Genomic DNA, 60,542 nt, shown 5'->3' on the forward strand with positions numbered 1-60,542 from the left:
TTAGGTACCTACTTAGGTAGATGTATGGCATAAAGATGGTGTTTTTAACATAGGAGACCAAGCGAAGTGTCACAATCTCAGCACGGATTTGTTGTTATAGTAGAGTAGTTTTCGAAGTAAATGTGCGGTCCCTAGCTTGATTGATGGCGTAGAGATTCGCGCAGTCTATAATTTACAGAGCCATTACCGAAAGTACTTAGTGGAAGTTAAGGCGGGTGTACTTAATCTACAACAGCGTTTCTTTTTCTAGCTTTCCGCTATCGATACACCTTAGGTATACGAGTATATTAAGGTATTTATTAGGTAGGTATTAAGTAAGTCGTCTTTAGTGAAGCTCCTCAATTACGAATATTTATTCGCAACGTAGAGTTCAACTATGTTGGTTGCTAAAACTCATATGGCAAATAGAATAAGAGGATAGTGTCTGTGCACTAAGAGAATGGATTAATGAGATTATAAGAGTCCCAAGCACTCGTATAATGGAAGCAAATATAATGGAAATGTAGACGGGTTAGGAGCAAACACTTTTGTTCGCATAAGTTTTCACATTTCACTGTAAGGGAACTAAATCGGCAATGGGAAAATTATTCTTTGATGCTGTTTGACTGTACAGCGGTTTAGCGTAAAGAGCGTATTGACAGACTTCCGCATTTACATTTAGTTCAACATATTGTTTAGCCTGAACAAAGTTTGCTTGGTTGTAATATTAATTGTTCTGCATTTAAATGATTTAGTGGTCTTACATATATTATACGTTCCAAATAATTATCCGAATTGTGACAGACATGTGAATAGATAAAATTTTAAAGGATATATTATTACCCAATTTACCCAAGAGTGTTTTAAGTAGGAGACGCGACAAGATGACAAGTCATTTAGGACTCTCATGATTGCTTGTACCTACTACGGACTGTATTGATAATGTTGATATCCTTTGCATGCCAGCGCCCGCTTGCTGAAACCGGACCGCTCATGGTCGGAAGTCGAAAGGGCATCCATCATCACAAATCCTAAAACCTACTTAAGTTAGTGTTAGGCAGGCAGGCGGCGGCGTACACCGTTCCTTCAAATTAGTGAATCATACGACCACTATATAGTAAAATGCCTTGGTGTAAATATGGCCTTAAATTTTGAACTCTCAATGAAAAAAGCTTGCTCACCTAAATGGCCATACACTGCGATCTAGTTGTGGGATGAGCCCCCTACCGAAAGACTATGGAAGGACTACAGTGGTTAGGTTTTTAGGACTCCCATGTGATTTTAATAAAATCCTTCTTCATTTGAAATTAAATTTATAGTATTTGAAATAACGTTTATAAAATCTTCATTGTAAACCGGATGGTGCTAACGTTGTACTATATTTATGATACGAGTTCTATTAAAAGGACCGGTTGTGTTGGACCGTAGGATGATAAACCTTTAAACTATTACGTAAGTTAAACATTAACTGATTACGTTATCTCGAATAGTTTCAATTTAACGAGTCAATGTATACTCGCGCATAGAGACCACTGTAGTGACACAAAATAAATTCTTGATAGAAGATTTATACGGTGTTGGAATCTAACGGCCCAGCCACGACATTGGTCTAAGCGCGACAGCGGTGAGCGGCAGCCATACGTGCGAATGAAAAGTCCCATCGCTGTGTCTCGCTCCAATGTATGGCCGCCGCTCACCGCTGCCGCGCTTAGACCAATGTCGTGACTGAGCCGTAAGGGTAAGGCCTATTAAGGCCTGAGTGGACGGTCGGAGCGGAGCGTTCGGCGGGGCGTGTCGCTGGGCAGGCGGCCACACAATACAGCGTCGATTCAGGACACTTGTATGAGCTTCAATTGTTTGACACGCACGCCGCACGCCCCGCCCCGCACAACGCCCAATATGAGCGTGCACCTGCACTCAGGCCTTACACTACGCGTGACTTACTGTCGTAACTTTCGTTACATCTAGTTCTCACTACAACGCCAGTTCAGCAGTAACAATTTGATATCAATAAATGAGGCAGTATTCATTAAAACCAGTTATTTCATGTGTTGAAGTTGAAACCGGAAAACGATGTTAACGATGGACCGATACACAGCGAAATGACATTAACAAAAACTTTGTTTTGTCGCAGGTTCGATTTTTTCCTTGAAATGCTAATAAGTTTATTAGTTTTATTACTAACGATTTAGTCATAACTCATAAGTTAATGTTGTTCGGTTGGTATTGGTATCCTTGTTGGGACAAATGAATCATCAGTATCATCACCCATTAAGCTATAAGTCACCTTTTAATTGCTCATAATGCTCATACATTTATTACTTACTCTTGGAATTTTAGGAAACAATTAGTAGGTAAAAGGTTCCGTATGCAGAGATACACTAAGTACATATCATTATTTTATTATTTAAATCATCGATAGACTAGTATAGTACATTACGATACAAGTGCGTAAAAAAGGAAGTTCGAAGTCGAAGTTACGAATTTCTTTTTGCAAGTGTATCGTACGACGTTTTTCAGTACAGATGGCCCTCTGAAGATTCGACCTGGCATATATTGAACCATTTGAACAATGAACTCTATCTGTACTGAAAAAGAAGTTTCATTCACGATGTCGAGCAAATTAGACAAATCTATTCTTTAACTGCTTAACAATACAAATCACACCACCCGTCTTTCCGAATGGCCCGATCTACACATAGGTATTGTAAACTAACCGTTAGCTGCACGTTTGAATCCTAGGCCACTGTAGAACCTTTGCACAGTAAACGTGAATGTGATTTCTATGGCAAATAGAACACGGTGTCAATAAGACAGGGTTCTAGATACAAATTGGTTGACCGGACGTATATCGTAGATTCGCGCATATTAATAGCTATGTACACTATGACTTACACTGGTGGGTGTAAACCGTTATACATTAGAAAGGAGGTCGTTTGTCAATTAGCGGAGCAGGTGATCTTAACAAATTAATCTAAATTAAATGAAATAAAATAAATGTAGTTATTATCTTAAAGAGTGTGTCTACAACTTTTGACTATTCACAATCTCCAATTATTAACGGGGTAATAACTAAACCCACACAAAGTTGACCTAAAATGAGAAAAACGTATGTCGCCGTTTAGTAAACTTTGTTAAAAAAATTCAATACCCTAGTTATAACATTATGTGATTCTGAAAGCCAGATAAATAGACTACAAGTTTTGGGGTTTTTTATATTTTTCCTCTCAAAGGCAACAAAGAAATTTTACCTTAAATTTAAACTATCGTAAAATTTCCATACATTCGCCATTGCTGTCAGAATTCTCCTTTCGATTAGATGCCGTGAGCGGCTCATCGGAGGCAGACGTGTCGCCGGTCGCTCCGCGTTGACAATTAAATTTGACAAATATTTTGACAGAAAATAGTGTACGTACACGAAAAACCATACCAGTGTAAAACTGTGCTCAAAATAAATAGGGTAAGTCGATAATGTCAGGTGGAGATCCAATCTCATTTAAAGTGTAAAAGTGCATGGCTTGTGCATCAAAAATAAATAAAAATATATCACATTATTAAAGAAAATAACGAACACAACCGAATGAGTATAAATGATTTCATTCTAGTTCGGTTAAATTGAAAAGAGTTTCATGTTTTCTTTTACTCATTGGAATAAATTTTCATCACGCTGGTATTAACAGTACGTCATTTAAAAAATATATATGACAGCACCTACGTCAAATTCTGTCAACCAGGTTGTATGTAAACAATTATAATTTAATTTATTTTTACATATTTAGATACTTATTAATCGATTCTTACTTAGAATAGAAGAAAGGGAAATGCGGGCGGGTATATAAGTACCTATTTATTAAATACAATATTCCGTATGGTGTGCTTCTGGTTCAAATTTTTATATAAAAAAATGTTTCAATGCATGTACATACCACGAACACGTAAGTAACCGTAAGTTCATCGTTGTTTAGAAAGTAACGCTCGTTTTGAATGGCACTTCTCCATTCAACTAGACCAGATGTTCATGGAACAGTCACCAGCATACGTATATGACTATGAACGGCCGTGACAACATATCCGATTATCTATAGGGGCCATAAGTATATGACGACATATTCCCGGCAAAAAATTGTGATGCTTCGTGACCGGCAAAAACATAGTCTCTCTTTCTAGCGTCTCGCGAGCGTAGCGTCGGGCCAACTGTATGGAAAAAGACGCCGCGTCGCGTCGGCGCGGCTTAGCCATACAGTTGGCCCGACGCTACGATCGCGAGACGGTAGATGTGGGAGGGTCCTTATCCGTATAAATATCTGATCGGGTCGCTTAAAAATATTTGTTTCCTTATAAAAATCTAAATTACACTCTCACTCGCATAATTATCTATCCATTGTTAAAGCAAATATATATCTTACGGGCTAGAAATCATTAATATGTAATTAAAGTGCAATAACAAACCCTACCTTAGTTGCCTTAGAGCGGTAAATTGTATGAGGTGATTTGACATCTCACGAAACACGTGATATTGTCGTTGCATATGTCTGTCTCATCTGTTCTTAAACTATGACAACTAAACTTATTACAAATCTGATATCAGAAGCCTTTTTACAAGCTTTTATTCAACTTGCCTTGTTAGTTTGGGTCAAAACGTAGAAGCTAAATTTGACCCACTTTACGGTTTCCGATTGAGCTGAAATTTTGCACACATATGTAAATCACGTGACAATGCAATATTATGGTATCATGGAGGTGATCTGATGATGGAGCAGAAAGGTGGTCAGAGGAACTCTGTTATGAAACGTCGTATCCCCATTGAGTAAGGGGTTTTTAGAAACATCTCGGAGAGCAATAGATGATTGTTGAAAGTTGAAAGAAAGGTACAGTCGGCTAAGGTAAAGCTTGTGCCAAAAATGAAATTTTTGCAAAAAAAAATATTATAAATTGGGAGGTGTAATTTTTTATTATCTCTGCATTTCATTGAGAAGAAAAACCGGCCAAGAGCGCGTCGGGTCACGGTCAGTGTAGGGTTCCGTAGTTCCAGGGAAAATAATATATTTAGGAGCATGAAAATGTCTGTCAAAGTTGGCATTTAAATTTATTGTATTATTTATTCATTTTAACTTTATTTTTGTGTGAAATTTTGCTCAGAATTTGTTCGTTATCCTTTTGAATGTAGTATATACCTACACTTCTAAAGTTTATGTTCCATACATACTTACTACAATTTTCTTTTCATTGACAGACGATTTCAATTTCAATTTTCAATTTCAATTTGATGGATAAATATCCGCGGCCTGAGGGGTGAATAGGATCAGGAATGGGGGGAATCGGGTCGCAAAGGGGGTGAATAGGTTTACTAAGGGGGTGATTAGGGTCGGAAGAGGGGTGAATTGGGATGCGTGGTCAATGGTTGTCAAATTGTATAAAAGATATATAACTTAAAGTGATGTTTTTATGAATGACCTCTCTGTATATGGACGCAATTTATACGTCAATGTATTGCTTCGTAGTTAGACTAGATACAAGAAATCAACATTTAGAAATGTTAATTACACTTCTGTCAACCTCCACGTTTCACCCATGATTGCTATAATATAAATGGATTACTTTAAAATAAAAATCATAAGTATGAAACTATACAACTAGGGAAGAAATAAAATTATTTTATTGAATAATTTTTGATTTGTTCTTTTTCAAGTTTATATAAATAATAAATTCTCAATTCGCTCAAAGGTTGAAAGAGACACCTTATAGGGATAAGTTCGCCTTTGTACACCATAACTATACTGTATTTATATGTCCTAACTTGTCTTATGTACAATAAAGTGTTCACATACATACATACATAAATTGAAATAGATATCATACACGAAAGAAAAAACGACAAGGCCTATTGATGGCCGAGCCGGGAATCGAACCCGGGTCTTCAGCTTACGCAGCTAACGTCATTACCACTAGGCCACCCGCCCGCCGTGTGGTACCCAACGAAATTTCTCTAGTGTATGTTATCTCTGATAGGCACATTTTGACCACCTCGTATATGAATCTTATAAGGCCCATTTGCACCAACCACTTAACTCAGGGTTAGTGGGCTGTCAACTGTCAAATTCCATGTAAAATAGTGGGTTAACCCTCAGGTTAATCCTCCATCTTCGTTGGTGCAAGTGGCACTTAGAGGATTACGGTATAGCGAGAGACATGGCGGGTTCGATTCCCGGCTCAGCCACCAGGGGGCCTTGTCGTTCTTACTTTCGTGCGTGATATCTATTTCAATGTATAAGCATGAAAACGGTTATGACTTTATTTTCAAATAAGTAATTTTTACTGATAAACTTTTTTTTTGGCATTTAATTTTGTAAGGTATGCTCCCAGCCGAAGATCAGCGCTGATGAAGAGGCACCAAAGAAAACACGTCCGTTCCATACAAGATTTATTAGCAGAGAGCGAAAATATAAACCTACCCACAATCAGTCGGTGCCTATAATTACTAAACTACCCACATATGTCACAAATTTATTTCAAAAAAACTTAATGTCATTATCAGTTTGGCGTTAATATTTGTGGGGTTTGAAATTGGACCAGAAGTGATATTAAAAAAAAACTATACATTTGTAACCTTTTGAATTTTGGAAGTCGGTTAAAAAATCTCGCCAAATGAGAATCTTTTTTCGCACAATTGTAAAACTAAATTATCTTTACTAGTTACCTCTAAAATACTAAATGAAATGACATCTATTGCGACTTAAGTAGTTTGCATAAATTAGTAACCCAATTCACCTAGAGACGGCGCTGCACTTTGGGCTACTTAGTACATCGTTTTCTGAATATTTTGGGTTCATGGGGTCGGAACGGGTATGAACTACAGTAATTTGTGCTGAATAGTACCAAAACCGACTTTTGAACGTCGATAGCACTTTTTTTATATGTTCCATGCTAATTTTTTACACAAAAAATCTTCCAGCGGTGTGAACTTCGGTTTGTCTTTGAAAATATGTCGTTTTATTTAGTAATTTTCGCTCACCCTAACGTTGGGGTGAATAGGGAAAAGTGCTAGGGTTGACCCTTTTGGACTACGAACAAAACCTGACTAACTAATATGTTATGAGTAGTCGGTTATGTATTAATAAAATAAATTTATCGAAATCTACACATATGATAACCTTAAACCAACCTTTATAAATGGTGCTCTGACGCAGTGAACAAGTAAGTATGGTCGTGGGCAGTGCGGTAACGTGTTAAAATATAAGCATAGTTTGTTGCTATTTTTCATGTTTAAATAACTTCTAAACTAACGTAGTGGTATTCAAGTAAAAGGTTCACAGTGAATATTAAGTAGCTTGCCAGAAATGTGTTTCTGCTTAGCTATACCTACCATTGTAAGTATTGAGTTTTGTATCATAAAGTCAAACTAGGCATTTATTACTAATGATTTACTCTGTGGGGTGCCTTTGATCACTTGCATGGGGTAACATTGACCATAATGACACATAGTTGATTATTGTCTGATTATGTCACGGTACTTGTTGAGTTGAGGCAGATAATTTGATCTCTTCGTGTGATAAATATTGAAACAATTGCAAATAAAGTTGGTTTTTCGAAGATGGTAGGTAATTTTTATTTTTGATCAAAGTAACCCCAAAATAGCGTTAAAGAGTTGTAATATTTGACTGTGCGAACCGTTTTTTTATCTTTTCTTGAGATAAAATACTTTTGCAAGGGGTTACATTCGATTACCATTTAAAAAAAACATAGGGTATCAAAGTAACCCCAATGTCAGTTTAAGTTTGATCTCATAGTTTTTTTTCTGCGTACATTATTTTGTTACTTTTCTAGATTTTTAGCAGGAAAAGACTAAAAAAGTTGATGGTCCCATTTTTTTTCTTTCTTTACATTAATAAATACCCATTAAATGTAGAAGCTAGCTATAGCTACCCATTACATGTAGAAGCTAGAGAAGTTTAAATTCCCAAATTGGTCAATGTAACCCCAGTTTACGGTAGACACCGTGAATCTATTCTAATAATTCTCTATTTATTTGAAAGAAAAATCGTTACGATTTTAAAATATGCAATCTAAGATAAAAATGCTTTTCATATATAGTTACAAACTTAGTTCAGAATTTTTTTTCGTACAACTTTTATTAAATTGGTCTACCTATCAAGTTCAAAATAACTTTCCTAGAAAGTCTTTATAAAGTCCTGCTTTTGAGTTTTTTTCATATTTGAGAAAACAGCCCTTATTGCCTGAAATACGGCAGTGATATTGACATTATTGACATTGACATTTGCTTTTTCGTATTTTGACTGCACTGTTGTATTTTTTGCCATGCTAATTTGAACTTTATCTCTGAGCGATGTTTTTTAATTTTCAGTCACGTCACAGATGTTTATGACATAACATCTAGGTATTTAGCCATTTAAAAGAAACTACAAGGGACTTTACAGACGTGGCGACTGCAACTGGTACAGGGCCTAAGCTATAATTTAAAATTATATTATGATTTTTATATGTTTTTTTGTGTTTTATTTATTACCAAGTATGAGTTTCAACATTTTCAACTCAAGAAACTGAAATTTAGAGAAGAGACTCGGAAATTGGGTAAGATAAAGAGTCTGATGCAGATGGCGATGGCGGTATTGGGATAAGATAAGATATGCGTCGATATTCCCTATCTTTCTTTGTGTCTCTGACTTGACTGCTGCTAGCTGTACTCTATTCATTAGGTTTTTATTTTATACACATACTTTATTTTGTATCAAACTAAATGATAAAAAACCTAACGACCAAAAAGAATAAAGAAAATATCTGATAGTCTTTAATACAACCCGCATATACGTAATGCACAGCACAGGCCTCTGAAGACCTGCAGGGCAATCATAGTCGCGCGATAAATGATAAAACATCGGACCGTCCCTATTGCACTTACAAATAGTGCGATAGGGCTGAATGTTTTATCATTTATCACGCGACCATAATTGTCTGCCTGGAGGTATCGGCCTTCACACACGACTTTGAATAATGTTTGCGGGGATAGGCAGGCTGACGATTTTTAATCTAAGTATAGAAAAGTAACGCAAAATGAAGTGCAAAGTAATTTGAAATACACCTAGATAAACAATCAACTGAGTAAGGAACGTTATCTACATATTTAGGTAAATTTAAGTCACATGAGACATGAACAGCGAAGGAAAGCTAGATGATGCGTATTTTTTCTCTGTCTTCTTGTATGCTACCTTTTTTACAGTTTAATTTCTCAAAGGAGGTCAGTAGTTGACTACAAACTCAAAATAACACTCTTGAAAAAAATTAAGGGTCACTGACCTTTCACAGTAAATTGAGGTAGTGTGAGTGAAGGGTGTTTGTGTGTGTAATGGGGTAATTTGACAGATTCTGAAAATTCTCCCTGCTCTACCCCCTCTTAACACCTACGTTCCTCCTACCACATTGGTGTAGGGGCTATTATTGTCTGAAAGATCTTACATGCAGTACAAATATATCGGGAGCGACTGAGCTGCTCACAAATACTATATGACCTATTGCCTTGATTAGAATGCGTGTTTGTACATTTTTGAGCAACTCGGCCGCTCCGCTATATCTGCCCCTTTAACACAACTTGCCTTGTCGCGCGCGAGTCCATACATCAAGCGCGACCAAATATGAAATCGCGCGCGATAGGCTTGTGTCGTTCACGAACTATGAACTGTTAGGAATAAAATCCCATCAATGACCGAAATGAACTGAATCTTTCCGTGCTCTGAGAATCGGTCTTTGCTCATTTAGTTCAGTATAGGATCGGCGAGCGCGAGCGGTTTGGATCGAGAACGAATGTGCGACTGCGCCGACCGAGAGCGAGAGCTACTTAGCAGAGCAACAAAAAAAAGTCAAGTTTTCATATTAAACTTCGGTTACTTACAACCTTTCGGCCCGAAATGTCACTATCTGTGGACTATTCGTATCATTTTGACACTATTCGGTCCCATTCGTTCTGATCTTTCTGACCGCAGTGGTCGCTGGTCTGGCTGAACTAAATGAGCAAAAGACCTAAAAGAGCGAACTAGTTCGTGGGAGCGATTGAACGAGATCGGAGCGCTCAGATCAACGAACGAAACGGCACAAGCCTAGCGCGCGACAAGGCAAGTTGTGCTAAAGGATCTGATGTCGACTGTACAGTCCAGTGCAAAAATATGTATCGAAAAAATCGTCTCATAAATATGGTACTTAACTTACTATACGCTCTTATTACACATATTATTGAGTAAGGTGTGTACACCCATATTTTTACACTTTACTGTACAATCAGAATCACATTTGATCCGAAGAATGGCGGAAAGAAATCCTATGACAGAGATCGGATTTAAGGGACTCACTCAGGCGACGCATGTCCTGAGACGCGGAACGGACGTCAGCACCACGCCACCCGAATGTAATTTAAAAAACGTCTCCTCAGTACGTTTTGTATAGGAAGGACGTAAGACGCGCCCCCAGGCGACGTCCCTTGCGCGTCCCTTGAGCGCCCTTCCTATACAAAATGTACTGATGAGACGTTTTTAAAATTACATTCGGCGGCGTGGCGCTGACGTCCGCTCCGCGTCTCTGGACATGCGTCGTCTGGATGGTCCCTAATACGTAAAAATTACCATAGTGTTTCTACGGTTCTATTTGTTCTACGGCTACCACGGACCATATTTTCATGGGCGATCGGATTCGGATCGGACGTGGTGCGAAACTGCTCTAAGCATCAGTAGGTACAGTCGTCATAAATATGTGTACGTTTTTTCACCTTATTGTAACGAGTTAAGGTAAAGAAATGTATACATATTTTTATGAACTCGACTGTAACTGTGACTGTGATAAAGACGCGCTACATATTCGGTAGTATTTGAATTTACGAACATCGCCTGATTGACCATAGGTAGACCTTATACATAAATATTTGAAATAAGGCGTAATAGGTTTATTTTAGCGTGGATCTTTTGGGCTGTAAATACACTAAACTCAAAATACACTAGTAGTCAATATGCTACAATTTCAAAACGACCTTTGCTCATAACACACGAGACCCTTAATCCTCCTTTTTTGAAGTCGGTTAATTACTATATTCCCAAAAGGAACCTGTCCTCGATATGCACCATTCTCATTGCGTACTATTTCCAAAATACTATAATCCCAAAATACCCTAAATTATCTCCACTCGGAAGTGCCAAAATACTCTACTGTCATAAGGCATTATTCCCAAAATACTCTAATCCCAATACACCCTAGTCCCAAAATACACTATTTTTTTTAATGCCAATTTCTCGTTTCTACGTTAATCGGAAGGGCGGGGGAGGAGGAGGAGGGGGGGGGGGGGGGGGTCACCTGGCGTTATTGGATTGAAATATGAATTTGTTTAGCAATGCCACTACTTACTTAACTTATTATTGGATTCCATTGTGGTGCGGGCGGTGGGCTGGTAACCGGTCACCATCACAATTTCGTTTAATTTCAACTCCTTACTTAGGAATTGATAATCATCATTGCTGCCATATTTCTTCAGCATAGGAGTTCACGCGACGGCTATCCGCAAACATAACGCGATATAATAACGTGAGTACAACCGTATTTCAATTAATTATTTGAATATGTCTCACGGAAGTTTAACGTGTATAATTGCAAACCTTACTTAGGAATTGATAATCATCATTTCCTATTTGCATTAAGAAATTAAGGTATTTTAGAGGCCATTATTCCCAAAATACTCTAATCCCAATACACCCTAGTCCCAAAATACCCTAATTTGTTTTTAATACCAATTTCTGTTTTTAGGGTTCCGTAGTCAACTAGGAACCCTTATAGTTTCGCCATGTCTGTCTGTCCGTCCGTCCGTCCGTCCGTCCGTCCGCGGATAATCTCAGTAACCGTTAGCACTATAAAGCTGAAATTTGGTACCAATATGTATATCAATCACACCGATAAAGTGCAAAAATAAAAAATGGAAAAAAATATTTTATTAGGGTATCCCCTCCCCCTCCTACATGTAAAGTGGCGGCTGATATTTTTTTTCATTCCAATCCCAACGTGTGATATATTGTTGGATAGGTATTTAAAAATGAATAAGGGTTTACTAAGATCTTTTTTCTTAATATTAATATTTTCGGAAATAATCGCTGCTAAAGGAAAAAAAGTGCGTCCCCCCCTCTAACTTTTGAACCATATGTTTAAAAAATATGAAAAACATCACAAAAGTAGAACATTTTAAGACTTTCTAGGAAAATTGTTTCGAACTTGATAGGTTTAGTAGTTTTTGAAAAAAATACGGAAAACTACGGAACCATACACTGAGCGTTGCCCGACACGCTCTTGGCCGGTTTTTACGTTATTAAGTTTTCTTTCAACTCCTGAATTGCCAAGAGTGGCACTGAAATTCATAGTTTCATTTGCTCTGTCTACACGATTTGTGAGTTTATGTACATTAACTTATTATACAGGGTGTATTTTGATAGCGGGTCAGTAAGGGCAGCTATGAGATGCCGTAGTCCTACGTGAAATTGGTCTAAGGGGACCATCCATCGATTTCAAATTGATGAAAAAAAAATTTTTTTTTTCGCATGGTGTTTTTTGATGCCAACCGATTCCATTCCTATTCAGTATCAATACTTGCCTAGGGGTCAACTTACGGCAATGCACTAAAAACCCACAAATCAATGGCTACATTTTACTATGGGGAAACTATCGAAAAAGTTTTCTTCAATTTGTGGCTCTTTAGTACATTACCGCAAGTTGAGCCTAAAGAAACTATCGATACTCAATGGGAATGGAATCGATTGGCATCAAAAAACACCATGCGAAAAAAAATTTTTTTCATACAAATTGTATGGGAAAAGTTTCTCGCAATTTGTGACTTTTCTAGCCGGAAACGTTTTTTTGGTCCCATACAAGCTTTTGATCCTGGATAGGAATGGGATCGATTGGCGTCAAAAAGTTTGTCAACAATGCCCTTTTTCTCGCATCCTGTATGTTTTTTCCAAAATCGTTAAATGCCATTTTTCATCAATTTGAAATCGATGGATGGTCCCCTTAGACCAATTTCACGTAAGGACTACGGCATCTCATAGCTGCCCTTATTGACCCGCTATCAAAATACACCCTGTATAATAAGTTAACGTACATAAACTCACAAATCGTGTAGACAGAGCAAATGAAACTTTGAATTTCAGTGCCACTCTTGGCAATTCAGGAGTTGAAAGAAAACTTAATAACGAAAAAACAGAAATTGGCATTAAAAACAAATTAGGGTATTTTGGGACTAGGGTGTATTGGGATTAGAGTATTTTGGGAATAATGCCTTATGACAGTAGAGTATTTTGGCACTTCCGAGTGGAGATAATTTAGGGTATTTTGGGATTATAGTATTTTGGAAATAGTACGCAATGAGAATGGTGCATATCGAGGACAGGTTCCTTTTGGGAATATAGTAATTAGGGTCTCGTGTGTTATGAGCAAAGGTCGTTTTGAAATTGTAGCATATTGACTACTAGTGTATTTTAAGTTAAGTGTATTTACAGCCCAAAAGAACAAAAGGTACTATGACGTCACGGAATAGATAGATAATATGTAGCAGTGACTTATAAAACCACAATTTTTTTTTTAAACCCCCGACCGTGACATAGTGGACCGATTTTCATTAGGGGGTGTTATAAGTTTGACGTGTCTGTCTGTCTGTCTGTGGCATCGTAGCTCCCAAACGGATGAACCGATTTAGATTTAGTTTTTTTTGTCTGAAAGCTGAGTTAATCGGGAGTGTTTTAGCCATATTTCATGACATGACGGTCTACTATGTCGCGGTCGGGGGTTTTTCAAAATTTTAATTTTGTGGTTAGGTTATATTTACACGGGAGTGAGTATCTTTAGTTCCTTTCTATCGCAGATAGCTCATAGACTACTCGCTTTTGGTGGGACCAGTGCCTTAGGATGGAGCATTTCCTTCGTTCGTTTATGTATTTGCTTCAATTTTTGGGATAAAGATAAGGATGAGGAAGGGGAAGGACAATTTACATTACATTGACGACCGGTCTGGCTCAGTCGGTAGTGACCCTGCCTGCTGAGCCGCGGTCCTGGGTTCGAATCCCGGTAAGGGCATTTATTTGTGTGATGAGCACAGATATTTGTTCCTGAGTCATGGATGTTTTCTATGTATATAAGTATGTATTTATCTATTTCAGTATGTATATCGTCGCCTAGCACCCATAGTACAAGCTTTGCTTAGTTTGGGGCTAAGTTGATCTGTGTAAGGTGTCCCCCAATATTTATTTATTTTATTTATTTATTATTTATTATTTATTAAGTATATGCCCCACAACTGCCTGAGCAGTTGTTAAATCACAGTTTGATCAAGAGTATGAGTTATGAAATTAAGAAAGTATATAATTGATTAGGTAGCAATTAAGTAGGATACAGCAGGACAATTTCGACTGAGGGTAAAATGCAACTGATCCAATTTTTTTCATGTTTTACAATGTTTGCATTATTATTAATTATGAATTAAAGTTTCTACTGGTTATATATGGCACGCGTGTTCAGTGGATACATGTGGAACTCTACTTAATAGTGTAATAATGGAAAACATGGATCAGTTACAATTAATCCCCCGTCGGGATTTGCCCCGCTGTACCTTAAGTAGGAAGTGGCATTCAATGACTTAAAGGTCCTTGTTCTTTATATGCATAAAGGGCATTAAAGGGCCATTTTATTTGAATGTTGTACAGAAAGGACCTTATTAATCTTGAAGGACAAAGACCCTTGGCATGCCATGTTTCCCAATAATTTTATATTGTACCATAACTGTTGTGTTACTGGTGTGTTACCTTAATTAAATAAATGTTTTATGTTTGCTAAAGCATACATTCGCAAAAGCATTTTATGAAAAATTTTAGAATATAAATAATAATAAAATATATCATTTTAAACTCTCTTAAAAAAGCTACATTGCCAACTAATATAACAATTATAAAAGAGAGAAAGAAAAAGCTTATATAGGACAGAGAATTCTATACAATTTCTTAGATGAATAGCACCCAAATACAATAGTTAATAATTCTAATTTTTGGATGCAACATAGGTTTCCATTTGGAACAGAAATTTGCCTTGTAAACAAGGAATTATAAAAGGGTTTTATTTTATCCTACTAGTCATCATTACCATGGAAACGAGGATCACCTACTTAATAATCACATAGTATTTCCAACTAATCTTCCTACATTCCTGAATGATTTGCTTACTCAAACATATTTGAAAAGCATCATCTGAAATATCTAATAATAAATACATTCGAAGAGTCGACAGTATTCAGTGAAAAGTAGTTAAAAATAAAGATAACACTCTTACCACTTTATCAGCACATGACATTCGCGCGCACATTAATAAAGCACTGGCAGATTGATCATAACTCTTCTCCCATTTAAGAGGGTTAGTCACTGCATAAAACATGCAATCTATAAACAATTTACCACTTACAAGAAACAGGCACAACACACATTTCTTGTAAATTTACCAGTTTTATCAACACAGATCGCTAGAATTACGCATTCAGTTGAGTTACGTCCGAACGGCCGACTTGGCACTGTTCCATGCCCCTTGCACTCGCGAGAAAAGTAATTAAAATCAATTGAATACTCGAACGATGCTGCCCGGCCCGCGGCTGCAGCGGACACTATATTATAATGACGCTTAATCCGTTAATAGTTATGTACTCACCAATTTATGACATCACGAGCCCCTGCGAGATGCTGAGACCTCTTTCTTTTCGATTGTATCCTTCAAACAATGAACCACTTAACGGGATATGTAAACAAAATTGAATCCAATATTTTGAATTAAAACGTTTAAAAAATCGATTATACTATCACGTTGTGCGACACTGTACCATTTAAGTTATTATGATAAGATTTATTTATAAATTCATTAATATATTATGACAACAAAACTCAGCCGAAATAAAATGAATTAAAATGGCAGGTTTGGCAGCAACGGGTGGTGCTGCCAGACTCAAGCTAGGAACACACTACGCGGACGTCCGTCTTGAATCGACCGCGGACGGGAATCTGGACAATGGAAATACACGTAGCCGTGCAAACTATCGGTCGACGGACGTGGACGTGGCCTTGAGCGCGTGGACGTCCGATCGAAATCTGGCTCGCCGGATGTTTTGTTCCGTGCACACTGGTAGGTCGCGGTCGCGGTCGTTTTACGACGGACGTCCGCGTAGTGTGTTCCTAGCTTGAAGCTAGGAACACACTACGCGGACGTCCGTCGTAAATCGACCGCGGACGGGAATCTGGACAATGGAAATACACATAAAGCTAGGAACACACTACGCGGACGTCCGTCGTAAATCGACCGCGGACGGGAATCTGGACAATGGAAATACACATAACCGTGCAAACTATCGGTCGACGGACGCGGACGTGGCCTTGAGCGCACGGACGTCCGATCGAAATCTGGCTCTCTGGATGTTTTGTTCCGTGCACACTGATAGGTCGCGGTCGCGGTCGTTTTACGACGGACGTCCGCGTAGTATGTTCCTAGCTTAACCGTGCAAACTATCGGTCGACGGACGCGGACGTGGCCTTGAGCGCACGGACGTCCGATCGAAATCTGGCTCTCTGGATGTTTTGTGCACACTGATAGGTCGCGGTCGCGGTCGTTTTACGACGGACGTCCGCGTAGTATGTTCCTATTTGGCTCTTTGGCTCAATCATTCCATGTCATTTTTATCAAACCCCACAAAGTAATAGAAACAAAATGTGTGTGTGTTATTTATAACTAATTATACTTTATAATAAGCGCACAGTGAGCATATTTTAATCTATTTTATTGACAATTAATGTAAAAATGTATTATTAGGAATTCGATCCTTGACTATTCATTTACACAACCATTTGCAAGAATAAAACGCAAAACTGTCATCGTGACAAGACGATCACCGATATCGTTATCGTGTCAATAGTACCGAGTCGTAACCAGTTTTCCTTATTGTTCAATTAAAATAAATTAAATACCAATAAACTCTAACTAGGGTCGTCGCCGTACTGAGAAACTAGCATCTTTTCTTTCAAAGTTTTCCTATTTCGTGTGTGTTTAACGACAAAATGAGTGACCTGTTTGTAAGCCGTGAACATATATTGCAGGGGGGCTATTTCCATTCCACACTGCGAAAATTACAGGAGCCCGACACCAGTATTGAGCCTCACAATATTATGTACCCAGTTTTCTTACTGTAAGTATGTTTGTTGTCCTAGGATTTTCCAATTTGCTATGTTTTTGTAACCTTTCTGATAAATCTAAAGTTGTCATAATTTTATTGATCTTACAGCATTATTAAAATCAGGATGAGTTGTAGTTTTTAAGTAGGTATATAATTATGAGTGCGGTTACTTACGTGCTGTTACATTGGTAAAGGCGCCACAATATGTACATAAAATGTAACTGATTTCTAGTAAGTAGTTATATTATAGTTGATTTCATTATCTTTCTCTGTGTGCCGAATTTTATCGGTCTCAGCAAATGACTAGGATATTTATAAAATGTCCAATATGTCTTCCAATTACATATAAATAAAAAATTATTTACATGAACATATTTACATAATTATACAAGAAACTAAGACTAAACTTAAAAGCTAGCTAATGTCTAAAATAGGCCCTTGAGGCATTGTACCAAGGATACTGGCGACATTTCCTCGCATGTTGTGCGAGGAAGTCGCCAGCTCTTCGGTCACCAGTTACCTCAACCAGACGCTTCGCGATTTCTGTGAACAACTTGTTCGTGCTGGGACCCCATGGACTTAGAGTTTCTACACCAAAATAAAAAATAAATACTGAAAAGTATAATGGAGTATTTGATACTGCCTATTAAGCAACCAGATATATTAATTTATAGTTTATGTCTGATTACAGGGAAAATGAAGATGCCATTCAACCCGTAGCCAGTCTGCCAAATGTGAACCGCTATGGCCTGAACCAGCTCATTCCGGCGCTCACCGATCTGGTGGAGAAGGGCCTGAAGTCCATACTCATATTTGGCATTGTTGAGACACTTCCTAAGGTATAACTATTGAAGCTTCTAGAATACATATAATAACATAGAACTGTATTTAAATTTTGAAGTCCATTTTGTCAAACAGTAATTCCTAACCCAAATTTCATTTAATAGCAAAAACACATACAAAATATACAACAACCTCAGACATCATAAATACAATTAAAAATTAACCTAAAATTACAACTAAATATAAAATACTTCCCCTAATTCACCTCCCTCTGGCATGGTCGCCAGGACACTCGCAGCGTTTCCTCTCTGCACCGCCAGACTCAGCCTTTGTGCAAAGAAAGCGCCTGCTCGTTAGTCCCCTGAGACCTGAGAGATTCCTAAATAAATATGTACATCACCTTTAAAAATATTGTGTTGAGATCGACTCTGGACTAAACTGGAAGGACCACATAGAAAAAGTATCCGGAAAATTGGCCAGGTTTACATATGCGCTTTCTGAATTTAAAAAATGCACTAATTTAAGAACCGCTACTAGTGCATACTATGCTTACGCTCATTCATTGTTAAGATATGGTGTCATATTGTGGGGCAACAGCGCGCATGTTGATAGTGTGTTTAAACTCCAAAAGAGATGCATAAGAATTTTAGTCAATATTAGTAGTTTAGAGAGTTGTAGACCGCACTTTATCCGTTTGAAAATATTAACTTTAGCCTCAATTTATATTTTTGAGTTATGTAAATTTGTAAGGAATAATCAACAGCTATTTAGACAAGCCAAAGATATTTGTAGTTTGACTCAAAACTTAAGAAATAGAGATAGGTTAGTAAGCTCGTACACTAGATTACAAATTGTTAGTGCTGGCACGCATCATATGTGTGTAAATATAATAAACTACCAGATTGTATAAAATTAATAGAAAAAGAAAATTTGTTTTATAAAACTCTTAAAGAATTTTTGGTTGCTAATTGTTTTTATGATATAAATGAATATTATATCTTTTTGGAGTCTGAAGAGTTTGGAGAGTGAATAGTTTTAAGAGCCTACATAATATGTAAACTGCATGGTAGTTAGATATGTTGTAAATATTGTATATTTTAGTTTATAAGTATATAATAATGCAGCGCCCTAACAGGGTTTGTGGTAAAAGCACAGATGTCTAGTTGTAAGAACTATTGTATACCCACAAAAGCAAGAAATAAATGAAATGAAATATGTTAACTATGACATAACAGAATATTTATTGCCTCTAAGCATGAACGTCACTATTCATAATTTTAATGCTTCCAAGAGGTATATATTGTAATGAACGCTTGTGTAGCAACATCTATAGATATGGCTCACCTGGAAGGGTTAAGCCAGAAGGCAATGAATTGCCATTTCTTCATCTAAATGTTCCTTTTGCATATTGTTTGTTTTTTTTTTCTTTAACAAAAAATTAATTTGATTTGAATAAAATCTGTATTGGCACTTAAGCAATCACAACCCTGAGGAAATACAAATAACCTTCTTACATTTCAGGATCCCACCGGGTCCAGTGCTGACTCGCCGTCCAACCCAGTTGTGAAGGCTCTCCCCATCCTGAGGGCTACGTTCCCGTCTCTTCTCATTGCTACAGATGTGTGTCTCTGCCCGTACACTTCTCATGGGCACTGTGGGGTGAGCTTGAACAGGTTATTAGTATATATCCTCCATATATGCATGTAAAACCTGACCAGAAATATATGACTACGCGCCATGTTGCGGAATTTAATTAGAACTATTTTCTTCATACCATGTATTGTGAATTGTAACCCCATACATCAGAATCCCTCGAACAGCGCCCTCCTGACAATAGTCATGTATTTCTGGTCAGACTTTGTTAGTTTGTCAGATTTTTCTAGCGCAATTAATTTTATATTTAAAGAAATAAATGATACGAAAATTAAACGCGTGTCGATTTAAAACACTCGCTACCGTCTTGTTTTTATTTATCGCCACTCGTTTCGATCTTCCTTTTTTCCGCACGTGTATCATAATGTACTATTCTATCAGGTGTTGACTGAGACCGGTGCCATTGACCACGCACCAAGCGCCAAGAGAATTGCTGAAGTTGCCTTGGCCTATGCTAAAGCAGGTAACATTTACATTTAAATAAAAAAAAATTGGGAACTTTGCCTGCCGAGAATTACACATCACAAGTAACACACACAAAACAAGGGGTAAAAGTAGATTATAAATATTATAATTTCAATAGATGATCACGACATGCTTCATGCTAAAACACTAAGACAAGAACGCACCCTGTAGTAAGTCTTAACAGTGCATCTAGAATATCTAAGGTCCATACACATATACATATTACTTCGTAAGTAGTTAAGGATATGCTATACGAGTACGAATAGTGCCGATATATTGACGAACAAATCCTTTTGATTAACTCCAAGCGCGCTTAGTAGTGTCTTGGCGCAATTTCCACAGAAAACGTTCTACCGCCACCATATGAGATGTCTAATCCATATAAATTAATATCGTTGCCCCATTTCAAATCTATGGAGTTACCTATATAATCTAAATATTATACTTGACATCAGAAGTATTGATGCACGTACATGTTATGGTTTCAGGTGCTCACGTGGTCGCTCCATCTGACATGATGGACAACAGAATAAAAGCCATCAAGGACGCACTCATTGCCTCCAAATTGGACAACCAGGTAATAAAATATCTGGGCAACCGAGCTTCGCTCGGTTCTGTTTCGTATCCTTGACATGTGTCGCCATCTAGTTCAAAAATGAATAGTACCTACATCGAGCGAAAGAATTCTCAGCCTTAACAACACAACTACTCCACACGAGATGGCGCGCATTTCGCCACAAAAACTCAAATAGTGTATTTTCTATTCGTTTTAGCCTTGACCTGTGTCGCCATCTAGTGTTTGCAATAAATAGTACTTACATCGACCGAAATAATTCTGTCTTAACAGTACAACTACTGCACACGAGATGGCGCACGAAGAAAAACGCATGAAAACTCGAAAATTCGCGTTTTCCGGGACCTAAGGATAAGTTAGACCGATTTTTCACCCCCAAAAACCCCCACATAACAAATTTCTGCGAAATCGTTAGAGCGGTTTCCGAGATCGTCAGTGTAAATAAATATATAATATCTGGGCAACCGAGCTTCGCTCGGTTCTGTTTCGTATCCTTGACATGTGTCGCCATCTAGTTCAAAAATGAATAGTACCTACATCGAGCGAAAGAATTCTCAGCCTTAACAACACAACTACTCCACACGAGATGGCGCGCATTTCGCCACAAAAACTCAAATAGTGTATTTTCTATTCGTTTTAGCCTTGACCTGTGTCGCCATCTAGTGTTTGTAATAAATTGTACTTACATCGACCGAAAGAATTCTGTCTTAACAGTACAACTACTGCACACGAGATGGCGCGCGAAGAAAAACGCATGAAAACTCGAAAATTCGCGTTTTCCGGGACCTAAGGATAAGTTAGACCGATTTTTCACCCCCAAAAACCCCCACATAACAAATTTCTGCGAAATCGTTAGAGCGGTTTCCGAGATCGTCAGTGTAAATAAATAAATATATAAATAAATAAATAAATAAATAAATAAATATACAAGAATTGCTCGTTTAAAAGTATAAGATATATAAATAAATAAATAAATATACAAGAATTGCTCGTTTAAAAGTATAAGATATAATACAGGAAGTCAACCAACTAAAATGTACTGTAGTCTTTTAGAAACAACTAGGTACTGAAAAGTCACAAGTTTAAACTAAACTGTAGTTTCGACATATAGCAAAATGGTAAAAGTTTCTTATTATTTTTATAGCACTTGAGGTCCTTGAATCCTTTGAGGTACTAAGAAGCTTTTTCGAAAATGTGGCTAAGCTTGAAACATACCTACATTTACTACTCTGACACTGATGAATCTGACGATTCAATTGTGATTTTCTAACACTGATCTTTCCCAGGTTTCTGTCCTATCCTACTCGTGCAAGTTCGCGTCGTGCATGTACGGCCCTTTCCGCGACACGATGAAGAGCTCCCCTATGGAGGGCGATCGCAAATGCTACCAGCTGCCGCCTGGGAGCGCCGGGCTCGCCGCTAGAGCTGCGGTATGAATTATGATATACTAACACCTAGCTTTTATTAGCACCTGGCATGGAGATTACAGGCAGAGAAACTTTGTGGAACTTAGCTAAGCATTCGGCACTGTTGACCATGCAATATTTGTGAAAAATCTATTTTTTTCATAGCAATATTTGGAGACAATGTTGTCAAAAACGCAATTGTCAATGCAAAAGAGGACAAAGAAACAAAAGAGTTACACAAACAATTTAAGTACATAGTATTACTATAGGGGGGAGTACCACAAGGTGACTTTTTAGGCCCTTGTTACTTTCGTTCACTTAAAGAGGATAGGATGTGATCCGAGCTTTGAGCGGGGCCCTCCCATTTGGTCCTACTCATGCTACCTAGCTACCGCCGGGGAGCGCTGGTTCCTCTTATTTACATTATACTTACGTACTGAATGTTACTACATACCGTGGGTCACGGTCAATTTGTGTAAGAATGTCTTATAATATTTATTTAAAGGAGATGGGGGTTTTTGAATACCATCATCTTGAGGAGAGGAGAACTCCCTCAAAAACTAATTCTTCTCTTTTCTAATCTCATTCGAGTTATTGTTCAAAGGTTAACTATCGTTGCCTCTTCACCGGGATTTTACGTATTGTCAGTAATTAACTAATTACTTAGGATTTTTTTTTTTTTGAGTCTAATAAATGTGATATAGAGTCTAAGAGAGTCTAAAAAACTAATAAATGTGATATAGACTCAAAAAAAAAAAACTTAGGAATTGTGTTTTTATTTAATCCTGTTACAGGCTCGCGATGTAGCGGAGGGTGCAGATTTTCTAATGGTGAAGCCCGGCCTCCCGTACTTGGACATCGTGCGGCAGACCAAAAACCAGTTCCCTAATCACCCGCTATTCATCTACCAGGTACCTAATGTTAAATTAAAACTCGGACAAATGTTAGTTTGTCAATTGACTTTTTGCGCGCGAGGCAATTTGCCTCGCGAGGCTGCTCAGTCAGTGTGACAACTTATTTACGACAGCACGACCATCCATCATCATAAATCATCATCATCTATTCAGTCATCTATCTATGTACACGGAGAAAAAAGTCTCGTCCATGATACCTGAATAGTGTAATCTGAACGAGAAAATCTAGTAAATTCTGGGACAATTGTTCACATAGTATAAATAACTAAACTAGTCTGTTTAAATGCGTTGAGCTTAGTGAACTAGTTATCTTGTAATTGCTACACATTAAAATAGCGTGTATTACTAGAATATTTAGTAATCATAACACGTGGACCGTACAAATAAATAATATTTTCTTGCAGAGCTTAATAAATGAAATGTGACCTTGACAATATATTTTTGTAAAGGTAATATATACATTACGTATCATAAAATAAAAATATTGTAAGGGTCACACAGTCAAATTGTGTGTATTACTAGATTATTCAGTATTTATAACAAATGGAGTGTCTAAATAAACAAAATAATGTAAACACCACAAGAAATTCTTGTAAAGGTTATAAAACTTTAGTTAGGCCAATAATAGGTATCGTTAAGAATACAAGTCATCTGATATATATTACATTCTCTTCATTTATGTAAACTTCATTAAATGGTTGATAGAACAAGAAAGTTAGTTACAGCAACTGCATTTATGGTACTCTCTAATAAATATACAATTGCGTTAACGTGTTATATGTTTATCGGTACCTATGAATTTGTCTGTGCACTGTATAGACAACTAACATTTCTTGTAAATGTAAAAAAAGGTTTGTTGTCTATACAAGGTGGTTCAGTAGGATTAAAGGCCGAGCCACGCCAGATACGTGTACGTAGACGTGTGCGTGGCGTGCGCGCTGTAAAGTACGAATCTTCAAAAGAGATGATACACCGCTAGACACACACGGGAAACACGTCACACAAGCGGTGTAATCTCTAATGAGGATTCGTCATTTACACCGCGTACGCTACGCGCACGTCTACGTACACGTATCTGGCGTGGCTCAGCCTTTAATCCTACTGTACCACCTTGTATAGACAACAAACTTTTTCTTACATTTACAAGAAATGTTAGTTGTCTATACAGTGCACAGACAAATTCATAGGTACCTACCGATAAAAATGCAGGTTGCTAGGACCAGTTCCAAGAGACAGAAGCCTAGAGTTGAAACTGGGATCCGGAAACCTGGGTCACCCAGCATATGGAATGGATGCTATGAGCGGTGAAAATTGGTGAATCTGAAAGTAAATAAAATAATTATATAATTTGTTAAAAAATATATTTCAACGATCCTTAGTGCAAGACTTTGTTCATATATTCGTCAGTGTTAATAGAACCGTCCTTCATTTCGTCCAAAATTTATATTTTGCAGAATTTTTCCACTTTTGTTCCACAGTATGGCATGGGTCACAGGAAACTTGCAACCATTGTAAATCATCTGAAAAAAACATTAAAATTTCTATGAATAAATTTTACATTAAGTAATATTCTACGTCCACTTCAGATATATATAAAGACTGTCCACGATAAAAAGTGGTCATATATAACATGGTAAATCTTGAGAATAATGAGAATTTATAAGCAGCATGTTTGTCAAATAATTTGTAGATATTAAACTACATTATAAAAATACAAACAAATTATAAACTTTAGGTGGCCTATGAATTTTAGCAGTATGTATCTCATGATAACAATATTTTTTTGTACAGTGTCTTCTTGCAGTCTTTAAGTACAACAGTTTTAATGACAAAAATATTTTTTTTAATGTTTAATTATAATAGCCAAAATATACCCTATTACATACTGATTTTACGATAGTAATAATTTTGCTGATTGTAATCAGATTAAGAAAGTACTGAGATTTTCTAACTTTGCTGAATTCGAATTTTTGACACTTTTTGGCTCTCCATACAAAAACAACTGTCAGTGCTTGGAGTAGAAAGTCTTCCTGACTACCAAAAGTCGAAATGAGTTTCAAAAAGTATTTTTTTGTCTGCTAAGATGTCATTCTAATGTGTGTAAAACAGCTTATAAAAATATAAGTATTTATAAAATTGTGCCAGGAAGCGTGTGAAGTTTGTTAAAAAACACTGTACAAGAAATGAAATGCTTGATGGTATACATTCGGCGAAACCTCAGACACACTAAAGCATTATAAGGAATAGCTTTAATTATTATATAGTTTTATGTATACAGATTTATCAAAATATAATATTGCTTCAAAATGTGCATTCAGGAAGAAAGATTTATCATGTTATGTATGACCACTTTTTATCGAGGACAGTCCTTATTAGTTCAGTATTTAGATTTTGCCCACGTAATGTCGTATGAATTTGTATGCAATGTAAAATGAATACAACATTAAATGCCTTTTTACTCACCATTCTAATTATCTACTAAGTTCTACATGATGTACGGTATGTGACTCACCTGCTTTTGCCAACTCTGCCATCTCCCATCCTTGCAAGAGTTTTTGCACCTCTTCATCCATTTCCTAAAATGGAAACTACCAAACGAATGGATAATACGTAGTGAGTACGTTTAACGATAAATAATATAACCTATTGCGATCCGCGTCCACGCGTGATCTCTCATGACACGTAAATGGCCGCCGACCACGCCGCAAAACATTGCGTTTCGTTACACAAGCAAAACATTTATTTATGCGGACAATATTTTTGTTATAACAATTATTTTTCGGTGTATATTACGAGAATATCATTGTTATTTTTTACAAGAGGCGCAAAGTAAAATCAACTATACTGCTATAGCATTCACTAAGATATACAATGGTACTTAAACATGGCGTTTCGTTACAAAAACGAAACACATATTTATACTAACTAAATACTTTTTCAACAGAACTATTTGTTCACCAGTATACATTACGAGAATATTATTGTCATTATTTACAAGAGCTGCAAAGTAATACCAACTTATAAAACAGTCATATCAACTATACTGCGATGGCATTCGCTACGATACAAATAATAGAGTTGACAGCGATGCGTACATATTTATACAAACTTAATATTTTTAAATATAACTCTTCGTTGAGTTTACATTACAAGAATATTCTTTTTATTTCTTTACGAGAATTACAAAGTAATGGCAACGTATAAAAAAGTTACAGGAAGTATACTGTGATAGTAACCGCTAAGATTAAGATTGTAAAGATAATTTTTATTTTTTTGGCATTACAAGAAGCTTCTTGTTAATAGAATTATCGTGACCTTTATTCTATTAGTTGTAAATAAAACTAGAGTTCTCGTATATGTAATTCAAACAGAACTGTTTAGTGTATATTAATGTTTGCTTAGTTCTATTGAATTCAAAATATAGTAAACGTAACAATACAGTTGTTTTTATTACGAGATTGTAGTATCAGTTACGATAAATCTATTTTACTAAACGTTCTGGTAGTATTGTTAAAATATTTTTTTTCCGTGTATTTCCGTTATTATAGTTATGACACTTATGACCGCAATTAACATTTTAGATTACGTAAGTAACGTGTTTCAGTAGATATTTGTTTATTATGTTTATAAGCAATAAGCTACTTGACCCTATTGCTTATAAACATAATAAACGAAATAAAATATAATTTACTAGCTTTTACCCGCGGCTTCGCCCGCGTAATAAAAGTATTCTTATTGAAACGTTTACAAAAAATAAGATTTTCATTTGGATCCGTAGGTTTCTTTGTAGGTATATCTGTCCGCGATTACTTCGATAAAGGTAAAGCGGGGCAATTCTCGACTGGGGGGCCATTGTAACTGATCTATTTGCTGTACGGTCAGCCAAGAAAGTGGTTTACCACTTTTCGACTCTATTGATCGAAAAGTGGTAAACCACTTTTTTGGCTGACTGTAGTACTTACACATATTACTATTGTTTTAAAAGAAATTCTTGCAATGATTGTAGAATTGTTACACAGCGACCACAGCGTAGGTAGTAGGTACGAATATGTTTGTATTTTATACCTATATAAATATTTATACTGGGGAAACTTCATACAACCCACATAGCCAGTATCTCGACGCTATTGTCGGTAGGGTAAAAAGTACTTCCTTGCATTATCGCTTACAATTTTTTCCATTTTGCTTATACTTATTGCAAACGTAAACATATAAAAGGCAAGCAAACAACGATCTTCTTACAGCACATTGAATATAATAGTTATTACGGATGCAGGATACTCGCCGATGCCTACTTACTAATCCCTTCGCACTGAGCCACCTGCATTTTACACTGCCTAGATATCGATTGCCGACCGATTAGTCCGACCCCAATCCGTATTCTTATCCCCGTCCCTATGTCTATCCTTGTCCCCGTCCCCGTCCCATCCCTGTCCCCGTCCCTCCCCTATCTCTATCCCCGTCCCTGTCCCCTATTCCTATCCCTATCCCTATCCCTATCCCTACCCCTACCCCTACCCCTACCCCTACCCCTATCCCTATCCCTATCCCTATCCCTATCCCTATCCCTATCCCTATCCCTATCCCTATCCCTATCCCTATCCCTATCCCTATCCCTATCCCTATCCCTATCCCTATCCCTATCCCTATCCCTATCCCTATCCCTATCCCTATCCCTATCCCTATCCCTATCCCTATCCCTATCCCTATCCCTATCCCTATCCCTATCCCTATCCCTATCCCTATCCCTATCCCTATCCCTATCCCTATCCCTATCCCTATCCCTATCCCTATCGCTATCCCTATCCCTATCCCTATACTTTCCCTATCCCTATCCCTTTCCCTATCCCTATTCCTATCCCTTTCCCTTCCCTATCCCTATCCCTATCCCTATCCCTATCCCTATCCCTATCCCTATCCCTATCCCTATCCCTAACCCTAACCCTAACGATAACCCTATCCCGTTCTTGTCCCTGTACCTGTACCTGTCCCTGTCCCTGTCCCTGTCAAATTATCATGCTAGGAGGTGAACTTTGAAAAATCCTTTCTTAGTGGTCCTCTAAGGAACATCCGTGTCAATTTGAAATCTCTTGAACCAGAAGTAAATATAAAAACTAAACCTATACTTATGGCTATTTTGGATATTTTAACCCCATTGCACAACAACAGGGGAGAAAATTTATTTTCCACCTCATTAGATTTTAAAATCGTTGTATTTATCGTGTTCAGCGACCCGATAAACCATAAAAACGATACCCATATTGTGTTTTTGACTTTACCCCCTTTGCACCGCTTTAGGGGTCAAGTTTTCAAAAACCTGAAACATGTATTTAGTCATATGTCTTTAGGAATCCTCCTATGAAGTTTCGAATAAAATAGTCAAACTAATCTTGTTTCCCCATACAAACTTTGAACCCCCATTTCACCCTTTTAAGAGGAGAATTTTGAATAATCCTTTCTTAGTGCTCCTCTACGCCATATAAGGAACCTATGTGCCAAATTTGAGATCTCTAGGACCAGCGGTTTCGGCTGTGTGTTGATATATTATGTCAGTTAGTCAGTCAGTCAGTTTCTTCTTTTGCACTGCACCCCCAACCCCATTGCACTACAACAGGGGAGAAGGTATTTCACTTCCGCCTCGTTAGATTTTAAAAACGTTGTATTTATCGTGATCAGCGACCCAATAAACCGTAAAAACGATACCCATATTAGTTTTTTGACTTTATCACCCCTTTTCACCCTTTTAGGGGTTAGATTTTCAAAAAACCTGAAACACGTCTTTAGTCATATGTTTTTAGGATCCCTCCTGTGAAGTTTCGAATAGAACAGTGAAACTAACATTGTTTCCCCATACAAACTTTGAACCCCCATTTGACCCCCTTAGGAGGCGAATTTTGAAAAATCCTTTCTTAGTGCTCCTCTACACTATATAAGAAACCTACATGCCAAATTTGATATCTGTAGGACCAGCGGCTTCGGCTATGCGTTGATATGTTAGTCAGTCAGTCAATATCTTCTTTTATATATTTTTTTGATATTGAAACCCCATTGCACCACAACAGGGGAGAAAGTATTTCACTTCCGCCTCATTATATATTAAAAACGTTGTATTTATCGTGATCAGCGACCCGATAAACCATAAAAACGATACCCATATTGATTTTTTGACTTTATCACCCCCTTTTCACCCTTTTAGGGGTTAAATTTTCAAAAAACCTGAAACACGTATTCAGTCATATGTCTTAAAGAATCTTCCTGTGAAGTTTCGAATAAAATAGTCAAACTAATCTTGTTTCCCCATACAAACTTTGAACCCCCATTTGACCCCCTTAGGAGGTGAATTTTGGAAAATCCTTTCTTAGTGCTCCTCTACACTATATAAGGAACCTACGTACCAAATTTGAAATCTCTAGGACCAGCGGTTTCGGCTGTGCGTTGATATGTCAGTCAGTCAGTCAGTCAGTCAGTCAGTCAGTCAGTCAGTCAGTCAGCTTCTTCTTTTATATATTTAGATTATGACTGAAATGAAAACAGCAAAAAATATTTTTAAAGTACCTATACTTTTACGTAATCAAGCGAAAACAACACATTCATGTTAATCCATAGATTATCTGTCAAGTCATTCTATTCGAAAACAACGTTTTCTGACTTTTTTAAGTATGAAGGCATAAAGTTCAATATGGCAGTGATTGTTTTGACATGCAGTAAGGTTCGAATAAAAAATTACACTACTACGTAGTCAAAATACACTTTTTATACTCGAAATCAGATATCTATAAATATTGTTTTTTTTATGTCAAATACTACAAAATACAATCATTTACTGTGCCAAATTCGATATGAGTCTAGTAGTCTATATCGTCCATTTGTTCCTAAGTTGCCTTGCCATAATTTTAATTACAAAAGCTCTCGTTGATACTGTAGACACTAGAGCGTCTCTTTAACTACTCTAAAAAAGTTTTTTTTTTTTGCCTGATTATACATAATACATAGCATAGGTAAGGTAACCGACCCAATCATGGACAGTTTAAGAAAAATTTTCGCCTGTTTTTGATATTTCACTGATAAATGAAAAATTCTAACGCTAAGCTTGTTAAATCTTGAATGTCCTATCCTTCTTTTACATTTTAAGCGTATTGCGTATAGATACTCCTATTGGTTTCTTCATAGTTAACAAATGAAAACTAGGTGTTTTTTCTCCAATTATGGACGGCAGTTCTCCAGTAATGGATCCCCCATTATGGACAGTGAAATAAGTTTAAAATTTTTACTTTTAAAGCCAACTGACTCAATGAGTCAATTTCATATACCATAAATAAAATTAGTTTGGGTTATTTTAACATAGGATTGTTTCTTGTAAATTTTGGTTTTGTAAATTGTTCCTTGTCCATCATAGGATGTACGCAGTTTTTCGATTCCAGTAATGGACACTCGCAAAATAACGATATTTCTTTATATTTTTGGAGCAACAAACTAGTATGTTTTATACCTTATCTGATGCTTAATGCAGTAAGTAAAACTCATTCAAGTTTACACCGAGTATTATTATTTTATACATGAACTCAACTCTCTTAGCAACTATTACTAAGAATTCGGCATGATATTTTTTTCAGTAAACTGGTGAATTTTATCTTGTCGCCAAATCCTTCAGAAATAACCGAATTAATTGAAACTTCAAAATGAAACAGCTCTACAACTCTAGTTTATGGTACATTGCCGTCAGTTTTTAACCCCCGACGCAAAAACGAAGGGGTGTTATTAGAAACTAATTTTAGATACTTATTTTTAAGGATTTGTATTTTTTTTGTCCATATAATGGCATCACCGTCCATTATACTAGGGTATTTTACATTACATACTTTCTACGCAATTTTGTGTGCAGGTGTCCGGCGAGTACGCAATGATATGCAAGAGCGGCGACAGCAGTGAAATCCAGAATACTCTGATGGAGACTTTGACTTGCATGAGGCGTGCAGGTAATGTGACTGAAGATAGCTAGTATTATACATAGGTGGATTCAGAACAGCTAGTCTCCACTTATTCGTATCAAAAAGTATTGGTGTTGAGTACACTAACACTAGGTGTTACTAGCTACGAGGCGCGGTCCAAATGTCTCCGGCCCGACAAATATGGCGGAAGAGTTTAAAAAAAGTATGGATATCATTGTGTTCGGCATTTATTCCACTTTTTAGGGTTCCGTACCTCAAAAGGAAAAAACGGAACCCTTATAGGATCACTTTGTTGTCCGTCTGTCCGTCCGTCCGTCCGTCTGTCAAGACCCTTTTTCTCAGGAACGCGTGGAGGTATGAAGCTGAAATTTATATCAATTACTCAGGTCTACTGTCCCTTGAAGCTGTGAAAAAATAAAACTTCTAAGCCAACGCAATCAAAAGATACAACCGTTTATGCCGCAAATTTTCGACACTTGCAAGGGAATCAAAACCTACAGGGTGCTTCCCGTGAACTCAGAATCTTGAAATTTGGTACGAAGCAACGTCTTATAGCATAGATAAAGGAAAAATTACGAAAACCATAAATTTTTAGTTACATCACATAATATATTTTTTTTAATAATTTTAACCTTACTACCCATTTCCTCATAAACGCGTAGAGGTATTAAATTGAAATTCATACCAAATACTCAGGTCTATAATACCTTTAAGCTGTAACAAAATCAAACTTCTATGTCAACGCAATCAAAAGAAACAGCAATTTAAGCTGCATATTTTGAAACTCGCAAGTACTCGCAAGGGAATCAAAACCTAAAGGGTACTTCCAGTCGACCTAGAATCTTGAAATTTGGCATGAAGCAACGTTTTATAGCACACATAAAGGAAAAATTCCGAAAACCTTAAATTTTTAGTTACATTACAAAATATTCTTAAATTTATGCTCCTCCATCTTTCCCCATTGTAATGTTATGAATTTCATTTTGCAATAAAAATACCATAGTTATGACTCGATTGTCGTAATGAACGAACTTTGTAAACCTTGCAGGTTTGTACGGAACCCTCGGTGCGCGAGTCCGACTCGCACTTGGCCGGTTTTTTTTTGTTGTATAGTTTTTTTAGATGTCTATTGGCTATAGGTTTTTTTACGGTGTTTAGTGCTAGTTTAGTGTTCAAACTTTTATCGTGCTTACAGCGAGATGACGTACTGTCTGGATACAGATGTAGTGCGAAAAGGGTTTCCTTCGTATTTTTCCGGTAACGTTCGTATTTGTCATGCTAGTTCAGACAGTGTCAGTACGTCTTGTACAGAGACTGACTGAAATATCATGACACGTTCGTATGTTTCCGTAACAATACAAAGGAAAACCTTTTCGCACTACATCGGTAAATGATCAATATGGATCACATCCTATAGGGCGCGTCGGCAGTCGTGTATAGAGCAATAATCGCCTGAAAACTTAAGCGAAATATGTATACACCTAATTTTATACAAGGCTGTTGACCCCTCAAGTTGAACACACATCGTGTATCTAGTAATAAAACTTCAATTGTTTTATGTGATAGATGCATGAAAGCCACCATTTTCAAACGAGATTTCAATACTTATTATTATGTAACATTAACAAATAATGTTTTGTTACAGGTGCCGACTGCATTATAACTTACTTCGCTCCACTGGTTCTCAGCATAATAAATAAAAAGTAAAATGTTTTATATAACATTTTGTTGAAAGGCAATAATAACTAATAGACTATGACGAGTAATTGTTAGAATGTTCCTGATTCGCCGGATTCTTGTGTCATCACTCATCAGATTGACATACAGTAAGCACAGTATATTGTAATATCTGATCTTTATTTTATTGGTGTGTTACAACCAGCACGGCACTTTCTTTATTAGAAAATCAGGCGATTCAAGTCCGGTTAAATAAGAATCTGGCTAACCAGGAACTAACTATGATAGTTATACACGTAAATGTACGGAGCGATATAACCTGTACAGAGCCATCCATTTCAGCTGTCAAAAATTTGCGTTAAGTATACTCGAAATCGAATACACAAACGCCATTATAGGCCAACATATTTTATTTTGGACTACTAAAGACAATAATCGGGGTGTATGATCTGAACTGAAACAAAGTCATCACTGGCAATTTGGCAGCATCATTGGCAATTTGGCATTTTTTTATAAACCTTGAAGGCAAGGTCCTTTCCTGAGGAGGATATGTGCAAAGATGGGAATAGGAGACGTGAGGCAACCTACCAATAGCTTTGATTGACGCGATTGACGGCCGACAGCGGTCTAAGCGCGACAGCGGTGAGCGGCGGCCATACATAGGAGTGAGACACAGCGATATGGGACTTTTCATTCGCACGTATGGCTGCCGCTCACCGCTGCCGCTGTCGCGCTTAGACCAATGTCGTGGCTGGGCCGTAGACCGATCAAAGTGGCGTTTTGTGTTGGAGGCCAAAACTCATTTGGCTTATCGCGCCAGCCACAAGTAGGAAATAAGGAAGTATAATCTGTGTTTTCTCAGATCCGCTGAATTACAATAAATGCTTATTGGTTGATTCTCTCACATCTCTCCATCTCAGCTTAATATCCACCTCCACCAGTCACCAGTTTATTGTGTTAACGTAGGTACTTAAGTTCCGTGACTTAATACTTTTAATTAAAATTAGATTAAGGGCCGGTTGCATCAAACCGTCTGTCACCGTTAAAGCGTTCGTTAAATTTTATTGTATGGGATGTTCCATAGACGTCTGCTGCGTGACGATGATGTGTCTGTCAAATGTGGTTGATGCAACTGGCCCTAAGAATAAAGGTGCTTGATAAAATTATAAGTACAACGACTGTTGTTTGTTTCTATTTTTTTTTATTAAATCAATGTTTTCCATCTTGCCTTTTTTTTTGGACTACTAAAGACAATAATCGGGGTGTATGATCTGAACTGAAACAAAGTCATCACTGGCAATTTGGCAGCATCATTGGCAATTTGGCATTTTTTTATAAACCTTGAAGGCAAGGTCCTTTCCTGAGGAGGATATGTGCAAAGATGGGAATAGGAGACGTGAGGCAACCTACCAATAGCTTTGATTGACGCGATTGACGGCCGACAGCGGTCTAAGCGCGACAGCGGTGAGCGGCGGCCATACATAGGAGTGAGACACAGCGATATGGGACTTTTCATTCGCACGTATGGCTGCCGCTCACCGCTGCCGCTGTCGCGCTTAGACCAATGTCGTGGCTGGGCCGTAGACCGATCAAAGTGGCGTTTTGTGTTGGAGGCCAAAACTCATTTGGCTTATCGCGCCAGCCACAAGTAGGAAATAAGGAAGTATAATCTGTGTTTTCTCAGATCCGCTGAATTACAATAAATGCTTATTGGTTGATTCTCTCACATCTCTCCATCTCAGCTTAATATCCACCTCCACCAGTCACCAGTTTATTGTGTTAACGTAGGTACTTAAGTTCCGTGACTTAATACTTTTAATTAAAATTAGATTAAGGGCCGGTTGCATCAAACCGTCTGTCACCGTTAAAGCGTTCGTTAAATTTTATTGTATGGGATGTTCCATAGACGTCTGCTGCGTGACGATGATGTGTCTGTCAAATGTGGTTGATGCAACTGGCCCTAAGAATAAAGGTGCTTGATAAAATTATAAGTACAACGACTGTTGTTTGTTTCTATTTTTTTTTATTAAATCAATGTTTTCCATCTTGCCTTTTTTTTCGTAATATTAACTCACATTTACCAATTACTTCACTATACAATATACCTACATAAACAAGGCATCTACAATGTAATAAAATTATATAGCTCGATTTCAATTTTGGATATATCAAAATGGTACTTTAAAACTACTGCATTCCTAAGTAACTGTGAACGTTTACGCCTAGGTAGGTAATACTAACTGATTCAGATTACGGTCATTTCATTAACATTTGTGACATTTTCAGTAGTTACAGCTTATTGGGTTGTATGCTTATGTAACGTTCCGCTGAATAGTTTTAGCGAGTCCAATTCTTTCCAGTGTACAGTTGGCAACAAATTATTTAATCTTTAACCCTGTGACCACCACAGAGGGCTGTGAACGTCATTGGAAAGTCTTGCCAAAAGATCGGTTTTGCAATGCAGGTAGAACTCGATAAAGATCAAATTGACTAATTATAATTATATAAAATTAAATAATTTCTTCAAACCAGATTCTATGCTCTCCGAATCGAACTTAACCGGTTGGCAACAGATTCTCGATTGTTCATCGAAACAGCTGTGGAAACAATATAAATCAACCTTACGTGGCTTTTATTATATTTATTGAAAAACGTATTATGCGCCATAGCTTAGCCATTATCTTAATATCCTTTGTTTGTTTATACTTATCGGTAATACGCAGATAAGAGGTATTTTATACATAACTATCTCACGTTCGACTCTGGTGTCCAAACTCTTTTCTGGCTTGCATAACTCGGTAAAGATAGGTAGGTAGGTAAAACACCCGTTTCAATTTTTTGCGCTTTTAAAAATTACTTTGAAACTTATGGTATGAAAACCATCTCTGTATCCCGCATTTGTTGCCGAGATATATGTAGTCAAGAGTTCTCTTCTGGTCAGGCTTTTTGTTGAGGTTCGAAAAGGATTCTGTGGAAGATTCAACTTTTTGGACTGCAGGGAAGGAGAGTTTTTGCAAAACATTAACTTGAAACTTGAAATGTATCAGAGTCGATCACTAAGAGCGCCACCGTGCCGAGCTCATTGCAGTGAAGTTGGATAAGAAGTGTTCTAATATCAGTTGGTTTTGTCTGATTAGAAAGGATCATTGGAAATAAAGTTTTACTGTAGGTACGTAAAGTCCATGAGCACTCCATGGCAAATATCTGTTGATGATACAACTTGTTGGAGTTCGATAGCTCCTCAGGTCCTGTAGGCGTTTCTAATAGGCGAGTTCATTGGGAAAATGTTAAGTTGGAAAAGGACAGCTCTAGGTGTTAGTCTATGCAGGAAGGCTCATTAGATGAAGGATCACCTATGATGGCTGTCCATATCAGGTTTTTGTAAGGAGCGCCTCTTCCCGAGCTCGTTTTCGAGGGAAGGGTTCCGGTTAGCCTTCTCCGGGTTCAGCTTGTTGGACTGCGGAGACTGACGCCTGTGCGCGCTTCGGAACCGGTCTGCAGCATTCTTGTTCTTCTGTTGGATTTAATAGTAAAGTTTACTCATAAAAAATGAAATTCTACCTGTTAGCTTTGAAAAACTGAAAAAAGAAGATTGACGTGGCTGTGAATATTCTTTAGACATTAAATAGGTTCGCTAATGATCTTGTACTTATGTAGAAGAGTAGGTAGATCATAGGATTCCATGCTAAAGCATTGGTTTTCATGTTAAGATTCAAGTTTTTTTTTAGTTTAATTCAAATTTTTTAGTTAAATAATTATGCGCCTACGTTTTCGTAACAGCAAAGTATCGTAAGCGATTCGGTACCTACAGTCATTTACGGTTAATAAAACGTATGGGTATCATATTCCTGTTTAATAAGCTGCTGGGATTTTAATGACAATCTACGTTCATGTAGTAGGAAGCAACGTATGTATGTAAGAGCGTATTCGAATAGCGGATTGCATGTAAAGAAGAAATAAATTTTAACTACTTTAATTAAGTAAGTATAGTTAGAAATCACTATTTAGGTATTACATAAGTAAACACAACACAATACCAACTTCGCAAGGGCGGCCAAAGCGTCGGGGCACAGGTCCTTCGGACTCCATTAAAAGATGTAAAACTTACAATTTATCTGTTCCTCATTTTGTTGAATAAAATGTAGTGATCACTTGTAAATTTAGGCTTGTTTATTGACGGTTTACTGTCGTTCAACATTTGTGAACAAACTAGAACAAACAACACAGATGCCAAAGCCAAAAATACTTTCGATCCAAAGATACCAAATAGTTTTTACTTACTTACCTCAAAGAGAGTGTGTAGTTATAAATTAGAAAGTTGTTAAAATGTAGTATTAATGATGGGATTATAAAATAAAACCCTCTCGAAAACATATTTTAGTCAATTCGAGTAACATCTAGAAGTATTTCCCTCGTAAACATTGAGAAACTAGTATGAGTAATACATTTTAAAAATTACGCCAAAGAAAGTGTAACTTTTCTATGCCAGTTAGAGACGTGGGCCAATCAGGTTGAGCCAGATATGCATACTTGGCCCAATCGCGTGTGAGCATCAAATACGTCATGATTCGGTGGACCAATCACGTATGCCCACGATCAACGCTAGCGCTAAATAATAGCGGCGGCGGCGTGTGAAACTTCAGTTCACTCTGGAAAATCGAAAGCAAAGGATCATACTATATCGTTACTTTAGAAGAAAGTTACTCATTCCAGTGCTGTCGTGGCTGTGAATTATTTATTATCTGATTTATAGCTTTAGTTATCTAATTAAATCGGTGAGTGACATTTTTATCAATTTGTGTAAATTGTAACTTTCATTGTCAAATTCCTGAGACCCTTGAGCTTGCGTTAATTATAACCTTTATTGCTATATTTCAGTAAATGTAACAGATTTAGTTCCAGTTACTCATATTTTCAGTATCGTAGTGTGAAATAAGAGTGATCTTATTAGAATTCATCTAGTATTCAATGAGATTTCGATCAGCATACGTAGAGAAAATTCTCGATGCGCGAGACTGGCCGGCGCACTGTCCTACTTAGTCGTAGGCGTATACATGTACCGTTACCAAATTTTATCCCGTTACCGTCGTTTAATGTACCGACTTTCCCCTTCTAAAGCCTTCGCCGGTCGCAAAATCAGTGCGGTCAGTAGTCGGCATTCCAGTTAGGGAGTGACGTGTCCATCCGTAGATACCACGTATACCGCGTTCACTGAAATTCAGTGACAACTGGTGCTTTCTCTAAGTTTTTATTAGTTGAACTAGTTTTTAAAGTTTCGTATTTCATTATTTCAGTTAATATAGGTGCAACAATGCGGTGGAGCTTATTGGCGTTAGCGTGCGTGGTCGCGGCAGTGTGTGCTGACGACAAAAAAGAAAAGGATAAGGACATCGGCACAGTCATCGGTATTGACTTGGGAACCACATATTCATGGTAAGTTTATCTTTGAAATGTTCATTATCATTTTTAGGTTATGTGTCCCATTGATGATGTGGTACTCTTTCACCGGTATTCCCTTTGAAGCAGGGGCTAAGGTTAGATCTCGTTCAGCTGCACCATTATAAATACAACAGAATTATCTAGAATTATGCAAGGCAAACATATTGTTCCATTTTCAGCTTTTATTGTCTAAAAATCTAGTTTTCTGTAACAATGCACAATGTTATCTTATGTCAAATGCAATGCCTCATATGATTTCTTTTTAGAACTGTTATTTCAGATGCATGCTCGTTACTTAACATATGTTAGCTAATTACAGAATAATACAATACAATCTATGTGACAACAAAATCATATTTAGCAGTTTAGTTGCTTTTGTTATTCTTTTACATTCAGGTTAAAAAGTCAAAAACGCTGGTTTTCTTAATACTATGTTTTTGTTACTGTACTCTTTAACTGTCAATATTTTATATTACAAAAGTAAAACTTTCTCCAATCCCGAAACTTTTCAGTGTTCTCATACAGCTTTATTCTAGAACAAATTTTATAAAAATATTACAACATCAATGTTGCACACTATCTGCAGAGTTATTTCAATCGGAAATTGCTTACTCCAAAGGAGTCCATTATTTTTATTATCACTTGTGTTTATTCAGCGAACAGTTATTTCAATTGTGTCACATTATTAGCATATATAAGGTCCTAATTTATTAGTTGCAGATATTTTAACACATGATACTTTACATTAAAATAATTAACTTTAAATATAAATTAAGAAATCTTTTCATGTAACTTTTTTGATTTCATTTTCCTAACAAAAAAATTAATTATAATTTCGTCTAAAAAAAATCATCATGTCATGTCTGTCATGTCAACAATTGTTTGTTGTAAGAGCATTATCACATGTCACAATAACACTTCTAGTCTGTCATGTCAACAATTGTTTGTTGTAAATGCTGTTATGTTTATTTTATCATTAATAAATAATTATAATGTCCTAAAAATTCAGCCAGCCTTTATTTTTCTCAATTAATGAACCATATTCATCGACATCGAATCGCTGTTCATCTGTAAGGAGAATTTAATAGGTGGAAGCAATAATTCTTCATAGGAAAACGAACTTTTCAGTGACATGTTGCATCAAAGACACAAACGAAACTAGAACGTTTGAACGCCGCCTGTGTGCGTTGGAGCTCTTGAGCGGTCAACGGTCACCAGAACGCGGAACTCTGACAGAACGCAGACCGCTCTCGGTCTGCGCACGCTCTAAATGTCGTAAAGGTTCGGCGGGAAAACTGCACATGTCATTGAAGTGGCCAGTTACAGTTAAGTGGTACGTAAAAGAGGTACTAGAATCTGTTCAATGAGTTTTCATTTAATAATCACATAAACAGGGTGTTTTACGTAGCAAATTTGTTTTTCCGTTTTCTCCAAAAAAACATCGTAAAAGCTATAATGTTTCACGGTTTAATATACTCCAGAGACCGAGTACTATCAGCTGTAAAAATATCTGCATCTAATAAATTAGGACCTTATATAGCAACAGTTATGTGTGAGGTCATCCACCTTGGAAAATAACTGTTTTTTTTTTCCTATTAGGCAATGGTTATAGGGACATGACATGACTCAAACATTTTCAAACTTATTTAAGATATAAGTACTTCAACATTTATAGGATTTTATTTGTATAAGCATTTATTTAATAATTACCAGCATTTAAATTTCATTAGTAATGTTTTGGTTAATCTAGTTTTCATAGTTGTATCTAGAAGTCTTAGGAAAAACTGTGGGTTGATATTATTATTATTTAGGATTTGTATTTGCTTAGTATGTGTAGAGAAGAATGAAAATAAACGTGACTTTTATTCATTCATTGGTAATTGCATTGGTATAGTTGGAGTACCATCAGCATTTACTACCTATTTGCTACTATTTACTACCTATATTGACATATTTGCTACCTAAGTTAGAAAAAGATTTTCCAAAAATAATGTGGGCAGTCATTCTGACGTCAGGATGACTGCCCAAACTGAGTATGTCGGGATTGGACCCCCTAATTTGCAACAATGTATATACTATGATTTACTACCTATTTGCTACCTACACATATATTTTTTTCAGATTTTTTAGGTAAAAAATAACGATTTTATGAGCAAAGTATTATTTTTAGAGATTTCTTCCATAAAGTGGGCAGTCATTCTGACGTCAGGATGACTGCCCAAACTGAGTATGTCGGGATTGGACCCCCTAATTTGCAACAATGTATATACTATGATTTACTACCTATTTGCTACCTACACATATATTTTTTTCAGATTTTTTAGGTAAAAAATAACGATTTTATGAGCAAAGTATTATTTTTAGAGATTTCTTCCATAAAGTGGGCAGTCATTCTGAGTGGGCAGTCGTTCATACTTCAAGTTGGACCCCCTAATTTGCAACATTCTATGTCCTATGATTTACTACCTTTGCTACCTACATATAATATCTATATCTATATATTTTCATTCATACGTTACTGCCCCACCTTACTAACCTGTTTAATTCCATTTTACTCTCTGGTCACTTACCTCAAGATTTTTGCCATTCAAATATAATACTTCTATATAAAAAAGGTGATAAATCAGAAATTGGAAATTATAGACCTATTAGTTTGATATCTCACATTTACAAACTATTCATTAAAGTTATAGAAAATAGAATAGCTCCCCTTCTTGACAAACATCAGCCCCCCGAACAGGCCGGTTTCCGTCCAAGTTTCTCCACTACAGATCACCTTCACAGCCTTAATCAACTAATGGAGAAATCCAACGAGTTTAAATTACCACTCTACCTCGCATTCGTAGATTATAGCAAGGCGTTTGATAGTGTCAAGCATTCTGCTGTATTCTCCGCAATGCGTCAGCAAGATATCGACAATGCTTATGTTGAACTCGTTGGATCCATATACCGACAAAGCACAGCAAGTATTAAACTGCATGATCCCGGCCCAAAATTTAACATCAAGAAAGGAGTCAAGCAGGGCGACCCGTTATCCCCAAAATTGTTCACCTCATGCCTTCAACAGATTTTCCAAAAGCTGGCGACCAAGTGGGAAACAATGGGCATTGATGTCGGTGGTAAAAGGTTAACTAACTTGCGTTTTGCCGACGACATAGTGTTATTCTCTCACTCTGCACCTCATCTGGAACAAATGCTGCAAGACCTCAGCACTGCAAGTCTTGAAGTCGGACTCGAAATGAACAGGGCTAAAACCAAGTTAATGACTAACAGAGCGAAACCTAGGGTCACGGTTGATGGGCAGGATATTCAATATGTCGACGAATATATCTATTTAGGCCAGATAGCATCCTTCGAAAACAGGCAGTCTAAGGAAATCGATCGACGCATCGAAAATGCCTGGAAGAGCTTCTGGTCCATGAAGGCGCTAATGAAGGGCAACCTTCCACTGACACTAAAGCGCAAACTCGTCGACATGTGTATCCTGCCTATCCTAACCTACGGCGCCCAAACTTGGTCGTTAACGGAAGCCGAAAAGTCCCGACTCAAGATTTGCCAACGAGCAATGGAGCGCAGCATACTTGGAGTTCGTAGAACCGATCGAGTTAGAAACACTGAACTGCGCTCCAAAACAGGTATAATAGATGTGGGTGCTAAGACAGCCAAACTTAAGTGGGATTGGGCAGGGCATGTATGCCGGATGCACCCGGAACGGTGGGCCAAAGTGACGACTGAGTGGTTACCGCAAATTAGCCGGGGCAGAGGACGACCAAAGAAGAGATGGCGGGACGACCTCGACGTATTTTGCAGAGACTGGCAAGAGCGGGCATCAAACCGTGAGGAATGGAGAAAGGAAGGGGAGGCCTTTGCCCAGCAGTGGGACACCATATAGGCTATAAATAAAAAAAAAAAAAAAAAAAAAAAAAATATTTTCATTTTATTTGTTTATAAATAAAATCTGAAAACATACATATAATATTATGTAGGTAGGCAAATGGGGCCTTCGGGCCTATATTTATTTCATTTTATTAAATTTTTCATATTAAAAAAAATCTGAAAACATACATATATTATGTAAGTAGGCAAATGGGTAGTAAATCATAGGATATAGAATGTTGCAAATTAGGGGGTCCAACTTGAAGTATGAATGACTGCCCACTTTATGAAACACATTTCTACAAAAAAACTATTTTGCTTATAAAACCGTTAATCTTGGCCTAAAAAATCCGAAAAAAATATATGTGCAGGTAGCAAATAGGTAGTAAATCATAGTACATTCATTGTTGCAAATTAGGGGGTCCAACCTCGACATACTCAGTTTGGGCAGTCATCCTGACGTCAGAATGACTGCCCACTTTATGGAAGAAATCTCTAAAAATAATACTTTGCTCATAAAATCGTTATTTTTTACCTAAAAAATTTGAAAAAAATATATGTGTAGGTAGCAAATAGGTAGTAAATCATAGTATATACATTGTTGCAAATTAGGGGGTCCAACCCCGACATACTCAGTTTGGGCAGTCATCCTGACGTCAGAATGACTGCCCACATTATTTTTGGAAAATCTTTTTTTTAACTTAGGTAGCAAATATGTCAATATAGGTAGTAAATAGTAGCAAATAGGTAGTAAATGCTGATGGTACTCCAACATCGATCTGCCACTTTGGTCAGTCATTCTGATGCACACATTGGTATAGTTGTCTGATTCTCAATATCACACAGGTTTGATGGACCTCTTCAAATCTAACCTACACACACACACACACATACACACATACACATTATGAAATGAAACAAAATATTTGAGAATGACACAAAACCATATGAGTCAAACCACAAACTACACCCACTTGATATTGGTAGAGAAAGATTGTACTCGAAATTTCTACATGATTATGATTGTAGTATGTTTCTTATCAGTAATTTCAATGAATATCAGACAAAATACCAATTACTGAGATAATAAACTTAATTATAAATAACTAATAATGCCCATATCCAAAGTTTAAGACAGTGATTTTTTAGTGTCCAATAAAACATGATTTTTGCTTTCAGTTTTGGGAAAAAAGGAAACAATTAAAAAAGATCCCTAAAATAAAACACCCGAAAAATTAGGAATAAATTAACAGGAAGCAAAAGAAATCATGAAAATTTTACATACATACATACAATCACGCCTGTTTCCCAGAGGGGTAGGCAGGGATAACGGATTTCCATTTACTACGATCCTGTGTGGTGACGGGTTAAGAATTTCACCACCCCCTTTCTTCCCGTGGTGTGTAGAAGGCGACTATGGGATATGGGTTAAATTGTGGCATAGGCGAGAGGCTGGCAACCTGTCACTGCAATGTCACAGTTTCGTTTTCTTTCAACCCCTTATTTGCCAAGAGTGGCACTGAAGCTTTAGTAGTTTCATGTGTTCTGCCTACCCCTTTATGGGATACAGGCGTGATTGTATGTATGTATGTACGATCCTGACAAACCACTTTCGCTTCACACACATAACATACAAAATTTTGATTCTGATAAAACACTGAATTTTAGAACAAGTCTGTTGTTCAGTTCTAAATAACTGGTATTTAAATTATTAAATTAATCATAATTATAAAACAACACTGTTTTCTAAAAATAAATAGTTCAATTTATTTCTCCTGTATTCCACAACCATGGGCTTTTATGTACAGTCAAGGTATTAAATATAGAAGCGGAATATAAGAGGAAAGTGCCAAAAATATGTATCCACAACCAGTGTTGGCCTTAATCGTCAATTGCCATTAACCATTAATCAATTGCATTGGCCATTGATTTCGCAATTAATCAATTGCATTAATGGTAATTGCAATTAAATGTAATGGCCATTGAATTTTTGCGAAGCTTAATGCCATTGATTGTCAATGCAATTTTCTGATTAATGCCATTAAAGTTAATAAAAATTAATGATCATTGATTTCAATTGCAATTATGTTTAATGCAATTAATTTTTTTTTTTCATGAACTAATAATTGACAACATTTCATATTTTTGAGTACTACTTTTTATTGTTTGGTTTGAAAGAACTCAATACTAAAAGATACACGTATTTTTTATTTTCCAAAAACTGCTATTTTAATGAGAAAATCCCTTCTTATTACTACTTCGAGCAGAAGACTTACGCTCTAAGTTACAAACGTCAAGACACAGCTTTATGACGTCACATGTGTTGTTTAATACACCTAAGAAAACGACAAAATCATTTCTAAAAAAAAAGTTTTAACAGTCAGCTTAAACAGTCCGGTATGTCTGACTGTCAAGTGTCACTGTCAACCAATAGTGAATGACTACGAACCATAGACACTAAGCCATGAAATTTTTAATATCTTTGCTACGAACTGTGATAAGTGTCACTGTCAAACTCAAGTGACATCCCAACTGGAATTTTTTTTTGTTATAGTGGCAGCTCTAAATCAGCTATTTGACGTCACTTCCCCTTTAAACTATTTTTTAAGATTTTTTATACTAAAAATACGGAAAAAAAATATTTATGTGATCTACAAGCGTATCTCTCGAAATGGTTTTCGATTTAGGGACATTGAAAATTTTGAAACGTTGTCAATTGATACTACTACTTTATTAAAAGTATTTAAAAATTATAAATCATATGAAAACAAACTTCAGTGAGTCAATAAGGCCCAGCAGAATGATCCGGCCTAAACCCTGGCAGTGCCTAGAGGAACTCAGGTTTGGTGCGACATAGACACACGTGTGTTGTACCGAACCCGAAGTTCCCTTAGGTGCTGCCAGGGTTCAGCATCAGCTCTATCTTGGGCTCTATCTTGTTATCAGCTCACCCAAATACTCATCAAGGAGAGTTGGATGACGAAAACGGCTTGTTTTTATGTTGCACTAAACCTTCCACTAGGTACAACCACAACCAGGGTTCACGAAGAGCAGAATAGAAATCTCAAAATAAGTACCTACCTACTTAAAACTTTTATATGTTTCGTCTTTTTTAAATTACACAATTTATTTTTGTTAATTGTTAATAGGCTAGTTTCCTATACTTAAAATAAAATATTTTAAGCAGTGCACGGAATAAAGCACCGCCTAATTAGAAGAAAAACATGGACAGTAGTTATGTTTAAACATAATTTATATTTAATAAGTCAAGGAAAAAAATATAAAGTAAATGAATTGACCGTGACGTCACTCCTCAGTATTTCATAGTAATTCCATATTATCAAATCGTTTTGACAGTTCATAAAAAGAAGCTGATTTGACTAGTAGGAAACTAGCCTATTGTCAATGATACTTTCAATTTACATTAGCAATTAATTTAATTTTTAATGGTTTGTGTAGCAATTAGCCATTAATCCTTTTCAATTGTTAATTTTTCGAAATGCATTAAAGTTAATGGCAATTGGTGTTAATTTCAATTAACAATTAATTTTCCGTCAATTGTCAATGGTTAATGGCAATTAACGTTTTTAATGGTTAATTGCATTGACGTTCGGCCAACACTGTCCACAACCTAAAAGTATAAACAACACAGTTGTGTACTTACATTTATTTTTGTCACTTTACGGTACCAAGTATCATTCAAATGTGATAGGTTAGGTAGTTAGCAGAAATAACAGAAAAAGTTACGAGTGTATTATGCGCCTGGCTAACAAATCATTCTCTTTGTCCACAGCGTTGGTGTTTACAAAAATGGCCGTGTGGAAATCATCGCCAACGACCAGGGTAACCGTATCACTCCCTCTTACGTAGCTTTCACCCAGGACGGCGAGCGTCTCATCGGTGACGCCGCCAAGAATCAGCTGACCACCAACCCCGAGAACACCGTCTTCGACGCCAAGCGTCTCATCGGTAGGGAATGGAGCGACTCTACCGTCCAACACGACGTCAAATTCTTCCCCTTCAAGGTCGTAGAAAAGAACAGCAAACCCCACGTGTCCGTCATGACCGCCCAGGGCGACAAGATCTTCGCCCCCGAAGAAATCTCCGCCATGGTCCTCACCAAGATGAAGGAAACCGCCGAGGCGTACTTGGGCAAGAAGGTCACTCATGCCGTCGTCACTGTACCCGCCTACTTCAACGACGCTCAGCGTCAGGCCACTAAGGACGCTGGTGTCATCGCCGGCCTCAACGTCATGAGAATCATCAACGAGCCCACCGCTGCCGCCATCGCCTACGGTCTTGACAAGAGGGAGGGAGAGAAGAACGTCCTCGTATTCGATCTTGGTGGCGGTACCTTCGATGTGTCTCTTCTCACCATCGATAACGGAGTATTCGAAGTCGTGGCCACTAACGGAGACACCCATCTTGGTGGCGAGGACTTCGATCAGCGCGTCATGGAGCACTTCATCAAGCTGTACAAGAAGAAGAAGGGCAAGGACATCAGAAAGGACAACCGTGCCGTGCAGAAGCTCCGTCGTGAAGTAGAGAAGGCCAAGCGCGCCCTGTCTTCCAGCCACCAGGTCAAGATCGAAATCGAATCCTTCTTCGAGGGTGAAGACTTCGCCGAGACCCTGACTCGTGCCAAGTTCGAGGAGTTGAACATGGACCTCTTCAGATCCACCCTCAAGCCCGTGCAGAAGGTTCTGGAAGACGCTGACATGAACAAGAAGGACGTCGACGAGATTGTGCTGGTCGGAGGTTCCACCCGTATCCCCAAGGTCCAACAGCTGGTCAAGGAATTCTTCAACGGCAAGGAGCCTTCCCGAGGCATCAACCCCGACGAGGCTGTAGCGTACGGTGCCGCCGTCCAAGCCGGAGTCCTCAGCGGAGAGCAAGACACTGACGCTATCGTACTTCTGGACGTCAATCCTCTCACCATGGGTATCGAGACCGTCGGAGGCGTCATGACCAAGCTCATCCCCAGAAACACCGTCATCCCCACCAAGAAGTCCCAGATCTTCTCCACCGCCAGCGACAACCAGCACACCGTCACCATCCAGGTCTACGAAGGTGAACGCCCGATGACCAAGGACAACCATCTCCTCGGAAAGTTCGATCTCACCGGCATTCCTCCCGCGCCTCGTGGTATCCCTCAGATCGAGGTCACCTTCGAGATCGACGCCAACGGTATCCTCCAAGTGTCCGCCGAGGACAAGGGCACCGGCAACCGGGAGAAGATCGTGATCACCAACGACCAGAACAGGCTGACGCCCGAAGACATCGAGCGCATGATCAAGGACGCGGAGAAGTTCGCCGACGATGACAAGAAGCTGAAGGAGCGCGTGGAGGCCAGGAACGAGCTCGAGAGCTACGCCTACTCCATCAAGAACCAGCTCCAGGACAAGGAGAAGCTTGGTGCTAAGGTGTGTATATTCTTACTTTCCACACTTACATCATTCTCTCATAAACTCTTACAATTATTATCTCTAGTAAGCTTGCAACGTAAATTCTACGAAAAGAAGTACCATATGCCACAACTACCAACAATAATGCCACATCTGCCAATGAGAAGTTTTGAAGTGAAGTCACCACATAATTTTACGTCATAACAAAACATTAACAACAACTAACCTTTTCTTTCTATTGCCAACAGATATCTGATGATGAGAAGAGCAAGATGGAGGAAGCCATCGACGCCGCGATCAAGTGGCTCGAAGACAACCAGGACACCGACGCCGAGGAATACAAGAAACAGAAGAAGAGCCTAGAAGACGTAGTCCAACCGATCATCGCCAAGCTCTACCAGGGCACCGGTGGAGTCCCACCCCCCGGCGCTGGAGAAGACGAAGACTTCAAGGACGAGTTGTAACAAGGCCCGCGCGGATGGAGACTGCCAAGCTTGGATGAACCGGATCTGAATGTTGATGAACTGTAAAACTGGGCCAGATTCACATTCTTCAGAGCCGGCACAGGTCTTTTGTGATCTCCTGCCTATACGGATTATAAACAGTACAAGTTGTGGATAACCCGTATCTAAACAGCGTGTAGTGGATATTTATTGTGTGCATGAGCGCCTTGACGCGCGCGTTTACATTAAGTATTCTTAATTTAAACTTGCGCGTTTTGGTTCGTGTGATCGGGCGTGTGGGGGCTAGTCGACGGCGTTTTAAATCTAGCGATCAAGCCGGTGGCTGTCCCGTAAATGCATTTCTATTAGATGTTTTTCAATTCTGCTCTCTATTACTCGTCAGACATGGGCGTAAGTCCCTTAACTAGGGACTTATTCTCATTTGCTATCACTTTTTGACAACTTTTCTTCGTTTTTTTTATACGTAGTTATTTTTTTAATGAATTGATGTCCCTGGACGTTAAAATTAGAGATTTTGTTAAAAAGGGATACGAGTAATAGATAACCAAGTCTCTTGGGCGGCGGCGCGCTGAGTCTATCGGCATCCCTCTCGCCGTAGACCTGTTAGACAGAGACGGAGCCGCTAGACTGCCGCGCGCCGCTGCCTCAGGTTAAGTGTGTCTACAGTTAATGTATTCAATAATGCCAATTTTAACACAGATAAAAATATATTAACATAATAGGATTTATAGTTAATGTTAAATACAAATTTTAATGCTCTCAATAGTAACCGTTAGTATTTACATAGTCCCAACGATTAGAGTTGTACTATGTTGTAAAAATAGTCGCTTCAAGTATTGGCAGTTTTGGCATTTTGTTGATAGTTGTGGCATTTCTGTTGTTAGTTATGGCATTTTCTTGACACTTGTGGCATTTCTGCCAGGCTTGATGCATTTACCAGTTGGGCCCTGTTTCACGTAGATTCCGTAGACATACCGCCCGGAGGCGACCTCAGTGTCTGTATTGTATGTAATTATTGTGAGACTGCATCCTCTTTAGATATAATTAGCAAGTTAATTATGTAGAAGTTAATTTCAAATTGAAGGAGGGAGTTACATAATAAAAACATTTTTTTATGTAATTTATTTTATTTTAAATACTAAACCCCCATGTTGAAAACATCCTTTACAGTTATCGGTAACAACGACTTGATTTCATGTTAGCATAGCAATAGTATCCTGTAGAAAATATATCAACCATGAAATTAAAACTTGTTACGGAACACTAAAAATTATATTATACAAGATAGATAAAACGGCTACAGGTCCTTCATTTAATTGACGACGGTGGGCCGGGCACCCGTCAGTCAAAACAGTTACAAGTAGTTAGTACCTACAAGTATGCTCGTCCCTTAAATAATCAATAATGGCCTTAAGCCGTTGCAGTAGTCTACAATCTGCCATTAGCTTGGTTCACGAAGCGAGGCAAGTCGCGACAGCACGTTTTGTCACGTCTACATTGAACATTCGCCGCGCGAGCACATTGCCTCGCCTATGTGGATCAAGGTCTTATCTTAGTCCACGCGAGCAGTCTCTAAGCCACCTCCGCTTTGGTTAAACTTGATGTCGCTGGATAGAGCCGCCATGATAGCTGCCTGTATCTTCGTCTGCACGTGGTCTAAAAATAATTGGTATTTTACCTATAGCAAAGACATATACAACTGTGTATAGACAGATAAAGTCAAAGAAAAAAATGTACCTCAGTACCATACAGAAAAAGGTACTGTGGCCTAGATGGCATTACACCTTTGGCACAGTATAATAAAGAGTACTATCGTACAGTATGGCCACTCCCGCTCCCCGCTGAAAGTACTGCCCACCCCCTCTCGGTTACCTCACAGTTACCGCCTGTCAAAAATGCAAACAGTCGACCTGTCATATTTCACTCATATACAAGCAGTACGCGTTCACTTACACGAGCTTAGACTGTGTGCTAGGAACGCGCATCTTTCATATATTTGATCGCCAGTGTCCGAGTATGGGCCAAATTGTCAAAACTGAGGTTCAAAAGTTTCAAGCCTGTGTCAAGAGATGGCAGTCTATGCACTGTGGTTACACATTTTACTTCGACAGTGACTTGGAGTTACTGTAACTCTCTCTAATACTCGATCCTCTTTGATCTATAGGTACTGCATGAGTATGTACTGGTACTCGACTAAACTATGTAAACTGAAATCTTACAGTAAAGAAAATGTGACCAAGTCCACCGAAGGAGCCAGGAATCGAACCCGACCGGTCTTCAGGTTACCCGGCTAAAGTCATTTACTAGACCATCCGGTCACTAGAGGCAACCAAAACTCACTAGATTACCCAGCAGCACCGCGCGTGCGCTGTCATGGGTGATTTGAAAATTAAAGGGCCTGGCCGGACTGCCATGGTAAAATCGCCCCTGGCTAAATATAAAATATTGATATGCAGGATTATTCGTATTGTTACTACATGTACTACTACTGGATATTATGCCTCAAACTATTTCCGTTTACGAAAAAAATTAAAAAAAAGAAATTTTGTTTTTTATTTTTTTCTTTAAAACCGCGTATCCGATTGACTTGTTCTTTGGATATTTTATAGATATATTAGGGATACATCAATTAAAAAAAAATTAACTTCCTGACTTTTTGTTAAGTACATTTTTTTTTTAATTTATGTTTTAAATAATTTTTTTTTACCACATACGAGTTAGCGACACCTACTATATTTTCATATAATAATCGCAATTTTATACTCTATTACATATATTTTTATCAAAAATATTAGTTTGGATCAACAATGTCAAAATAAGTTATTTATATATTACTAGTATTACCCTTTAGTACGTTGCTCCTGGAAAGTGATGTATGAAAATTTTGGCATAATTAATGGAAGATTTTTTTAAAATTGGGATATGTAGATTACAGGCCGAAGTTATTTTTCATCAACCCTCCCCACCCCTCCCCCCTCTGCGTCACCCCTCTACCCCCCCTTAAAGAGCCGAAAAGGCGATTTTTCTCGATTTCTGACAAAACCGATGAAGATACAGAAAAAGCGTGTAGGAACGAAGTAATCCTTAATGAATTTACTACAAATCTTTCATAAACACTTTAGTGCTAGCACTTATAGTTTTCGCGCAATCCGTCTCGAAAGTCGCTCCTTTCTGCAATTTTCTTTAATGAATGATAAGTGTTCTCCCAAAATGCTTACGAAATTTGTTTGATACGACTAAAATATTGTAAACTCATGACTATAATAAAATTAAGGGGATAAATCACTACCATGGATGGGACTTGAACTCACGGCTTCCGGATAGAAACTCGAGGGCTCTACCAACTGAGCCACCAAAAGCTCATCCCTAGTTTCTAGCAAATCTTTCATCTTTCTATATGAATCAATGGTACCCCTAGCGTCATTTATCTATCATATCTATCAATCTAGAGGCCGTGAGTTCAAGTCCCGCCCATGGTAGTGATTTTTTCCCCCTGAAATTCATTCTGAGTTTATAATATTTTAGTACTATCAAACCGACGATTTCGTAAGCATTTAAGGAGAAAACTTATCATTCATTAAAGAAAATTGCAGAAAGGAGCAACTTTCGTGACGGATTGCGCGAAAACTATAAGTGCTAGCACTAAAGTGTTTATGAGAGATTTGTAGTAAATTCATTAATTATGCCAAAATTTTCATACATCACTTTCCAGGAGCAACGTACTAAAGGGTAATACTAGTAATATATAAATAACTTATTTTGACATTGTTGATCCAAACTAATATTTTTGATAAAAATATATGTAATAGAATATAAAATGGCGATTATTATATGAAAATATAGTAAGTGTCGCTAACTCGTATGTGGTAAAAAAAAAATATTTAAAACATAAATTTAAAAAAAAATGTACTTAACAAAAAGTCAGGAAGTTAATTTTTTTTTAATTGATGTATCCCTAATATATCTATAAAATATCCAAAGAACAAGTCAATCGGATACGCGGTTTTAAAGAAAAAAATAAAAAACAAAATTTTTTTTTTTTATTTTTTTCGTAAACGGAAATAGTTTGAGGCATAATATCCAGTAGTAGTACATGTAGTAACAATACGAATAATCCTGCATATCAATATTTCATATTTAGCCAGGGGCGATTTTACCATGGCAGTCCGGCCAGGCCCTTTGTTCTCTACATTCTCTAGGTTGCACAAGCAGGTATTTTCGCCTAATCTAGGGATTAAGTAGTTGTCAAAAAGCGGATCCTGAGCCGTGGATAGGAGGATGCCGAGGATGATGATGGGTGGATGGATGAAGGATTTTCGTTTGGTGAACATTTTGATTTTTAGAGGTAATTAATGAATTCTTCCTCCTTACCTATTGATTGGTTGGAGTCTATCTCCCAGGCAGTGAGGCCCGCGGCGGCCCGCATCTCAGCTATACCCTCCGAGAAGTACGCATCGAGCTGCGCAAACAAATAGGAAATATTAAAATTGAGAGACAAACAGGTACTTAATATGAGCTATAAGCCACGGTGCGGTTCAAGCTCCATTTGTACAAATTGTGCTGCCCTCATCCAAAGTCAGTCGTTTTTGAGGGCAGTAGCCGTTTGTGATGGCGTACTGAAATCGAGGTCATTTCACCACGACGACTAGTCTGCTTCGGTTCTGCAGTCTGCTAGGATTCGGATCATGCAAGTCTCCAGTTACTCTTCTAAGTAACTCGTATCTAGTAACATCACCTGAGCCTCGGCAACTTCCTTCGTGTCTCTAGGATGGGGCAGGGAGCGCGGGGCACCACGCGTGGTCACCTTGCCCGTGCACCAATCCATGCTGCGCGCCAGGATTCGGTTCATGCAAGTATCCATGTCGCCGTTCATGAAGATTATGCTGCGAAATTCGATTAGATATTTAGTAACATAAAACAAAGCGGGGACGAGTAAAGGACTCTACTACCGGCCCCGTAGCCGAATGGCATTTCTCCGACGCCAAACGAAAGCGATACACCGCTGGCTCTGTCGCGCCAATACGCAAGCGCGATAGAGATAGATATCTACTAGCGCTTCGTTTCGTGAGCGTTTCGTGAGCGATTGTGCCATTCGGCTAGCCACCCTGGTAAGGATATTATTAGGTCATTATGTATATCTAAATATATAAAAGAAGAAGCTGACTGACTGACTGACATATCAACGCACAGCCGAAACCGCTGGTCCTAGAGATTTCAAATTTGGCACGTAGGTTTCTTATATAGTGTAGAGGAGCACTAAGAAAGGATTTTCCAAAATTCACCTCCTAAGGGGGTCAAATGGGGGTTCAAAGTTTGTATGGGGTAACAAGATTAGTTTGACTGTTTTATTCGAAACTTCACAGGAAGATTCCGTAAAACATATGACTGAATACGTGTTTCAGGTTTTTTGAAAATTTAACCCCTAAAAGGGTGAAAAGGGGGTGATAAAGTCAAAAAAATCAATATGGGTATCGTTTTTATGGTTTATCGGGTCGCTGATCACGATAAATACAACGTTTTTAAAATCTAACGAGGCGGAAGTGAAATACCTTCTCCCCTGTTGTGGTGCAATGGGTTTAAATATCAAAAAAATATATAAAAGAAGATATTGACTGACTGACTGACATATCAATGCACAGCCGAAACCGCTGGTCCTAGAGATGTCAAATTTGGCACGTAGGTTCCTCATATAGCGTAGATGAGCAATAAGAAAGGATTTTTCAAAATTCGCCTCTTAAAGGGTGAAATGGGGGTTCAAAGTTTGTATGGGGTAACAATGATTAGTTTCACTATTTTATTCGAAACTTCACAGGAGGATTTCTAAAAACATATGACTAAATACATGTTTCAGGTTTTTTGAAAATTTAACCCCTAAAAGTGTAAAAAGGGGTGATAAAGTCAAAAACACAATATGGGTATCGTTTTTACGGTTCCGTATTCAACTAGGGTCGCCATGATCACGATCCGTCCGTCGTCCGTCCGTCCGCGGATAATCTCTAACCGGCACTAGAAAGCTGAAATTTGGTACCAATGTTGTATATCAATCACGGTTTAAAAAGTCAAAAAAAAAAATGGAAAAAGTTTTATTAGGGTACTGACATGTAAAGTGGGGGCGGATATTTTTTTTCATTGCACAACCCCAAACCGCTTGGTCCTAGAGATGTCAAATTTGGCACGAAGGTTCCTCATATAGCGTAGATGAGCAATAAGAAAGGATGTTTCAAAATTCTCCTCTCTAAAAGGGTGAAATGGGGTTCAAAGTTTGTATGGGGAAACAAGATTAGTTTACTATTTTATTCGAAACTTCACAGGAGGATTTCTTGAACATATGACTAAATACATGTTTCAGGTTTTTTGAAAATTTTACCCCTAAAACGGAACAAAGGGGGTAAAGTCAAAACACAATATGGGTATCGTTTTTATGGTTTATCGGGTCGCTGATCACGATAAATACAACGATTTTAAAATCTAATGAGGTGGAAAAGAAATTTTCTCCTCTGTTGTTGTGCAATGGGGTTAAAATATCCAAAATAGCCATAAGTATAGGTTTAGTTTTTATATTTACTTCTGGTTCAAGAGATTTCAAATTGACACAGAAGTTCCTTAGAGGAGCATTAAAAAAGGATTTTTCAAAGTTCACCTCCTATTAGCAAGATAATTTGACAGGAGCAAGGACAGGGACAGGGACAGGACCGGGATAGGGATAGTGAAGGGATGGGGATAGGGATAGGGATAGGGATAGAAATAGGGATAGAAATAGGGATAGGAATAGGGGACGGGGACAGGGATAGGGGAGGGACGGGGACGGGGACGGGGACGGGGACAGGGACAGGGACAGGGACGGGACGGGGACGGGGACGGGGATAAGGATAGAGATAGGGACAGGGATAAGAATAGGGATTGGGGTCGGAATAATCGGTCGGCAATCGATATCTAGGCAGTGTAAAATGCAGGTGGCTCGGTGGGAAGGGAATTAGTAAGTAGGCATCGGCGAGTATCCTGCATCTGTAATAACTATTACATTCAATGTGCTGTAAGAAGATCGTTGTTTGCTTGCCTTTTATATGTTTACGATTGCAATAAGTATAAGCAAAATGGAAAAAATTGTAAGCGATAATGCAAGAAAGTACTTTTTACCCTACCGACCATAGCGTCGAGATACTGGCTATATGGGTTGTATGAAGTTTCCCCAGTATAAATATTTATATAGGTAAAATACATACATATTCGTACCTACTACCTACGCTGTGGTCGCTGTGTAACAATTCTACAATCATTGCAAGAATTTCTTTTAAAACAATATTAATATGTGTAAGGTACAGTCGGCCAAAAAAGTGGTTTACCACTTTTCGATCAATAGAGTCGAAAAGTGGTAAACCACTCTCTTGGCTGACCGTACGGCAAATAGATCAGTTACAATGGCAGTCGAGAATTGCCCCGCTTTACCTTAATCGAAATAATCGCGGACAGATGTACCTACAAAGAAACCTACGGATCCAAATGAAAATCTTATTTTTTGTAAACGTTTCAATAAGAATACTTTTATTACGCGGGCGAAGCCGCGGGTAAAAGCTAGTTCTGCATAAAATCGCTATACCTAAGCACTAACCGATTGGGCGGTGTCTCCATATGTTCGAACAGCTCGAACTCGGCGCCACTGTTCGGGAAGCCGGTTATGACGTATCCGTACTCTATGCAATCCTAATGAAAATAAAAGATGAAACAAACTGATCTCACTGTAATTCGAACCATACAATTCAGCAGCATCGAGGTAGAAGTCGCTAAGCGTGCGAGATGATCAAAATGACGGTACCTACCTTGACACGCTCACATTCTCTTCAATAAAATCGCGTCAAGATAAGTAACAATGAAAATATTCAACAACTCATGCTGCTGACTGAAAAATGGTACTAGTCCCCGATTATTTTATGAGGTGTATCTTTGTAAACCTTGTTGAAATGCACGAACGTTAACTAACGTATAAATGAAAGTGAATTTTGGTAAGCGAGCGGCTTCAGTAGGTACACTGACACTGCTGAAATCTGCCCCGCCAGTAATTATGCCCCGCCAGCCTAGCCGAAATGACAATCATTGACGCTAGACGCAGTCTTGCTCTCGCGTCAATACAGAAGAGCGAAAGAGATAGCTACGATTACTATATTATCGAAAGCGTTTGTGCTACGTATCTAATTACTTAGGGTACTTAAGGGCACACTGTACATACCTAGTTACTTGAAAAAGCACACAACTTGAAAAGGACTTGTTGTATACTATATGTATTGTTACCTTCTCCAGTAGACGCCTGTGCACGATCTGCGCCTTCATTTCCACGCTGGGCCCGTGCTGACGTAGCCATTTTCCAATGTCATCGTCTCGGCACATCGCCTCGGCGTAAAGCTTCTCAAAATTTACTGGAAACAACCAATATTTTATAAAAGGCGGTACTAAAAGGGCCCATCATGCTCTCGACGGTATATTGTTACCCTACTCGGTGTCAAACCATAACGTGCAGAAAACAGGACGGTCAAATTCAAAACCTCTTTTCAGATAGCTTTGGTTGATTTGCCTGCCAGATATGGAGGTGCCACATGACCTCATTAACCAACATTTCATAAATTAAAAACTCAAATTGGTACTTATACTAAATGATGTAGTCTTACTTACAGCACACTAGACCGAAATGCTTCGCCAAGAGCACTGCCTGTGTCTTCCTGCCGGCGCCGCGAGGCCCAATGAGCGCCACGCGGTAGACGCCCGGGGCGCCAACGGCGTGGAACCCTTGCTTGGGGCCCTGGGCGCCCGCCGAGCATGCCCGGATCGCGTTGAAGCACTTGCTGGATATCGCGTCCTCCGAGTCTGTCGGGTCGATGTGGACTTCCTAGAATTACTATTAAATTATATAGACGCACTAGCAGGTAACCTGTCCCTTTATTTGACAGCATGAAGTTTTACTACTCGTAATAACAGAAAAACCAGGACCTTAAGCGACACTTTATACGCATATTGTAAGCCCTCGAAGTCCTGCTGAAAGAAGTGCCTCTGTTTAGTGCGGTTGTTGTCCGCGGGCGGCGCCACCGGCGGAGTGGGCATGATCGCCAGAGTCACGGTGGGCATCACGCCGTCTTGCTGCATGCAGCGGGCCTCGCGGAGAGTGCAGGGGTGGTCTGCAATGGTTAACGTGCTTTGAATTTGGTGGGTAAAAATTTCTAGCGTGCCGCCAGTGTTAAAAAAATTGGTGGATTAGTTATATGGATTGCGCTCGGGAGAAGCCTCAGGGATCGCCTACTCGACCGCAAATGACATTCGATGAGTTACCTCTATGCCACACCTTGTAAATTCGTACGTAAGTAGGTGTGATAGGGAGACAAAGTAACACTTTGTAAGTCGTTGAACCTAGTTTACTTGCGGTAGGCCCTTAGAGGTATTGGGGCGCTATTAGGTCTCAGGTCGCGCTAATACTTGGCTGTCTTGAATAAAATTCAAAGACGTAATGTTCAGAAGGGTTGAAGAGACATACCATACATGACCCATCCGTTTTGGATCACCTCGTCTTTAATTGTGAGCGCTTTCGTCACCTCTGACATCAGAGCCGGGTCCACACAGCCTGGCTTGAAGTCGTCGTGCTACAAAATAATAGACACCTAGCTGATTTCTTGCTAAATTATAACCATGATTACAAGTTTGCAACCAAGCGGAAAGCTGTCTAAATTACACTAATTCCTTATACCTACACGTAGGTTCTTATATCGAACGATATTCATCTACAGTTAATAGTCTACGGTACCAACGATTCCAGCCACTCAGGACATGCAGCCAAGAGACCCAAGAGTAGATCCGTGATATAAACGGCAGGTACCTACTGCCCCTACTGGATCAGTAAACCCTCCAATGGTATGATGCAACAATAGAGAGGTATTAACTACGATACGAATACGAAGCGTCAACGAACAATCGTTAACGCTCTATCGATGGAACTCTTGCTATTATAGAGCATCTGGACTCTTCCTTCAATGTGTGGTCCGATCCTAATTAATTTTTGAGCGAGCCGGATTCATATTTAGGTACTTACTTACCTACTTATTTATTATGTGAAAGTTAATACGATCAGATAGGAGCTGGCAGCTTTTACCTTCTCGTAGTGATCTAAAACAGTCCGTCTGGTGATCACGAAGAAGCCAAAGTCTCGTATCATTCCCTTAACGATGGTATCTACATCTGTGAACAATAGTTATTTGTTTTACAAGGAGGAAAAGTTGTTGGTTAACCACACGTGCCAAAACAGTGATACCCGAGGAAGCTAAGGATTCCACTAACTACATATATGAAATAACTTTGAACTCTTGTGAATAAAAGATAAAATGCAACTTTCTCATCTGTTTTTGAACAATAAAGAGCTTCTTTATCAGTTAGTGTGATGATTTACCCAATTGTAGTTCCGGCGATATCAGCAACATCAGCTTGATGGGGTCCGAGCCTCGATGGTTATGAAGGAAATTCTTCATGTGCTTCAGAGGATCTCTTGGTAAATTCACTATCAGGTCTTGCATCATATCCTAAAAAGTATTCTTGACTAGGTATATTTAATATGGAACGTTGGAAGGAATGGACGCATTTAGAAACAAAATATGTATTGAATGAACAGATATTATGTCCAATAACGAAACTTGATCATAAATTTGTTAATGCGGATTTACATACGACCCTGAGCTGCTATACGAGCGGTAAATCAAGATCGTTCCATTCAACTTTTTTTGACGGAGTGGGATGCAGTTACGCACGATGTGTGGTGATCGCCGTTTTAATCCCCTCCCCTAGTAGAGGGGGAAAACTTGGCCCTACTACTAAAAACACACTGGCGTTTTACCCTTTTTGCTGTTCGTGAGGGCTCGCTGGGATGAGTGGGATGTCATTCACCACAGCGCCCTCCGTCATTGCCCGGGCTTACGGCTTACGGCCAGGTCGCTAGGGGATCAGAAACGCCCCCTCCACTAGTCCAATACACTTGGCCGAGCGCGTCCAGTCCGCCAACTTTATAATAAGGAAAAAAGGGCCGGTGTAGGTACTTACTGCTGCAGGAATTATGGTTGGTAAGTAACTTAATGGCGAAAAGTTACCTTGAATAACTTGTAAAGCCTATATTTCTCCAGATACGGCAGGAAGGTAACGGGTATGTTGACAGGCGGCGCTGCTGCATCTGTTTCAGTCATGTTTTAGGGCTTATTATTTAGGTAAAGATAAAGTTCAATTAAAATAAGTTACTACGTCCACCGTACACCAATGTGGAGACTTTATATGTGGCATACCTACACAATATGTAATTTAAACGTAACTGTCATAACTGACAAAATAAACCAAAGAGGTTTGAGAACTTTTCTCAAACCTCTTTGGTTAGAGAACTTTTCTCAAACCTTTTGGTCTAGCAAAGGGGGCGTCCATTAATCATGTCGTACATGAGTCATACGTTTTTGGCTTATTTTAGCCGCCTTTTTAACCGCCGCCCAAATGTCAAGGAAAGGGGTTCTCAATTCGTCTGTATTTTTTTAAATGTTTGTTATTTGATATTTCCCTCAGTATGGGACCGATTTTGTTTTTTATTGAATGTATATACGTACAGATTGGTCCCATTTTCATCATAACCCAGTTCTGTTGATGGGAACCAAGAAAAATCGAGGGAACTCCTCAAATCTTAAAAGCATAGTGTTTTTATGAGAACAGCACACATTTACGTTCAGAAGAGTGACATTTGATGCAGTGGAACTGATGATGATGATCAGGACAGAACTCCTCAAATCTAAACGGCACACTTATAGTGACTTGATATTTTTTATAGGAACAGCATGCATTTTCATTCAGAACAGTGACATTTGGTGCAGCAGAACTGCTGATGATGACCAGATAACGGAACTCCTCAATCCTGAACGGCACACTTATAGTGATATTGGTATTTTTAAAACAAAAACATGAATTTACGTTAAGAACAGTGACATTTGATGGAGTGGAACTGCTGTTGATGATCAGGAAGAAACTCCTCAAATCTGAACGGCACACAAACTGATAGTGACTTTGGTATTTTTATAAGAACAGTATGCATTTTTGTTCAGAACAGTGACATATGGTTTGGTGCAGTAGAACTGCTGATAGTGAGCAGAACGGAACTCCTCAACGACGTAGCTCATGTTAGGAGATTTGTTCTATTCTTTATGTTCGTTCAGCATGTTGGGTTTTCATGTCACATTTTGGACCGGCTCAAGTTCTTGTGATGGAATCCATGAGGAAGCACACGTGTAGTGGCTTTTTTATTTTTATGAGAAAATCAAGGTCGTACATTACAAATTTGACATTTGATGAAGTGGAACTGCTGATGATGATCAGCACGGAACTCCTCAGCGACGCATAGCTCATGTTAGGAGATTTCTTCTCTTTGTTATGTTTGTTAAGCATATTGAGTTTGTCAATCTCGATTTCCTATAATTGGATTCATGAGGAATTGAGAGAACTCCTCAAGCCTCAACGGTATAGGACATATTTTTAACCGCCGCCTCAAAACTCTCAAGGAAGGTGGTTTTCAAGTCGTCTGTGTGTGTGTGTTTTTTTTTATGTTTGTTCCACGATATCTCCGTCGTTACTGGACCGATTTTGATTTTTTTTTATTGAATGTATATGCATACAGATTGGTTCTATTTTTCTCAGAACCCAGTTCTGATGATGGGATCCTGGAGAAATCG

The 60,542-nt window shown here is 38.2% G+C and overlaps 4 protein-coding genes and 1 long non-coding RNA gene across 10 annotated transcripts in view; 2 read left to right on the plus strand and 3 right to left on the minus strand.

Moving 5' to 3' along the window:
- LOC125240979 overlaps nt 1–15,936 on the minus strand; it is a 23,366-nt gene extending 7,430 nt beyond the window's left edge. For 2 of the 5 annotated variants that reach the window (XM_048149213.1, XM_048149212.1), the window contains exon 1: nt 15,334–15,460. In XM_048149213.1, the coding sequence (XP_048005170.1) occupies nt 15,334–15,435 (102 nt within the window). In that variant the 5' untranslated portion in view covers nt 15,436–15,460. The other 3 variants (XM_048149214.1, XM_048149215.1, XM_048149217.1) reach the window with 3 other exon arrangements.
- A 1,001-nt stretch (nt 15,937–16,937) lies between these two features.
- LOC125241368 (delta-aminolevulinic acid dehydratase) lies at nt 16,938–33,131 on the plus strand. The gene is made up of 9 exons (XM_048149817.1): nt 16,938–17,224; nt 17,904–18,051; nt 19,517–19,654; nt 20,030–20,111; nt 20,602–20,690; nt 21,974–22,117; nt 22,888–23,004; nt 30,890–30,983; nt 32,602–33,131. The coding sequence occupies exons 1-9, from the start codon at nt 17,097–17,099 to the stop codon at nt 32,661–32,663; spliced, it is 1,002 nt and encodes a 333-aa protein (XP_048005774.1). The 5' UTR covers nt 16,938–17,096; the 3' UTR covers nt 32,664–33,131.
- Nucleotides 33,132–34,639: 1,508 nt separating this feature from the next.
- On the minus strand, nt 34,640–37,041 carry LOC125241369. The gene is made up of 3 exons (XR_007178736.1): nt 36,919–37,041; nt 36,675–36,842; nt 34,640–36,147 (listed from the first exon to the last, which is right to left on the minus strand). It is a non-coding gene; the product is annotated as an uncharacterized LOC125241369 (long non-coding RNA).
- A 228-nt stretch (nt 37,042–37,269) lies between these two features.
- LOC125241366 (endoplasmic reticulum chaperone BiP) lies at nt 37,270–48,932 on the plus strand. Its single transcript, XM_048149814.1, has 4 exons — nt 37,270–37,408; nt 37,928–38,066; nt 45,742–47,371; nt 47,602–48,932. Exons 2-4 carry the CDS (start codon nt 37,945–37,947, stop codon nt 47,815–47,817), a joined length of 1,968 nt encoding a protein of 655 aa, XP_048005771.1. The 5' UTR covers nt 37,270–37,408; nt 37,928–37,944; the 3' UTR covers nt 47,818–48,932.
- LOC125241367 (adenylate kinase 8-like) lies at nt 48,269–59,104 on the minus strand. 2 transcript variants are annotated; one of them, XM_048149815.1, is made up of 11 exons: nt 58,932–59,104; nt 58,241–58,370; nt 57,947–58,032; nt 57,335–57,440; nt 56,797–56,981; nt 56,482–56,695; nt 56,104–56,228; nt 55,427–55,518; nt 52,553–52,700; nt 52,189–52,276; nt 48,269–49,473 (listed from the first exon to the last, which is right to left on the minus strand). In XM_048149815.1, exons 1-11 carry the CDS (start codon nt 59,022–59,024, stop codon nt 49,370–49,372), a joined length of 1,371 nt encoding a protein of 456 aa, XP_048005772.1. In that variant the 5' UTR covers nt 59,025–59,104; the 3' UTR covers nt 48,269–49,369. The 2 variants fall into 2 exon arrangements, with proteins under 2 accessions (XP_048005772.1, XP_048005773.1); XM_048149816.1 differs by lacking the exon at nt 58,932–59,104 and adding an exon at nt 58,682–58,897.
- Nucleotides 59,105–60,542: the final 1,438 nt, after the last annotated feature.

Source organism: Leguminivora glycinivorella, chromosome Z (genome assembly GCF_023078275.1).
Source record: "Leguminivora glycinivorella isolate SPB_JAAS2020 chromosome Z, LegGlyc_1.1, whole genome shotgun sequence".
Taxonomy (NCBI): domain Eukaryota; kingdom Metazoa; phylum Arthropoda; class Insecta; order Lepidoptera; family Tortricidae; genus Leguminivora; species Leguminivora glycinivorella.

Coding starts and splice junctions, on each gene's coding strand:
- LOC125241368 (XM_048149817.1), top strand. CDS start 17,097: ATGAGTGACCTGTTTGTAAGCCGTGAACATATATTGCAGGGGGGCTAT. Junction 22,118..22,887: donor GGCTCGCCGCTAGAGCTGCG/GTATGAATTATG, acceptor ATCCTGTTACAG/GCTCGCGATGTAGCGGAGGG. Junction 23,005..30,889: donor ACCCGCTATTCATCTACCAG/GTACCTAATGTT, acceptor TTTTGTGTGCAG/GTGTCCGGCGAGTACGCAAT.
- LOC125241366 (XM_048149814.1), top strand. CDS start 37,945: ATGCGGTGGAGCTTATTGGCGTTAGCGTGCGTGGTCGCGGCAGTGTGT. Junction 38,067..45,741: donor TTGGGAACCACATATTCATG/GTAAGTTTATCT, acceptor CTTTGTCCACAG/CGTTGGTGTTTACAAAAATG. Junction 47,372..47,601: donor AGGAGAAGCTTGGTGCTAAG/GTGTGTATATTC, acceptor TATTGCCAACAG/ATATCTGATGATGAGAAGAG.
- LOC125241367 (XM_048149815.1), bottom strand. CDS start 59,024: ATGACTGAAACAGATGCAGCAGCGCCGCCTGTCAACATACCCGTTACC. Junction 58,371..58,931: donor GGCTTTACAAGTTATTCAAG/GTAACTTTTCGC, acceptor AATACTTTTTAG/GATATGATGCAAGACCTGAT. Junction 52,277..52,552: donor AGGAAGTTGCCGAGGCTCAG/GTGATGTTACTA, acceptor TTGTTTGCGCAG/CTCGATGCGTACTTCTCGGA.